The 72,089-nt window shown below is 33.9% G+C and overlaps 1 protein-coding gene, 2 long non-coding RNA genes and 1 other non-coding gene across 6 annotated transcripts; 2 read left to right on the top strand and 2 right to left on the bottom strand.

Annotated features, from left to right (window-relative positions):
* Nucleotides 1-20,208: 20,208 nt before the first annotated feature.
* Nucleotides 20,209-20,315, bottom strand: LOC121210651 (small nucleolar RNA R71). The gene has a single exon (XR_005905765.1). It is a non-coding gene; the product is annotated as a small nucleolar RNA R71 (small nucleolar RNA).
* A 14,400-nt stretch (nucleotides 20,316-34,715) lies between these two features.
* On the top strand, nucleotides 34,716-38,973 carry LOC107897792 (uncharacterized). Of its 3 annotated transcripts, XR_005905066.1 has the most exons (10): nucleotides 34,716-35,007; nucleotides 35,190-35,293; nucleotides 35,761-35,840; nucleotides 35,915-35,974; nucleotides 36,155-36,269; nucleotides 36,354-36,431; nucleotides 36,740-36,817; nucleotides 36,937-37,088; nucleotides 37,614-38,383; nucleotides 38,642-38,973. It is a non-coding gene; the product is annotated as an uncharacterized lncRNA (long non-coding RNA). The 3 variants fall into 3 exon arrangements; XR_005905065.1 differs by lacking the exon at nucleotides 36,937-37,088; XR_001684279.2 differs by lacking the exon at nucleotides 36,937-37,088 and having other exon boundaries at nucleotides 36,158-36,269.
* A 3,121-nt stretch (nucleotides 38,974-42,094) lies between these two features.
* On the bottom strand, nucleotides 42,095-44,290 carry LOC107897781 (ribitol 2-dehydrogenase). Its single transcript, XM_016823356.2, has 5 exons — nucleotides 43,567-44,290; nucleotides 43,222-43,481; nucleotides 42,960-43,053; nucleotides 42,745-42,856; nucleotides 42,095-42,546 (listed from the first exon to the last, which is right to left on the bottom strand). Exons 1-5 carry the CDS (start codon nucleotides 43,700-43,702, stop codon nucleotides 42,354-42,356), a joined length of 795 nt encoding a protein of 264 aa, XP_016678845.1. The 5' UTR covers nucleotides 43,703-44,290; the 3' UTR covers nucleotides 42,095-42,353.
* A 16,678-nt stretch (nucleotides 44,291-60,968) lies between these two features.
* On the top strand, nucleotides 60,969-61,823 carry LOC107897774 (uncharacterized). The gene is made up of 2 exons (XR_001684276.2): nucleotides 60,969-61,168; nucleotides 61,482-61,823. It is a non-coding gene; the product is annotated as an uncharacterized lncRNA (long non-coding RNA).
* Nucleotides 61,824-72,089: the final 10,266 nt, after the last annotated feature.

Consider the following 72,089-nt stretch of genomic DNA (forward strand, 5'->3'; position numbering starts at 1 on the left):
AACATTATATTATTCAATATTATAATCATATCATAAACCATTCATACACATGCATACTGTACCTATATCGAGCCCTTGAGGCCCTAAAAATAACCTAGAAACTATTTGGGACCAATTTGAAATAGTTTGGAAAGTTTAGGAAAAAGATGCAAAAGTTGCAAAATAGGGGTCACACGGCCGTGTGGCCAAGTCGTGTGCCTCACACGGCTGAGACACATTCCGTGTCTTAGGCCGTGTAACAATCAAACTAGGAACACACGACCGTGTCCCAACCCGTGTCCTCACCCGTCTAACTTTCTGAGTAGGGTCACACCGTCGTGTCACACGCCTGTATGCCAGGTTGTGTTACTCTCTGAGTTGCTCCACACGCCCGTGTGCCAGGCTGTGTGTTAGGCCATGTAACTCACTAACTTGCACCCTAAAGAAATCATCAGATGACACACGGTCGTGTGTCTCACACAGTTGAGTCACACGCTCGTGTCTTAGGCCGTGTGGACCCAAATGAACCTTAAACAACAAGTTTACCATTTCAAGCTTACTTGGACTCTAAGAAATCCATTTACCAACCAAAATACCTATGTAAAATGACATTAAACAAGCTCAAAACATGCTAAATCAACCATCCTAAGTGTCTAACCAATTTATCCTCATTGATACCACAAGTATATATACAATTTCACAACAAAATGAACTATCATTCAAAGTATGTTAAATCACCCCATCTAACATTCAACCAATATGCCTAACATAGTTAAATCACACCATCTAACATTCAATCAATATGCCTAACATGGGCACCTCAATCACAACATTCCATTAACACATACTATATATATTTGCACTAAAACATCTTCCTTAGTTCCCATATCATATTAGGTTAACTACTTACACTTAAGATCATACTTAAACATTATTCATATTAAAACCATAATAATGACATACAAGCTTATTACATGCTATATAATCCAAAATGTACGTCCCAAAAACTACCGAAAATGGACGGATTGTGTGACTGGAATGCTGATCCAATTGTCCAACCTTCAAAGTATCTACAAGAACAGAAAATAACACAAGTAAGCTCATTGAAGCTTAGTAAGTTCAACATACTAAAATGATAAATCTTACCAAAATAAGTACAACAAATCATTCAATAATATTACAACCATATGTGTTCCCTATCATCCACAATCTCAACCAGGTGAATTGCAAAATTCAATTCAAAGTTCAAATACATGTCATAACCATCAAAATAACAAAACAAGTTACATTACAGAGATTTAAAATTTGATGAATGACTTACAGATATGAGTACATTGATATTTCAACCGAAACATGCCAGATGCTCATAAGAGCTAATCCACCTGATAACATGTCAGATGCTCATAAGAGCCAATCCACCCGATAACACGCCAATTGCTCCTAAGAGCTAGTCCAACTAAAAACACGCCAAAATAGGGAGTATAACACGAGATTTCACAACAAATGCTAAACCTTAGCCTACAAGGAAAATACATATATATCATTCCACAACAATCTCCACTCAAATCCTCCATAACACGACATATCTAGATTATATTATATTCCGAGTTCAATCCGACCCAAGTATTGAATTTCAATAACTTTGCATCATTTTTAATAAAATATATCTATTATATCATATTATATCATCAAATATTTCATATAGATGTTAAATTATAATCTATACGAACTTACGTAGACTGAATTATAGTAGTTGCAGAAGTTTAGGGACTAATACGTGATTTTTCCTTTTCCACGTATATCAATAGGGTCTTGATCTAAAATGTAAAATTCTTCAATTATTAGGTTACATTTCACATTCCAATTCACTTTAAATTTTATACCCTTTTTTTTCAAAATTACACAATTACCCATAACTTTTATAACTTTTGTAATTTAGTCCATTAACCTGAAATCATCAAATTTACCATTTTTCTGAAGTCAGCATTTTAGCTGATTATACTAGGTCCTTAAACAGTCCTTATTAAACATCAAATTCACTATCAAACCTAAAATTTTGACATTTTCACAATTTAATCCTTAAATCAAAATTTAACAAAAATCACTTGACAAAATCACCAAATAACACAATCAAAGCTTTAAACACATGCTTATCATAAAAAAACATTCAATGTTCATCAATAGCCACTTCTAAAATCTTTTACAGATCCAAAAATGAAGGTATGAGCTAGCTAGACCTAGTTGCAATAATCTAAATACATAAAAATTACAAGAAACGGGTATGAATTTCACTTACATGCAAAGTAATCAAGAAAACTGAAGCTCTTCTTCTCTCTAGCTGTGGCTCTTGACAATTTGAAGAAGAAATGAAAGTGAAATTGTTTTATTCATTCTTTAATTTTGTTTTAATTTTGTTTAAATTACAAAATTACCATTGATCATATAGTATTTTATCAATTTCAATGAATTTGCCATCCCACCATAATATATAGGGTATAACTGCTACTTAAGTCCTTCCTAGCTTATTAATTAAGCTATTAAATCATCTAAATGAAATAATTGCTAAGTTTTGCACCTTTTACACTTTAGTTTTTTTCTTTAATTAGTTATCTAAATATTAAAATTTCTTAACCAAATTTTAATACGACTCTAATTCCATAGATATTCTATAAATAATATTTACGAGTCTACATGATAGAAATTTGTGGTCCTGAAACCACTATTTCATCACCACTCAAAAATAGGCTGTTACAAGAAGTTTCAACAAGCTGCAGTTACCTTGATAGGCTTCTTTGATGCAGATTGGGCAAGATCATTGGAGGATAAGAAATCAACATCTGGTTACTATGTGTATCTTGGAGCTAATCTTGTTGGTTGGTCCTCCAAAAAGTGGATGTTGTGTTTCGTTCTACAACAGAGGTAGACTATCGAAGTTTAGCCAATGTTATTTCTGAGCTTGCTTGGTTTCAATATTTGCTAACAGAAATTGGAGTTATGTCTACTGGAGTGCCAATAATTTGGTGTGATAATGTAAGTGCTGTCTTATTTGTAGCAAACCCATTTCTTCATGCTCGAGACAAGCATATTGAGATTGACTTGCACTTTTTTCTTGATAGAGTGTTACATGGTGAACTACAGGTTAACTTTGTACCAGGGAGTGATCAGGCTGTAGACATTCTTACTAAGCCTTTGTCTACTAGAAGCTTTCAACGCTTTAGAGATCAATTAATTGTTACAGCTCTTGTTGATTTTGAAAAAGAAAGTAGGGAGGATGTTAGATAACAACCAGTAGTTAGCTGGTTTGTCAAGTCAGTTAGTTAGTTAGTAGTTAGTTGAAGTCAATTGGTTGTTAGCTAGGTAGTTTTTACTTTGTTATGATAGTTACTACTCAATGCTGTATAAAAGAGTGCTAATAATGTAACAGCCCAATTTTGGGCCTAGTCGGAACGGTGGTTTCAGAACCAATAACCCAAGGTTAGAGAAATTATTTTTAATATTATTTTATGTGTGATGGCATGTTTATAAAGGTGCATGAAAATTTTTGTGATTTAATTTTAGCGTTTGTGAGCTTAATTGCAAAAAAGGTCTAAATCGCATAAAGTGCAAAAGTCCTATTTTGATAGCTAAGGGTGTCAAATAGCTAGAGAACCTAAATTGGGAGTCTTTAAAGGACAATTAGACACTTTAAAGAAGCATGGTCGACCGTAGGAGATAAAGATGGTCAAAAAGTCAAAATTTGGTGGGTTTGGTGACTAGATTGATTAAAATAAAAATAAAATAAAGAGAAAAGATATCATCTTTTTCCCTTTCTTCTTCCCCACCGAAAATGGCAGCAAACAAGGGGGTTTTAAGAGCTTAAGCTTTCAGCCACTTAGTTCTCTTGCAAGTAAGTGATTTTGATGACTTTTCTTGATGATTTTTACACTTTTGGGACCCTTGTAGCATGAACTAGCTAATGGAGGGCCTATTTTACAAAATGGTTGAAAGTCTAAGGTTTTTCTATTAGAGCATTTTTGTTTTTTGCTAAATTTTTATAGAAGAAAATGAGTCTTGGTTGTGTAATAAACAACTTTTGTGAAAGAAGTTTGCATGAAAACACCTAAAAAGGGGGCTATTTTGTAAAGTTGTAAAATAAGTTGTAAATGTGTGAAATAATTGAAGTTGTGAGTTGTTATAGTTATAAAAATAATTCGGCTAGGCTTGGTAAATGAGGAAATTCGATAAAAATCGATTCACGAGCCTAAGGGCAAAATCATAATTTTTGTAAAGTCTAAGGGCAAAACGGTCATTTTGCCAAATTGTGAATTATAGGATGTTTTAATTATTGTAATGATTAAATGAGTGAATTTCATCATGTTAGATCGAGAAAATCGAGATTTGGCCTTAAATCAAGAAAGTACGTGGTTAAGGACAAAAAGAGAATAATTAGCCGAAATTGCATTCGAGGTAAGTTCGTATGATAGTAATAATGCAATGTTATGCTTGAATTATAATTTTTTACTATTATTGCATAAATTTTATGATTGAATACATTGGAAAAGTTGATGGAATGGTGTACATGATGTGGAAATATGACATGGAAGAATATTACATGAAATGTAAGGAACTGATACAATATGATAGGTGATATATGCTATGTAAATTCTTAAAAGCTTATTTGCTATTTGAGTTATACCTTATTATGCTATGAAAGAGCAATTGCTACTATGGATAGTGAGATCGACACTTCGAGTAAGTTTGACGGAGATAGAGTATCAAAAAATCCCGTCTGAGCTTAGGAATAGTCTAGGGTACAAGTGAAATGTCACTAAGAATTAAGAAATCCAAACTTGTTGAGTTAGTCCAAGTTCGTGATATATTTGAGGCATCTGATCTCGTTGAATTGTTCCGAGTTCATTATTGATGTGATACATGTAATTAGGTTCCGAGAAATGGTCTTTTGTGTCCTACCGGAGGCTGAGATTCTTGAGTTGGTCGGATACCTGACAGCTTGTGTGATCAGCCCGTGTAGCTACACCTTGACTGATAGCTTTTATGAGCAAGCCCATGAGTAGCTCCATTGCGAGCGTTACATGTTATGGAGTAGCTTTGGCTACTTATGTGTATGTGGCACTTATGTGCAAGTGTTCCACATATCCAATAGTATTACTAGTGTTCAATGGGTAATACAATGTATGATGTAACGAAAGTCCCGAAGAGGACATGTTACGAAAGGTATAGTGGTATACTATACTATGAGTGGTACAACTATGTACACTAAGCTTATGATTATTGAGACTTTGACATGTTGAGATATAGGTGAGCTAAGATGTATGAATTATGATTATGAATTTTGTTGCAATATCTTGTTAACTTATATTGTGCATTTGAACATGGAATTCATGAAATGGTGAGTTCAAGATTAGTTGAAAGTGAACTTATGATAGTTATCATTATATTGCACTAAAACAATGTTAGGCAGCAGTAGTTGTGTGAATTTAAAAATTCACTAAAAATTTTGAAAATTTATTTAAAGACTGAATAAGATATGAAATTAAAGCTTAATGAGTCTAGTTTCACATAGAAGAAACGGTGTAAGCAAAAGAGTTTCATATTATGAAATATTTAAATTGATGTGAGACATAGTTAGAATGATTTTGAAATCCCCTGTTTTGATTTGATAAAATCATTGAAAATTGTAAAAAACTATTTATAGGTTATAATTTATATTATTAGAATTCTGAATGAGTCTATTTTCAAGAGAAATAGACTGGAACATCATCTGAGTCCCGTATTATGAGATAATTAATTTTTAGTGAAGAGGGGTCAAAACTGTCAAATGGGGAAAATGAGTAAATTTAAGGAATAAACTGTACTAATTGGCTAAACCAAAAATTCTAAAAATTTTATGGTAAGAATATATGTGAGTATAGTTTCTTGGAAAATTAACAGATCTTAATTTGGAGTTCTGTAACTCCAGATATAAATAATTTAGTGACTGTGACTCAAGAAAATAACTTAACTTGAACATAGGTAAAAAGACAATTATGATAGTATTACCTCGAGAGCATGTTGCAAGAATTGGTGGAAACATGTTGATAATTACATATTATTTTCATATGGACTTACTAAGCGTGAAGCTTACTCCCTCCTTTCCATTTCTTTTAGCTTTGCCAGGTTAGCTCAGGGTTGGAGATCGTCTGAGGTAGCATTACACTATCAAGTCACTACCATTGGAATAATGAAGCATATAGTAGAAATTTCAAGTGAGTGACATGTATAGGGATCTATTTTATTGACATGTATTATTATACTTTGGCCAAATGTATTGGCTTATATTGAGTTATACGTATATGGCCATGAGATGTGACTCATATTGATTATGGCTTGTAAACCTAGCTATTCGTGTCATGTCTAATGGTTATTATGTGGTTATATATGTTTGCCATGCATGGTTGGTCATATGACATGTGTGTTGGATGTATGCTCTATGATTAATTGAGCTGGTCATAGCCATGTAGTAATTGCATGTTATAAAAACAACGTGATAATGGTTGGACATGAGTGCTTGATGGATAAGTTGGTAACTATAGTATAATGATAAAAGTGATCATCAAAATGACAAGTTTTATGAATGTGAATTAAGGAATCTAGACTTGGTATTGCATGAGTAGATGCATTGCTTGTAAGAGGACATGTTAATGTTATGAATATGTCTTAATAAAGAGTGTTTAATCACTAAAATGATGTCATGAATTGTGGTTTTAAAATGTATAAGGTTGTAAGGGTTTATGGGTAACATGAAGGCTTGGGAAATAGCCTAAGTGTTGACTACACGGGCTGAGACACGGTCATGTGTCTCAACTGTGTAAGGGACACAACCTAGAGACACGGGCATGTGGCCTGGCTATGTGGTACGATTTGCATGCTGACGTCACAAACAGAGAGTTACACGGCTTGAAGACACGGGCGTGCCAAAGGCACACGGGCGTGTCCCTATGTCCACACGGGCGTGTGACCCTGTTTCATGGAAAAAAAAATTTTGAGTTTTCCCAAAACTTTCTAAGGTTCTCAATTTAGTCCCTAACTACCTTCAATGCATGTTTAGGGCTTCGTAGGCCCGTGTGTGGGACATTATGCATGTGTATGAAAGATTTTGAATTAAAAGAAATTTTGTAGCTCGGTTTTTGCATGTTGTGAACTATTAAGTCCAGTAATGCCTCGTACCCTATTCTGACGTCGGACATGGGTAAAGAGTTTTACAAATGACTTGTGCTAATCAAGATAAGAAAATGATTTGTTTCTTTATATGAGTTTCTGTCATTTGTTGTTACTCAAAACCCAAACTTCACTGACCCATTACCTTACAACGTAAAACTTAGACAGAAACATGTGATAAATATTTGTTAAATTGTGTCCCTCTAACCTATTCAATCTATAATCCTTGGATAAATCGAGGATTAGCTGTTTTAGTGTACTGGTTAAAATGTTGATGTGATGATCTATTTTTAATTTAAAGTTATATAAATTAAACTCTATATTAATAATTTTTTAGTATTTTTTATAATATTTAATATTACAAATTGGATAAAATAAAAGTTAATTCAATTAAACAAATAACTTACATAAAATGCAATTAAAAATAAATGACGTAAAATTAGTTGAATTAAAAATTTAAATTAGATAAAATCTAATTACAAAATAATAACATAAAATTGATCTAATTAAAAAAATAAGAAAGTAAAATCTATATAATCATTGGTGGCACCGGGTGTACATGTTCCACACTCCATGCCTCAACGGTATGTGTGGGATTCTACCACTGTGAGGTTGGACTACATTTTTATCATCACCTCAGTCTTCATTCGCTAGTAGAAATAAAAACTCACCACCGTGGGGCTAGTCGGTGAATAATGTTGTAATGCACACATTTATGGTAGCCATACATTGTACTTAAATAAGAAATTCTTAAGGAGCTGAGAATTAATATATGTATAGGAAAATATTTTTATGCAGGTTTACAAAAGTTATTTTTATAAAATAATATATTTTAAAAAGATATAATTATATATTTTAATCTTAGGATATATATTATTTTTAAAGATATAATTATGTATTTATTTTTGATTGGACACATAAAATCCAAATATTTTACATAGTTTTTGACTTAATAGAAAATTAGGCTTATTAATGTTATATTATAGATTCTATATTATTCTTGCATGGACATGTATTTAATCACCTTGCATAAGTCTTATAAAATCTATCCAACACTTTACAACTTTTTTTCTATAAATGTTATATTAATTTTGATGTAATTTGCGTAGAATAATAGAAATTGAAAGATTATATAGTAGGGTTATAAAGTTGGTTTGCTATTAATGGACACTTTTGCACAAGTCAATTGCAAATTAAGTTCATAAAAGCTATTATAAACGAAGAACAAAGTTGGTTTGCATCTTAAATTCTAAGAGTGACATGAAATGTTGTTTGGGAGACATTTTAAGATAGGTTAAAAATTGCATATTGTAATTCGCCATTGTAACATCCCGAATTAGGGCCTAGTTGGAATAGTGGTTTTGAGACCACAAATCCTAGATAGAAATAATGATTTTATGATTATTATGAGGTCTATTATATGTATGCATGCTTGTGTGAAAGTTTCATGAAGAAATTCTATGCATAAAATGTCTAATTGAATTTTAGGGACCAAATTGAATAAGATGCAAAACTTGTGTTCTAGAAGCTTTTAGCATGAAATTGCTTTAGATTATAAATTAGAAGGTTCTAATTAGCAATTTAACCAATTTCTAAAAGTTTGGAAAAAAATGGACATGTATAGGAAAATTTTGAAAGAAAGGCCTTAAGGGCATTTTGGTCATTTGGTAAATAAAAAAATAAAAAGCGAAAATATGTCAAAATTTGTGTCCATCTTCCTCCCCCATTGCCGAAAATTTCAAGGAGCCATAACTAGGGTTTTGTTCATCTTTTCAAGCTCAATAATAAGTGTTCTCTAGCCCGTTTTTAATGTTCTTTACATTTTTGAAGTCCTCGCAGCTTGATTTACCTATTTCCACCCTTATTTTGAAGTAGGGTTTATGAATGAAAATTTATCCATGTGTGACATGCATGTATTTTTATGATTTATGGATGAATATGAGAGTTTGATGTGTGATAAACATCTTTTACAAGATGATTTTTCATGAAAACCACTAAAAAGGACTAAATTGAAAAAGGTATAGAATAAGTGATAAAAATCTGATTTTGATGAAAATATGGGCTGTTATGAGTATAATGAAAATTCAGCTAGGCTTTGGTAACAAAGAAAATGCATGTATTTCATTTTACGAGCCTAGGGATTAAATTGTAAATAAGTGAAAAGTTAGGGGTAAAAGAGTAATTTTGCTAAAGTATGAATTATGAATTGATTTGAACAATGTGATTATTAAACAAGTTAAATTTGGCATCATAGATTAAGAAAAACGTGATTCAGGTCTTGATCGAGGGAAGAATAAAGTTTTTGACGAATAGGCTCGTTTATCATCATTTTGTACCGAGTTAAGTACATGTGTAAATAATGTGACAATATAGTATGTTTTGATGTGTTGATATTATGTGGAAAATATTGTATTATTATTATGTATGTTATGCCTAATGATGGTGTTGTAGTATGAATGATATTATGGTCGTTATCCACGACATCACGAGCAAGTACGATGGAGATGTTATGTACACGTGAGAAAGAATCTCGTTTGAACCTTAGGAATAGTTTAGGATACAAGTGACATGTCAATAGGAATTTAGAAATCCGAACTCATTGATTTGGTCTAGGTTTGTGATATATATGTGGCATTCAAACTCATTGAGTTGGCCTAGGTTCATGCTGGATGCGATACATGTAATTGGGTTCTGGGCGTTGGTCTTGTGCATGTTCTACTGGTGGCTAGGTAGTCTTGAGTGCATCGGATACGTGACAGCTTGTGTGAGCAACCCATGTAGTTACACCTTGACCGATAACTTATATAAGTAGGCTCGTGAGTAGTTCCATTTCGAGCGTTAGATGTTATGAGGTAGCTTTGGCTACGTATGTATATGTGGCACTTATGTGCAAGTTTTCCGTGTATCCAATAGTATTTCAAGTGTCCAACGGGTAATGTAATAGAAGAAGTGATGAAAGTCCCAACGAGGGCATGTTAAAGAAGGTATGATCATATGATATACTATGGGTAAGTACAGGTATGTACGATAAACTCATGAGCAATGCCTTGATAAAGGATAAATTGTGATGAGAAAGTATATATATATGAACACTTGATAAATAAGTCAAAACACTTGAATGATGAATAATCTTTATGGTTATGTTAGTATGTTTTTACATGATCATTGCTTACTATCATTGCATATTATTTGCATGTGGACATACTAAGCTTTAATGCTTACCCCATTTCCTTTCCATCTTTTGTAGTTCCGCCAAGCTAGCTCGGGGATTGGAAGCTATTGGAGTATTCGATACACTATCAAAATAATATTGGGCATAGTGAATTTGATAACTTGATAACTTTAGTATGGCATGTATAGGGGACTTGGTTATTTTGTGATATGTGTCATGCTAATTTGGCAAAGTGTAAAAGCCTCTAATATTGATGATTCATTTTGTAATGGCCATGTGACATGGCTTATATTTGATTATTGGGTTGTAATCTAATTACCCATACATGCATGTGTTAATGCCTTGATGATGTGATATGTTATTGTTTGGTGAATGTATGATGAAGTATGGATTAGATGCTAGCAGATAAGAAATGACTTAATGGCTTAAGATAATCATGGTCATGAATATGTATTATGGAATTTGGATAACAAAATTGGTTATGCATGAAATTGGTGTGGAATGCCTCTAAATGGTGTGACTAATTGCATGTGTTTTAGGAAGATATTTTGAAGGCATGAAAATGCCATGGCATTGGATATTGAGTGTTTAAATATGTTATGTTGCATGCTATGAAACATGTTTGAGTATGTGGATGAGTGAAGGTGGCAATTGGCTTAGAAAATAACCTCTAAATTGTCTACACTGGTAGACACACGGGCATGTGTCTCGACCGTTTGTGACACATGGTCTGCCCCCATGGGCGTGTTGTATAGCCGTGTGTCCCCTGCACCCTAAATTTACAAGTCAATATGCCCAGTAGTAAACACACGGGCTAAGACACGGGCCTGTGTCTTGGTCGTGTGAGAAACATGGCCTACCTATACGGACGTGTGCTCTGACCGTGTGAAGTCTGCACCATTTTATGAAAAATTCATTTATTTTTAATTTACCACACGGTTGGACACTCGGGCGTGTGATACGGCCGTGTGACCTTATTTTAATGATGACGTCATAGTCAGAGAGTTACACGGGTTGAGGACACGGGCGTGTCCCAAGCCACACGGGCTGTGTGACCACATGGCTTACCCCTACTGGCGTATGAGTCTCCAAAACAGGAAATTGTTAAGTTGCCTAAAGTTTTTCGAAAGTTCTCGGTTTAGTCCCGAATCACCCCCGATGTATGTTTTGGGCCTAGTAGGCCCATGTAAGGGACGAATTGCATATGTATGAATGAAATTGATTTGAAAAAAAATTATATAACCCGGTTTTGCATGAATGTCTGTGTATGTGTTCGGTAACGCCTCGTATCCTGTCCCGGCTTCGGGTATGGGTAAGGGGTGTTATAGCCATCATCATCACCTTTTTGTTATTTTATTTTATTTTCTTATAATTTATTTAAATTGTTACATATTATTTTTGTAGAAAAATATTATGTAGAAAATGTTGGTTATGCAAATACAAAAAGATTTCTTGCACCATATTGTAAGGTATGATGTCATTTGAGAGAACGAAACTAGATAGAAGCACTAAAGATGGTTTGTGAACTATTTAAATTGAGACATTTAAAGTTTTGAAATGTTTGTAACAGACCCAATTTGCCCGGCCTGTTATAAACAAAAAAAAAAACAATAATAAAACCAAAATTAAAAAATACAAAAAAAGAGAAAGCCACAATCCAGGTCTTTATAGCCCAAGTCTATTGAACAAGCCCCATATTACAACTAAACTAGTTAAAACCCAAACCCAAAAAGCCCAAACAAATCAAGTTACATGGCACAACAGGCCCAAAAATGTTAAACACTCAGAAACCCTAGGGTTTCCTAAGCATGCCGCAGCCCCAGCCTCCAGCGCCACCACCACTTGCCACACCCTCACCATGTACCCTCTCCGTACCTCCGTACACCACCACTCCATCTACAAGTAAAACAAAAGAAGACAGCACAAAAAAAAGGATGAAAAGCTTGTATTTTTCCTTTATTTTTATTTTTTCTCTTTCTACTCGGCTGTAAAGCCCAAGAGAAATTGTTTTGTAGTTTTTCTTTTACACATACGAAGAAATCAAAAATACAAAAAAAAAACAACAGTGTTCGAAATTTAGTATTTTCAAGGTGGTTTTTTTATCTATGTCATTTTTTTAATTTCTTTTTGCGTTTATTTTAAAGAGAAAAAGAAAACAAATAAGAAGAAAAAGCAAGAAAACCTCACCTTTACGTTTACACCATCGAATAGAGGGGAGGAGGTGAGGGAGCCACCCCCGATGAAGGGTGGTCGGAGGCCGAAAGGCCTTTCGCCCGTTCGAGGTGTTTCTGTTGGGGTATCGGGGTTTTGGGCCTTGAATCGAGCATGGGGAGGGCAAAATGGCCTTAAAGGCCCCTTTGTAATTCGACTGCCGTATGAAGCGGTCGTTGGCGAATGGACGGAAAGCAGTCCAGTGGCCGGAAATCGCCCAGGCCAGAGAAACCCCCCCTCTCTCTCCTTTTTTTTTTCTTAAGGACAAATGAAATGAATTTTTTAAAATTTTTTTGGCTTTTATAAAGGATTGAAATGGCGTCGTTTTAGGCCTTAATTCCAATGGCCAAAACGACGCCGTTTGAAGCTTTGACCCGCACCTGAACCTGACCCGCTCCTAAGGTCCGCTTGTTTTGACCGAATGGTCTAATTGCGCAACAGGCCCTTCCGCTTTTACAGCGCGCTTCAATTTAGTCCTTTTTTTCTTTTCTTTTAATTTTGTCGCATGATTTTATTCGTATTGCATTTTGGTCCTTCGCAGAACCGTGCGTTTAGAGGGCCTGGTATATTTTCCCTTTCGCCCCTATGTTGTTCTTGCGCGTTCGAATTAATCCTCCCCTTTTATATTATTTCTGATATTGTCCTAAACTTCTGTTTTAAGGTTCAAATTAGTCCTTTTTTTATTATTTTCGCTATGTTATTATTAAATTAACAAATTTAATCTATTATTTCTATTACTATATTTCTATATATTATATTTCTATTTGTATTTATGTATTAATATCATTATTTTCATTATTTTTATACTATTATTATTTTCTATTATTATTACTATTTTTATTGCTATTATCTATTATTATTATCCCTATTATTATTAACATATCATTATTCTTATTATTATTTTTATTATCATTATTAACGTAATATTACATTTGTTATTATTTTATTATCTATCATTATTATTTTCTATTAGTTCGTTACCCTCTTTATATACTATTAAAAATTAGATTATTTATCTTCTTTACTTGTACATATATTACTCTTATTATTATTATTATTATTATTATTATTATTATTATTATTATTATTATTATTATTATTATTATTTTACTTATTATTTACCTATTTATCTATTGTTCCTTGCTTTCTAAATATTTCAAATTGATTTATTTCTCTTTAATTATGCATTATATATATATTTTACTTGCTTTTATTACAATCATTATTTGTTTACATATTTTGTTACAAATTATATCCTCAATTTTATTTTACTTGAACTTGATTCTTTATTTTCGATATTTTACAAGTTATTTCCCCTTTGTGTCAATTTGTGTAGTTGTTTCTATGTCTCCATTATTTGAGTAGCATCATTCTTTATTTGTGTGCATGGCTGCTATCATCATTGTCATTATCTATTTTATTTATCTCTTGATGGCTCTTGTTAATGTTAAGATAGTGTACATTATGTGATTCTCATGCGTTGTTTTTGTTAATGTATTCATTATTGCTATTCGCTAATACTACATTTCATTTGTGTATTATTTTAAATATTATGCATTTTTACCCAAACTCGTCAAATTAAGATTTTAACAATAAGCAATATTTCTTATTTTGGGAATTCTAGAAATCGTACTCTAATTTACGGGGTTCCGATTTTCTGTTGAGCCTAAAAAAGCCAAATATCCTTTCAAATCAAAATACATGACTTTTAAATAAAAAAGGAGAGCAATATTCCACGTTTAGAAATTCGAGAGATTGTGCCCTAACGTATTGGGTTTCGATTTTCCTCGTTTAACCCAAATGACCGAATATCCTTTTAAAATTAAAATGCATGAGTTTTGAAAATCAAAAGGCAAGCTTATTCTCGAGGGTTTAAAATGTCGTGTCCCAACTTATTGGATATGACATTTTATTACTTTAGGAGAAGAAGGTCTTTAGCATCAGCTTCGATTTATTCAAACATTTTTTGTAAAATTAACACTAAATAAAAAGAGGGATCATATTTTAAATTCTTTACGAGTTTTCAACTTTCGGCATTAAGACATTACTTAATCAATTAGGTACCAATTTTGGGCGCTACAAGGGTGCTAACCGTTTCTCGTACGTAACCGACTCCCGAACCTGTTTTCTTGAGTTTCGTAGACCTAAATTAACGTTTTAATTAATCAAAATATTTTGTTAAAACGATCAATCATGAGGTGACCCGATCCCACCTTATAAAAGGGTTGGTGGCGACTCACGTTTCTATTTTCAAAATAAAATGTCTACAGCTTTTTTAACAAAAGAAAAATGGTTTCGACAGCTTGGTGACTCCACTGGGGAGTAAACAAGAGATTCAAGCCGCAATTTGATTAATTTCTGTCTTTTCATCGAAAATTAAAAATTTGGTTTAAAATACGATCTTTTCACCGCATTTAATCCTTCATTTTTTTGGTCTTGGTTAAAACATTTGCTTTATTTGTTCGAGTCTTTAGATGTATTCGCATATTGCATTGCATGATCGTTTGATCTACCCTTTTAAGTGGGAGTGAGAAACTATTCCTTCGTGAGGTCTTCACCTTCGTGTAGGATAGTGGATCACTTTCAGGATAGATCTGTACCTATGTCTTCGTGAGGTTTTCATCTCCGTATAGCCATAGGGAAATGTATTCCCCTAAACTGAACTCGGTCCCTATGAGCGTATAATGGGTGAGGATCGAGGAATCTGCTGGTTCGGGTACCGTTTTCTTTAGAAACAAACCACATATAGTGAGCCTTAGGAGCCAACCCTAGGTAGAACCACCAACCTCTAGAGGTCACCCGAATAAGGCTCTATTTGTTGTTTATTTCTTCTGTACTGACGTATGTTGTTTTGTTTATGATTGCATTACATTGCATCATCATAGAAAAAGGTGTTGATTCACGTTTAGTTGCTAAATAGAGAGCTTGTCATGGAAAATGGAATTCTTAAAAAAGTGGAATATAATACAGCCATCCAAATATGGTCCGAGTAAACACAACGAGAGAAGGCTAATAGTCCGTAGAGGAATATACAACTATGCTTCATTGCCCGAGGATTCAAGCTGACAAAGATTATTCAGGAACCGTCAACTTTCTTAAAGAAGCTAACAAGCCTCACGGGGATGAGTGAGCAATGGATCACAACCTGGACCAAGCAAAAAGGAGCTAGTAGAGGCATTTATTGGGAAGTTCGCGAGATTTGATCTTAATATCCGGATATGAAGAAAGGGATAGATGTCTTTGCCTAAAGTTTGAGGTCAAGGCCGTATATGTTTCCGCTTTATGTAAAGAGATTTTTTATCCAGAAAAGTTGTTCTAAAATAATTGAATCAGAATCAACGTCTCTTTCTGCATTTATTTTATGCATTTGCATTGCATTTCATCATATGTATTGAATGTCACAAAAGGGCCCTAATTTGTTAAAAAACTATTTCAGTTAATCTGGAAACCGATAAAAACTTACCAAGTACGCATCATTACGGAACCCGAAAAAAAACTAAAGTGATGGATAAAAGATTGGAAAGGTTGGGACAAATGCAGAAGGAGATGCAAGAACTGATGCAAGCACAAATGTAAGAGAAATTGGATAAAATCCAACAGGATATGAGGGACCAAATGCTGGAATCACAAAGGAATATGATGAACCATTTAACACAACTGCTAACCAGCTGGCCAGATAAAGGAAAGGGTATTGGGGATGACAATGAAGATCCTCTCTACCCCATTGGTTTCACCCCAACAAACGCTCAGACACAACCCAAGGTGTACACACGAAAGCTATTTGTTACAATCAGGCCCCAACAGTTTTAGGCCGGTGATTCAGCGCTGATGAATTACCGAGCCGGTTCAGGCTCTAATCCAGGGGATAACCCAATTAATCCCGTTGTCCCCGATCTCGATGGTGTGGAAAAAATAGAAAAAATAAAGGTGGAGCCCTCGAAACAATTGGAATATCGATGTAAGTGGTTAGAGGAAAAGTTCAAAGCAATGGAAAGTGTTGACTATCACTGTGGAATCGATGCTAAGGATTTGAGATTGGTTCCGGACTTAGTGCTTCCCCCCAAGTTCAAAACCCCTGAGTTTGAAAAGTATAACGGAACTAGCTGCCCTGAGGCTCATATTACCCTGTTTTGTAGACGAATTACTGGGTATGTTAACAATGATCAACTATTAATTCACTGCTTCCAGGATAGTCCGGTTGGAGCAGCATCCAAATGGTACAACCAATTGAGTTGTACCAAGATTAACTCATGGAAAGACCTAGCTCAAGCTTTCATGAAACAGTATAGTCATGTGACAGACATGACCTCGGATAGGATCACCTTGCAGAACATGGAAAAGAAACCGAATGAGAGCTTCCGACAATACGCCCAAAGGTGAAGGGAGGTTGCTATACAAGTCCAGCCACCTCTCCTAGAAAAAGAGACCGCCATGTTGTTTATCAATACCTTAAAGGCTCCATTCATCACTTATATGTTGGGAAGCGCCACTAAAAGCTTCTGAGATATAGTGATGACCGGAAAAATGATCGAGAATGCAGTAAGGAGCGGCAAAATAGATGCATGCACAACAAAGGTCATTCCAAATCGTTTACAGTGAGCCAACCAAAGACGGTAACCGCCAACCATCGGAGCACCCCAAGATAAGAAGCCAATACAAAGACAAATACTGAAAGAATACAGTTCAGACCTTTACCTATGGCGTATAAAGAGCTGTATCAGAACCTATTCGATGCTTATGTGGTATCCCCTTTTTACCTAGAACCGATGCAACCTCCTTTTCTCAAATGCTATAACGCAAATGCTTAATGCGAGTACCATGCTGGAATCGTTGGGCATTCAATTGAAAATTGCGTCGCGTTCAAAAGGCTAATTGAAAGATTTATTAAAATGTGGATTATGAAGTTTGACGACTCATTCGTGCCCAATGTAGCGGGAGTTCCACAATGAAGAGGGGCATGAAATCCAAGAATACATCGAGTTCGAGGCCTTGGTGCAGGACATGATGGACAATAAAGAAATCAAATTTTTATGAAGATATCGAAGGCCTGGTGGGAATATTGGGGAATCAAAACATTAACGACGTATCCGAAGAGGGAACTGGGGAATAAACTTTTCCAAGCTTCCGCCCTTACGTACTTGCGGTGTTTTGAACAATGGGACTGTAAAAGAGATCCCTGTATTTCTTAGAGCCAATTTAGAGTAATGTTCAAAACACGCTTGTTACTTTAAGCCTAGAAGCAATAAGAATCCTTTTGTAAAATAGGCTTATGTCCAAAATCTTTATTCCAATAAAATACATTTTTGTTATCATTTTGAGTAAATATTCTTTTATTCTTTATAAACAATTATTCTTATATTCTTTTGTTCTTTGGACTTTCTTTCAAATATTGTTTTATTCTTCATTCATGATCATACTATACAAATAATTATTCATTCTTTGGAAAATTCCTTCCTACATACAACAGGTCTCCAGATATCAACGACATGAGCGACGCTGTTACTGACTCAGAATCTCCTTTTGAGCAAGATATGTGTCTAGAGGGATTGATAAACCATAAATTATACATATTTTTACCCCATGTTTAATGTATTTTATGGATGATTTCTCATTAGAATTGGTGAATTCGATGCTCCTAATGCTTTAATTCCATGTTTTAAACTTAGGAGAGCATAGGAGAGCGAAAGGAGCCAAAAAGGGACAAAACGGACCAAATTGAGAATATGACACGACCTAAGCCTTGTCACACGGGTAGCTTACACGCCCGTGTCTTTCGAGGGTGTCGACCAAAGCTTTCACGATTCATACGGCCTGGCCATTGACTCACACGGTCGTGTGCAATTTAACGGATCGAACACGGCTTGGCAATCACGTCACACGACCGTGGCACACGGGCATGTCCCTGCCGAGCTCAAGTTAAGTCCAATTTGGAAAAGGTCATTTTTGAGGGCTTCTAGGCATTCCAAAGCCTATAAATACACCCTCGAAGAGGAGAAAAAGGGCGGACGGAGAATAGGGGGTAAGGAATTACTTCAAGGAAGCCGATTGATCCATCTCAGAAGCCGGATTCATCATCAAGACTAAAGATCTCTCCTCAATTTTCCTTCAGGAGTTTTGGGTTTTCTTTATGTTTTGTATTCTTTATTCTTATGAGATGTTTCTTATTTATTTATGAACTAAAACCCCTAAATACCTAAGAGGAATGAAACCTAAGACGAATCTTGTTATTATTTTCTGAATCGTATGATAAATATTTAACTTGTTCTTAATTATGTGTTCTTAATTCTTGTTTTGATATCCCAAGATACTGATTCAAGACATGCTCTTATTCAGAGGAGGAATAGACCCTGTCTAAGAGTACTTTTGTCATAATTAAGCGGAGTTGATTGCGAGCCTAGAAATAGGTGACAAGATTTAGCCGGATTAGGGTGAAACCTATTAAGGGGATCCATAGATCGAGTTAATGCAACCGTAGAGTGTTAATTAGAGAAAAGTCTTGGTTATTCAATCTAGGGATTAGACGTTATTAGTATTGAATAGGGATAATAACATAACTTAGGGATCTCTACGGAATAAGTTGAATGAATAAATCGTCCGGTTCGGAGCCAGGATAACAAGTAAAGTTTGGGTGGATTTTTCCTTAGGTATTGTCTCAAGTCAATCGATTTTCCCCAAAAGCAATTCCCCAATTCTTTTCTCTGTGCGTTCTTAGTTTAGATAATTAGTCAATTAAAACAAAACCCCATTATTCTTAGGCTAGATAATAAAAAGAAAGTCATTACTAGTACTTTTAGTTCCTTTGGGTTCGACAATTCGGTCTTGCTAAAACTATACTACTGTTCGATAGGTACACTTGCCTACATCGCGATATTAGTTAGTCTAGGTTTGATCTTCATTATAAATATTTATTACTTGTTACGAATCATGTGATCAAGTTTTTGGCGCCGTTGCCGGGGAACTAAAATATTAGGAACACTCAATTTTTATTACTTTAGCCATTTATTTTTCTTGCAATTTAATTTAATTTTATTATTTATTAAGTTACCTTTTCTTTCTCTTGGCAGGTTTTTATAGTTTATGACTAGAAGAAACCCGTCGGGACCATTACTTTTGACGAAGAAATCGATCATACAGTTCGCAGAAATCAAAGAGAAATAAGGCACAGCTTAAGAAACACAGAGAACGAGCAAGAAGACGATACTCAACCCCAAATCGAAAATATGGCTGAAAAGCAAGGCAATCAGCTACCTCCTGCAACTGCGGTTAATCAAAATCCTGCTCCACGTACTATGTATGATTATGCTAAACCTTCTCTAACAGGAACTGAATCTAGTATAGTTAGGCCGGCTGTAGCTGCAAATACTTTTGAACTGAAACCTAACACAATTCAAATGATACAGTAGTTTGTTCAGTTTGATGGTTTGCAGGATGAAGATCCTAACGCTCACTTAGCAAACTTTTTGGAATTTTGCGATACATTTAAAATCAATGGCATTTCTGATGATGCCATTCGTCTTCGGTTATGTCCTTTTTCACTGAGAAAAAAAGCTAAACAGTGGTTGAACTCGTTACCACGAGGGTTTATCACTACTTGGGAACAAATAACTGAAAAATTTTTACTAAAATACTTTTCGCCGGCTAAAACGGCTAAATTACGCAATGATATCGCTTCTTTTGTGCAGATGGATTTAGAAACACTTTACGATGCATGGAAGAGATACAAGGACTTACTAAGAAGGTGCCCTCACCATGAGTTACCGCTTTGGCTTCAAGTACAAACATTCCACAATGGTCTGAATCCCTCGACTCGGCAAATGGTTGATGCGGCTGCTGGCGGAACCATCAACAATAAAACACTGGAAGATGCCTATGAGTTTATAGAGGAAATGTCACTGAATAACTATCAGTGGCAAGTTATGAGGATAAGGCCAACGAAAACAGCCGACGTTTATAACGTCGACTCAGTTACTATGCTGTCAAATCAGGTAGAACTTCTCAATAAAAAGATTGATGGTTTACTTGGTTCTACGCAGGTCCATCCAATAATGAGGTGTGACGCGAGTGGAGGAGGTGTGCATACAGATTATCAATGCTTCAATCCTACAACCGAAGAGGAACAAGTAAACTATATGGGTAACAATAACTTTAGATCTCAAAATAACTCATACAGTAATACTTATAATGCAGGTTGGAGAAACCACCCGAATTTCTCCTGAGGTGGTCAAAGGAATCAAAAGCAACAAAATCCTCAGGGTTTTCAACAGCCACCTTATCAACAAGAGAAAAAACCAAAGCTTGAGGAGATGCTCTCAAAATTCATATCAGTGTCAGAAACCCGCTTCCAAAATACCGAGACAACACTCAAGAATCAACAAGCCTTAATCCAATGGCTCGAAACTTAAATAAGCCAGCTCTCCAAACTAATCTCGAAAAGATCACTAGGAAATTTACTTAGTAATACCAAATCAAGAGAGCATGTCAAAGTAGTTACACTAAGGAGTGGGAAAGTGTTAGCAGAATCTGAAAAGAAGTTAGCATAAGAAGCCGTGAAAAGCGAAAGGAGGGAAGAAAAACCCGAAAATAGTGACAAACCAGTGCCGGAGGAATATACACCACCAGTTCTATATCTAGTAAAATTAAAAAAAGATCACACTGATGCACAATTCGGTAAGTTTCTTGAACTTTTTAAGCAATTACATATCAACTTACCTTTTGTTGAAGCCATTTCGCAGATGCCTACGTACGCAAAATTTTTGAAGGAGCTTCTAACAAACAAAAGAAAGTTCGAGGACTTATCTACAGTAGAACTCAATGAGGAATGCTCCGCCATACTCCAAAACAAGCTACCAACCAAACTAAAAGATCCTGGAAGTTTTACTATCCCTTGCTTAATTGGTAATCTGAATGTTGAAAAAGCACTAGCTGATTTAGGCGCCAGTATTAATTTGATGCCATATAAAATGTTCAAACAACTTGGTCTTGGGAACCTAAACCTACTAGGATGAGTATTCAATTAGCCGATAGATCTGTTAAATATCCTAGGGGTATTATAGAATACGTACTCGTAAAAGTAGATAAATTTATATTCCCTATTGATTTTGTTGTGCTTGACATGGATGAAGATGTGGAAGTACCCTTAATTTTAGGATGCCCATTCCTAGCCACTGCTAGAGCGGTGATTGACGTGGGTGACGGTAAATTGGTACTTAGAGTAGGTGACGAGGAGATGATCTTTAAAATTTACAATGCTATGTAATTCTCTAGGGAACAGGATGATTCATGTTATTTCATTGACTCTATTGATCATGTTACTCAAGACTCTTTTCAGGAGATTGTACAGGCGGAGACGACGGAACCATATCCAACTCAAGACGAGGAGACAGGTGAGGAACCTAATGACCATTTGTCAAGACAAGTAGAATATGAAGGTATTAAGATAAACGAAGACCTTAAGCAAAAGCCCTCTATTGAGGAGCCTCCAAAACTAGAACTTAAACAATTACGAAACCATTTAGAATACGCATTTCTTGGAAATAATTCTACATTACCAGTTATTATTGCTTCTAATTTGCAACCCAAGGAGAAAGAGGAATTAATCCAAGTATTAAATGAACATAAGAAGGCCATAGCATGGAAAATTTTTGACATTAAAGGAATCAGCCCTTCTTTCTGCACCTACAAAATTTTGATGGAAGATGAATACAAATCGTATTTGCAAGCTCAAAGACATCTGAACCCTAACATGAAGGAAGTTGTAAAAGCTGAGGTAATTAAATTTCTAGATGCTGGAATTATTTATCCTATTTCTGACAGTTCTTGGGTAAGTCCAGTGCAGGTTGTCCCTAAGAAAGGAGACATGACGGTCGTGACCAACGAGAAGAATGAATTAAACCCAACAAGAACAGTTACAGGGTGGAGAGTTAGCATAGGCTACAAGAAACTGAACGACACCACAAGAAAAGATCACTTCCCCTTACCATATGGAGACATGTTACTGCTTTCTAGACGGACTCTCCGGTTACTTCTAAATCCCAACAGCTCCTGAAGATCAAGAAAAGACGACATTCACATGCCCATATGGTACGTTCACTTATCGTAGAATGCCTTTTGGGTTATGTAATGCTCCTGCCATTTTTTAGTGCTGTATGATAGCAATATTTGACGAACTCGTAGAAGATATCATGGAAGTCTTCATGGATGATTTTTCGGTATTCGGTAAATCTTTCCATCTCTGCCTTAAAAATTTAAAACGAGTTCTAATAAGATATGAGGAAACAAACCTTGTGCTTAACTGGAAGAAATGTCACTTCATGGTTCAAGAAGGTACTGTATTAGGGCATAAAATTTCTAGTAAAGGGATTGAGGTGGATAAATCTAAAATAGAAACAATCGAAAAATTACCACCCCTAGTTCAGTTAAGGCTATTAGAAGCTTTTTAGGACATGTTGGTTTTTATAGAAGATTTATTAAGGATTTTTACTAAAATAGCTAAGCCTTTGACTAAATTACTAGAAAAAGATATACCTTTTAACTTCGATCAGGAATGTTTAGAAGCATTTAATACTTTAAAAGATAAATTAATTAATGCTCCAATCATAATTGCACTTGATTGGAACTTGCCATTTAAACTAATGTGTGATGCGAGTGATTTTGTAGTAGGTGCAGTATTGGGACAACGAAGAGACAAGCATTTTCAACCTATCTATTACGCCAGCAAAACCTTAACGGCTGCACAAGAAAACTATACTACTACGGAAAAGAAGTTGTTAGCTGTAGTTTTTGCATTTGATAAATTTCAATCATATCTCATATTGTCTAAAGTTGTTGTTTACACTGACCATTCCGCCCTTCGGAACCTTTTAACTAAAACCAATGCAAAACCTTGACTCATTCGATGGATTCTCCTATTGCAAGAATTCGACTTGGAAATTCAGGACAAGAAAGGAGCTGAAAATCTCGCGGCTGATCATTTGTCCAAGCTCAAGAAATCCAATACCAGAGAACTAGATGACATGGAAATAAATGATTCGTTCCCTGAAGAACAATTTTTCGCTATATCCAACTCCGAGGTACCTTGGTTTGCAGACATCGCGAATTTTTTAGCTGCTAACATTATCCCAAAAGGGTTAACACACCAACAAAAGAAGCGATTCTTTAATGATATGAAAAACTACTTTTGAGACGATCTATTTCTGTTTCGCAGATGTGCAGATCAAGTCATCAGAAGATACGTTACAGGATCAGAAATATAAAAAATAGTGGAACATTGCCACTCAGGGCCAACCGGAGGACGCTATAATGGCACTAAAATCGCACAAAAATACTTGAATCAGGTTTTTATTGGCTTTCGTTATTCAAAGACACTATCAGGTATGTTACTTTATGCGACAAATGCCAACGGACAGGTAACATATCTAAACGTGATGAAATGCCTCAAAACTATATGCTTTCTTGTGAAATATTTGATGTTTGGGGTATCGATTTCATGGGCCCATTCCCCAGTTCATTCAGAAATAAATACATCTTAGTAGCAGTTGAGTACATGTCCAAATGGGTAGAAGCCCAAGCTCTAACTACTAATGACGCTAGAGTGGTAGTACGTTTCCTTAAAAAACTCTTCTTTAGATTCAGAACACCTAGAGCAATTATCAATGACAGGGGCACTCATTTTTGTAATACCCAATTTGAAAAAACCCTTAAGAAATATGGAGTTCATCATAGAACAACCACCCCATACCATCCTCAAACTAATGGACAAGTTGAAGTAGCAAAACGAGAACTCAAAAGGATCCTTGAAAAAATAGTAGAATCAAACAGAAAAGACTGGGCAACAAAAGTAGACGATGCCTTATGGGCTTACAAAACTGCTTTTAAAACTCTTATAGGGACATCACCTTACAAACTTGTTTATGGAAAAATTGTCATCTACCATTCGAACTAGAGCATAAAGCTTTTTGGGCTATTAAATTTCTAAACCTTGATCCCGAACTTGCAGGAAAAAACAGGTTGATGCAGCTGAACGAGCTAGATGAATGGCGAGCCAATGCATATAAAAATTCATGCCTATACAAGGAAGCAACAAAGCGGCACCATGACATTCGTCTAAAGCAACGGCAACAATTTGAAGTTAGAGATCTCGTCTTATTATACAACTCAAGACTTAAATTGTTTCCCGAGAAACTAAAATCACGATGGTCAGGACCTTTCATAATTAAATCTGTTCATCCATATGGCACAATAGAGGTAAGTCACCCATCATACGGTACTTTCAAGGTAAATGGACACCGTCTCAAACTTTATAATGGTGAGAATTTTAAAGTCAATGGAGAGGAGCTACGACTCCACAAACCACCCTGAATATACTAACAAGGTAACAGTCGAGCTTAGACTATAAATAAGCGCTTTTCGGGAGGCAACCCGAGTACTAACAATTTTAAATTATTTTAAATTCAAGTTTTAAACATTTAGGTCACTAACAGGGTATTTGAAGCACAGGTTCCCAGCTCCACACGGCCGATAACACGTCCGTGCTTAAGGCTGTGTGATCAACACGGAGGGAAACACGGTCGTGTGTTATGGCCGTGCAAAAATAGGATAAATGATTTCCCAAAACACGGGATGTGAACCGTGCGACATGGCCGTGGGTGAATTTGATAGGTGAACACGTGCGTGGGAATGGAAAAACACGGGCATGCTAGGGGCAAGGCTCTATTCTATTTCTTCGACACGGGCGTGAGACACGCCCGTGCCATGAAGCTATGGACAACAATACACGGGCGTGGTACCCTAACACACGGGCGTGGCTCTAGGCCGTGTGGCTTCCCCCTATATAAGCAAACCACTGTTCATTTTCTTCTTCCTTTCAAAACCCTAGCTAAAATCTCCCCTTCTCCACTCCTTAATCCCTATTTCGGCCACCATTCCACAGATTCTCACTTCCTTAACCCCCAAACCACCCTAAATTCTACTCCACCTGTATTAATCCTTACTTTCCCCTCTCTGTCCCTTCCATTTTCCTCCACACGGCTGTACCCCCCAGCATGAGGACCCACCGACTCAGCCACTACCACCCTCTCATCCAGTTCATGCGGCGGCTTCATATGCTGACATCTCTGAGCGCCTTACTTGATTCAAGCAGCAAGGTTTTCAATGATTTGATAACATTGATGCTACTCTACAATAGATTTATCATCGCCAATCCCACCTCACGAACCATCCAGTGATGAAGATGTTTAGAAATATTTATTTTATTATTTTATGGTTTTAATTTTTTTTCAAACTACTTTTTATTTTTTATTTATTTTATTTTATTTTTTTTATTTTTTTAGTAAATTTAAAATTTTATTATAAATTTCAGTTATTTCTTTTCGAGTACTTATTCTTCCTAATATCCCCTAAAAAGTTCCTGATTTGATCACAGTTATATAGAGCTCTTAAGCTCATCATCACATAGGAATTAAACTCCACCGGGAAAGGGTCTCCACGACTACCATGTCTTGCTCGACCACGACCATAGCTACCACTAGATGTAATATTCTTTTGGCACAGGACGTATGGCCTAGTGAACTTCTACGACCGCCGGAGTATCCTCCTCCACTCTCGAACAAGCACTCTCCAAAACTCTAGTTTGAGGAATTCATCATACAAGAAGTTTCACTTCTCTCCCTATCTTATTTTTATACTCTAATATCTATCTTTGTACATTGAGGGCAATGTACATCTTAAGTGTGTGGGGGGTATTTATTTTATTATCAGAAAAATCCCTGAATAATCATCTTGTTCTCTTAAAAAACTCTCATATCATATTTAGGATAAATTTTAATTAATTTATGATTTTGATTGATATATCTTGATTTAAAACATAGGGATTTATGCATTGATTATTTAAACTTTAAGACAATAGAGAGTCAAGCATGATGAGTTGATTTTTAAGAATTAAAAATCTTAGGTTGTTTCCCCAAGTCTAGGTATTACTTTGAATTGGAATTCGCGAGTCTAAACATCAAAAAGCCATAATTTTTGTGAGATTTTTGAGCCTTTTGAGCATCTATTCATCCTTTCATGCTCACTTTTATTATTGCTTTGAGTGTGTCAGTATTGAACTGTTATTCTAGAACTTGCTTGATTATGCATGTCGAGACCACACCATTTGATTTGATATATCAAAATGATTAAGACACTTAGGATTAATCCACTCATGCCCTGAAAAGCCTACCCCCACGATTAATCCCTAGTAAACCTCCTTGAGCTTAACAAACCAATTCTTGTATTACGCTTAATATTAACCTTTCACCCATTATTGATTGAAATCCCCTAAATTAATCCCTATTTTTGTCAAGATTTGAGTTGAATGGATTGCCTAGCTTGTTTTGTTCTTGATATTTAGTCTATATTTTTTAACTTGTTCTTAAAAAAAACTATGTATGCATATCTGTAATTTCATAATTCTGAGAGAAGCTCTGTTGTACGCAAGTGAAGATTAACTCTTTTTCTAGTTAGGCAACTTTTCAATTCAATCTCTATTCTAACCCTTTCTTTCAGCTTGTGACCACACCCCCTAACCAAGCCTTATTACAAACCTCTAAAGACCTTTTGATTGATGTATCATCTTAAATTATAGTGGTGGAGATTTGATTTTCATGCAAGCCTATGGTAATGACTTTCTATTATTGACTATTGAGTGCTTCCTTTATTGTCCTTAAAACACCTCGAGTGATTTGAGTGAATCATTTGAGGATGTAAAACTCTGTGATATTCTGAATTAAAAGTAATTACTTAGATGAGGGAAGACACCTATGTTTTCGGAATAAAATGTTCAACTTGGAATGATTGAAACTTTTATGTTCTTTTAGTTAAATTCTCAATGTATGATTACCTATGGATTAATTTGTGATATTATTAATAGAAATTATAAGTTGAGAAAGATTTATTTTGATTATGAGTTGAGAATTTTGCTTGAGGACAAGCAAATGCTTAAGTGTGGGGGTATTTGATAAACCGTAAATTATACATATTTTTACCCCATGTTTAATGCATTTTATGGATGATTTCTCATTAGAATTGGTGAATTTAATGCTCCTAATGCTTTAATTCCATGCTTTACACTTAGGAGAGCGTAGGAGAGCGAAAGGAGACAAAAACGAGCCAAAAGGGACAAAATAGACCAAATTGAGAAGATGACACAGCCTAAGCCTTGCCACACGGGTAGCTCACACGCCCGTGTCTTTTGAGGGTGTCGACCAAGGCTTTCACGATTCACATGGGTTGGCCATTGACTCACACAGCCGTGTGCATTTTAACGGATCGAACACGGCCTAGCAATCACGTCACACGAGCGTGTCCCTGCCGAGCTCAAGTTAAGTCCAATTCAGAAAAGGCCATTTTTGAGGGCTTCTAGGCATTCCAAAGCCTATAAATACACCCTAGAAGAGGAGAAAAGAGGGGGACGGAGAATAGGGGGTAAGGAATTACTCCAGGAAGCCGATTGATCCATCTCAGAAGCCGGATTCATCATCAAGAATGAAGATCTCTCCTTAATTTCTCTTCAGGAGTTTTGGGTTTTCTTTATGTTTTGTATTCTTTATTCTTCTGAGATGTTTTCTTATTTAATTATGAACTAAAACCCCTAAATACCTAAGGGGAATAAAACCTAAGATGAATCTTGTTATTATTTTCTGAATCGTATGATAAATATTTAACTTGTTCTTAATTATGTGTTCTTAATCTTTGTTTTGATATCCGAGGATACTGATTCAAGACATGCTCTTATTCAGAGGAGGAATAGACCCTGTCTAAGAGTACTTTTGTCATAATTAAGTGGAGTTGATTGCGCGCCTAGAAATAGGGTTGACAAAATTTTGCCAGATTAGGGTGAAACCTAATAAGGGGATCCATAGATTGAGTTAATGCAACCCTAGAGTGTTAATTAGAGAAAAGTCTCGGTTATTCAATCTAGGGATTAGATGTTATTAGTCTTGAATAGGATAATAACATAACTTAGGGATCTTTACGGAACAAGTTGAATGAATAAATCGTCCGGTTCGGAACCAGGATAACAAGTAAAGTTTAGGTGGATTTTTCCTTAGGTATTGTCTCAAGTCAATCGATTTTCCCAAAAAGTAATTCCCCAATTCTTTTCTCTGTACATTCTTAGTTTAGATAATTAGTCAATTAAAACAAAACCCATTATTCTTAGGCTAGATAATAAAAAGACAGTCATTACTAGTACTTTTAGTTCCTTTGGGATTTTGAGTGGAAAACTCGCAAAGGGCAATTCAAATTTTGATAAAAAATGGGGCATGCGATAGTTTTGCTATGACTGAATTAACAAAGAGGAGGTATGCTACATCTTGGGGCATCAAAAAAATATTCTAGATCTCCTAAACACATGTCGAGCTCAAAATGGTCATCAAAAAGTTTGTACAGAGAAGCTCAGGCTACGATATATGGGGCACCTAATCTTCATCTTACCCATATTGAATTTACTATTTTTGATTACTTTATTCGTTTCAAGATACGCTCCTAATAAATTTCCTTCTTATTGCATTTACTATCTTTGATTAACTTATTTGTTTCGAGCTATGCTCTCAATTATTTTCTTTCTTGTCTATTGTTATGATCTTTTTCAAGCACTTTACATTGAAATAATGATTAATGAACTAATAAAACTTTCACAAAAGAAGTTATGCATATTACTTTGAAAAGTTTCTAAATAGTATAAGAACATGAAACAAGACTGTTGTTTAGAACTCACCAACTCTAAGGGTTGGAAACATTTGAGAAAGGGGAGCCTAAATCATGACTATCTCTTCGGATTTTCTGTCAAAGATATCATAGATAAGATCTTGTGTCGGCAATACAACCTCGAAAAATAACGAGCAACCCAAGCATTAAAATGGGATCATTCTCGAAAAAAATGACATTCTACGTTCCTACATACATATCTAGTCATGTTACCCAGATTAATTGATTGAAGAAGCAACAAATCCTATACCCTTGAGTTGCAGTGGGATAGATTAAAGATGGTACAAATCCTATACCCCTGAGTTGCAGTGGGATGCATAGAAGAAACCACAAATTTTATCTCCCTAAAGATGTAGTGGAGTAAATCAGCTGAACAAATGGTGATTGTTTCTTCAAATTTTTTGTCAAAGATACCAGCTGAGCAAATAAGGCAAGATAACACATCAGTAACAGAACCTTGATGAACAACGAGTAATGACAACCCAAATATCAAAAAGAGGATCCTTCTCATGACATTCTGTATTCATGTAAATATCATATATACACATCTAGTTAGGAGCATTTGATTCATTCTGATCATGACATCCTAATCATTTGGCATAAACATAGGCCCATGAAATCAATTCTACAGATCATGTTCCCTGGAGGACAATGTAACAAGATCGGTGAATCCACAAATTCCATACCCTTGAAGTTGTAGTGGAGCAGATTGAAGCCACTAAACCTTATCTCCCTAAAGTTGCAGTGGAGCACGTTGAAGTTAAAGTCTTATCTCCCTAAAGTTGTAGTGGAGCAGACTGAAGATAGCAAATCTTATTTCCCTGAAGTTGCAGTGGAATATATTGAAGCTATAAATAAACAGATCTTATCTCTCTGAAGTTGCAGTAGAGCAGATCATAGCAAACCTTATCTCCCTGAAGTTGCAGTGGAGCAAACTGAAGATAGCGAATCTTATTTCCCTGAAGTTGAAGTGGAACAGATTGAAGCTATAAACAAACAGATCTTATCTCTTTGAAGTTGCAGTAGAGCAGATCATAGCAAACCTTATTCCCTGAAGTTGCAATGAAGCAGGTTAAAGTTAAAGTTTTATCTCCCTGAAGTTGCAGTGGAGCAGATTGAAGATAGCGAATCTTATTTCCCTGAGTTACAGTGGAATAGATTGAAGTTATAAATAATCTGAAGATAGCAGGTCTTATCTCCCTGAAGTTGTAGTGGAGCAGATTGAAGATAGCAGATCTTATCTCCCTGAAGTTGCAGTGGAGCAGATCGAAGCCACAATCCTTATCTCTCTGAAGTTGCAGCAGAATAGGATAAAAATACACAAACCTTATCTCCCTAAAGTTGCAGTGGAGCAGGTTGAAATTAGCAATTCTTATCTCCTTTAAGTTCCAGCGGATAGAGCAGATTAAAAGCTAAAAGGCTAGTCTCTCTAAAGTTACAGTGGAGTAGATTGAAGCGACAATTCCTATACCTCTAAAGTTACAGTGGGTCGGAACGAGGCTACCTCGAAGAAGAGAAGTACCAAAAGAAGCTGAGACCTGGCAAGACAGGGAAAAATTGGCCATTTTTAAAGTCTTTGCTCTATTCTCGTTACACGACAATGAGCAAAGAGGGGCAGCTATAACAGGCCCAATTTGCCCGGCTTGTTATAAAGAAAAAAAGAAAACAATAATAAAACCAATATTAAAAAAAACAAAAAAAGAGAAAGCCACATTCCAGGTCTTTATAGCTCAAGTGCATTGAACATGCCCCATATTACAATTAAACCAGTTAAAACCCAAACCCAAAATGCCCAAACAAATTAAGTTACACGACCCAAACAAATTAAGTTACACGGCCCAACAGGCCCAAAAATGTTAAACACTCAGAAACCCTAAGGTTTCCTAAGCGCGCTGCAGCCTCAGCCTCCAGCGCCACCACTGCTCGCCACGCCTTCGCCACGTACCCTCTACATACCTCCGTACACCACCGTTCCATCTGCAAGTAAAACAAAAGAAGACAACACAAAAAAAAGATGAAAAACTTGTATTTTTCCTTTATTTTTATTTTTTTTCTCTTTCTCTCTCGGCTATAAAGCCCAACAGAAATCATTTTGTAGTTTTTCTTCTACGCATATGAAGAAATCAAAAATACAAAAAAAAACAGTGTTCGAAATTGAGTATTTTCAAGGTGGTTTTTTTATCTCTGTCATTTTTTTATTATTTCTTTTTGTGTTTACTTTAAAGAAAAAGAAAAAAATAAGAAGAAAAAGTAAGAAAACCTCACCTCTACGCTTACACCGTCAAACAGAGGGGAGGAGGTGAGGGAGCCACCTCCGATGAAGGGTGGTCGGAGGCTGAAAGGCCCTTCGCCCGTTTGAGGCATTTCTGTTGGGGTATTAGGGTTTTGGGCCTTGAATCGGGCTTGGGGAAGGCAAAACAGCCTTAAAGGCCCCTTTGTAATCTGACCGTCGTATGCGGCGGTCACTGGCGGATGGACGAACAGTGGTCCAGTGGTCGGAAATTGCCCAGGCCAGAGAAACCCCCCTCTCTCTCTCCTTTTTTTTTCTTAAGGCACTAATGAAATGAATTTTGTAAATTTTTTTTGGCTTTTATAAAGGATTAAAACGGCGCCATTTTGGTCCTTAATTCCAATGGCCAAAACGATACCGTTTGAAGCTCTGACTCGCACCTAAACCCGAACCGCTCCCAACGTCCGCGTGGTTTGACCGAATGGTCTAATTGAGCAACAGGCCCTTCCGCTTTTATAGTGCGCTTCAATTTAGTCCTATTTTTTCTTTTCTTTTAATTTTGTCGCATGATTTTATTCGTATTCTACTTTGGTCCTCCGCAGAACGGTGCGTTTAGAGGGCCTGGGATATTTTCCCTTTCGCCCCTCTGTTGTTCTCGCACGTTCGAATTGATCCTCCCCTTTTATATTATTTCTGATATTGTTCTAAAATTCTGTTTTAAGGTTCAAATTAGTCATTTTTTTATTATTTTCGCTATGTTATTATTAAATTAACAAATTTAATCTATTATTTCTATTACAATATTTCTATGTATTATATTTCTATTTGTATTTATGTATTAATATCATTATTTTCATTATTTTTTATACTATTATTATTGCTATTATCTATTATTATTATCTCTATTATTATTAACATATCATTATTCTTATTATTATTTTTATTATCATTATTAACCACTACAGCAAAACAGGTTTTTAGCGGCGTTTTTAGCGGCGCTTTTCAAAAAATGCCGCTATAGGTTCAAATTAGCAGCGCTTTTCAAAAAACGCCGCTATAGGTACACACTAGCGGCGCTTTTTAAAAAAACGCCGCAAAACTTATGCTCAACACCGTCATTTTAACTGAGCTTCAGCGGCTTTAGCGGCGTTTTTTAAAAAGCGCCGCTAAAAATTGAGTATTAGCGGCACTTTTTAAAAAACGCCACTAATGCTTGATCTTTAGCGACGCTTTTGAAAAAAACGCCGTAAAAAATTTAGCAGAATGTCGCCGTTTTGTATTGATCCTTTAGTGGCTTTAGCGGCGCTTTTTGAAAATGCCGCTAAAGATCGAGTATTAGCAATGCTTTTTTAAGAAACGCCGCTATAGGTACACCTTTAGCGACACTTTTTAAAAAACACCACTAATGCTCGATCTTTAGCGGCGTTTTTTGAAAAATACCGTCGTTTTGTATTAAGCTTTTAGTGGCTTTAGCAGCGCTTTTTAAAAACGCCGTTATAGGTCGAGTATTAGCGGCGCTTTTTGAAAAACGCAACTATAGGTCGAGTATGAGTGGCGTTTTTCATTTCATTTGTCTATTTATAGTTTAACTGGTTTTTTTATATTAAAATACAATTTATTTTTAATTGAATATTTAAATTTTTCAGAAAAAAATAATGACACGTAGAAAAAATTTGAAAGTAAAAACATAGGAAAATATTTGTTAAAAATGAAAAAATTAAAATACTATTATTTAAAATAATTTTAAAGATTTTTGGTATATGACTGATTGTTTTTTAATTTATATGTTAAATATTTTAAGGTTTATAGATTATGGGTTTAAGGATTATGGTTTATGGTTTAAGAGTTAGGGTTTAAAGCTTAGGGGTTAGGGGTTAAGTGTTAGGTTTTTAAGGTTTAGAGATTATGTTTATGATTTAGGGTTTAAGGGGTTTAAAATTTAAGGTTTAATGTCTATGGTTTGGGATTTTAGGGTTTATGATATAATGTTTATTATTTTGTGATTAGAATTTTGATTTTAGGGTTTATGATTTAGAGTTTGGGGTTTATGATTTATTGTTTTATAGTTAGGGTCTTAGTACTGTTCATGATTTTAAGGGTTAGGATATTAAGGTTTAAGAGTCAGGGTTTTTGATAAAATGATAAAAAATTAATTTATTTTAGGATTTAGGTAAGCAATAAGATTCTTTTTTAATTACTTTTATCCCTTGTAATACATATATATATTTTGGGTTTATGGTTTAGGTTTATGGTTTATGATTTATGGTTTGGGGTTTATTTTTTAGTGTTTAGGGGTAAATATGGTGAACCCTTAACTTGTGTATCTTGGATTTTTTTATAACATAAACCTAAATAAGATAAATATAAGTTATTATTTTTAAAAATATATATATCAAAATGGGTTAAATCCCAAAAGCATACATGAACAATGGTTTAGTGTGCAATTGTATACATGAACTTTAATTTGATCTAGTTCTTGTAAATTATTAACACAATTATTGATATAACATAATTTTATATTTATGTATTGCATACATAAATATTTATATTTATTCAATATAAAAATATATTGATGTGCTATTTATTTTTTAAAATGTGTATGATTAAATCAAAATTAAAGTTTCAACTATACATTTAAACCATAATTAGAATTTCACATCTACAATTATATATTAAACCGAAATTCATATATAATTCTGATATTTATCTTTATCAAAATTTAGGTGTATACATATAATTAAATATCATTTATATAAAATCTAAACAACTAATGCGGACCATACTTAAAAGAATAATGCTTGTATTGCTGTGTCATTTTGTATTTTTTTAATGCATCGATTCGATTTTATTTCTGTTAAAGTTTCTTTTTGTATTTTATATGTTAATTTAAAAATTATAAAAATCTTCAAAAAATTTAAAATCTAAAATTAAAAATTAAAAAATAAAAAAACTTAAAAATTTAATATTTAATATTTTAGTCCATATTTCAGTTAAAAAGTTCAATATTCAAAATTAAAAAAAAATCCAAAAAATGATAAACTCAACACAAAATTTTTGAAAGAAGAAAATAGAAAAAAAATATGTTAAAAATGAAAAAAATTTAAAATTAAGCAATAATGGCGTTTTTGGGCAAAACGCCACAAAAAAATTGAGCTTGGCGTTTTTAATGGAAACACCGTGAAAGAGGAAATTAAAATCCCTAATTTTTGGTTACCCACTCTTTACTCCCTCTTCTTCCCTCTTCTTCTCATCTCCGTCGCGCGCCCTAAATCCCCCAAATAAAAGTTTATACTTATTTCCTTTTCCCTTTTACTCTCAAAAGTTTTAGAATGCCAGATAACATGGTAGGTAATAAACCAGAGAGATGAGATGGGCATTAAAGGATGGTTTTGGCAAAAAATTGGAAAATTTTCATGGAAAACTCGCTTTCATAATACGTTGTTCGGATTTGGATTTGGGCAAATGTTGAATATGGGTAAGTATATATTTAATTTGTTACTAAGTTGTTCTTTATATTTGAAGAGTCCTTAAAGACTCATATTTTCATACTCATATTTGGTTATTCGTCCTCAAATATGATAGTTGGACGTGGGCAAGGGTATGCCAATATTGATTAAGTTAAGAATAAAATATGATGTTGTTTGTTCCTTGGGACAGGGATCTAGAAAAGATTGGTGTTGGAAGAGGATGGGTTCGTGGTGGTGTCAGCCGCAGATTTGGTCGAGGACGTGGACATGAACATGAACGAGATGGACCAATTGGTAAGAAATTATCTGCAGAAGATCTTGATACTGATTTGGACAGATACCATTTAGAAGCTACAAGAATTAAATGATGATATTTTGCTTGTTCCATTACTATTAGTTTTTGAGGGGAAAAAAATGGAAGAGGTTATTTCATTTGTTTGATTACTCTAGTTTCTTGTGGGGAAAGAAGAAGAGGTATATGGTTGGAAAATGGTCACTGACATTAAGAAGGTTGAAAGTGCAGATTCTCTCAAGTTTATAGGCACTTGAATTGGTTGGGAATTTGTAGATGAGATCTATTTGACTACTTTCTAGATTGCCTTTTGAAGTTTTCATCTAATATTTGACTCTCAAGATTCTCTTGGATGATAGACAGATTCATGTAATACTTTTTCTTTGAAATAGTATTGTTCATGGTCATTGAACTTTGTTGTTACTACATGGCCTGCACTATTTATTTCTGATGCTGTAACTCGTTTCAGTGGTTTTCAAGTTGTCAAAGAGAAAAACTGATGATAATCTGCAGATGCTTCATATAATTCTCTTTGGAAAGAAAGTAAAGGTGATTAAGGGTTATATTGTCTTGTTGTTCCATAATGTGTTTTTTATGTACTTACTGTATTTTTTCATTTACAGCCTCACAATTTGAAGAGAAACATTGGTTAATTTTCAGGCTATGTTTGGGTTGAGAATGAGGTATTTTCTTTGATCTTCTAGAAGTTCCCCTCCTTTTCCCCTGTTGTCTACCTGCATGGTTCTCTTGTTGCATTTCCATGAAGTAGGCTTTATTGAAGATACATTGCCCATGCTTTATTGTGTATAAGCTGTTTTTCATCAAGTGGAAATTTCTTAATGACCATTGTATTATCTTTTCAGCAGGAAAAACAAAAAGAGAGAGTAAGAGAAAAAAATTGACAAATGTGTTAAAGAAAAATTGATTGATTTATGTGATTTGCTGAATATTCCATTTATGAGGACCAATATAAGAAAGGTACATAAGAAATGTATAAAATGTACCATTTTTATGCAATAATATTTCTTGCTTCTTTGGGTATAAGTCATTTCTATTTTGAAGGAGGAAGTCACTGCCAAATTATTGGAATTGGAATCCCTTCATGCTACTACAGACGTTCTTCTTGCTGACAAGGAACAGGTGCAAATGATATTTGTATTGTTAATATAGATAGTACCTCATTGTTATTTTTCGGTCCAGTCATGTGGAAATTTTTTAATGTTATTTGTTATTTGGTGTGGTTTTTCTCATTTTGTATTGGTCTTTCTATAGTCCTTTTTAGTTGGCTTAGAAATATATTTGGTTTGATTACAGATTTAAGTGATATTACCAATGAATATTTCTGGATTCAGAATAAATTATGTTTCACTTGCCTAGTAATGAATTATCAATGAATATTCGTGGCAGACATTGAGTATGCAATTAATTATATTATTACTTTAATGCAGGCTGCAGAACAAGATTATGAGAAGGAAATACTTAACAAAAGGATTGCTAAATTATCTGGTGGTGTGGCAGTGATACAGGTAACCACTAGTTAGTTGAAGGGACATTTTATGTAGTTTGTCCATATGGAATTTGTTTTAAGAAATTTTATATTATTTCTATCCAAATTTTGATCTGATGTTCTTTTGAAAATTTAAAGGTTGGAGCTCAAACTGATTTTATGATACTGCATGTTGAATTTTATGATTTTTGGGACATGAAAGATGCGGTTCGACTTTGAAAAAAAATTAATGAGTAAAAGCCGGATTAAATCTCATGATTTTACCTTGTTTATGCCGTTTAAACAGCCTGGTAAGAACAAGTTTTCCAGCATTTATACAAGAGTCTAGTATGTCTCATGTTGTTCAAATTCGAATGGATTGAATAGAGTTTGTTTTGATTAATGGCTGCATTATACTGTCTGATTCTTGGACAGATTAAATGTGTTTTGGCATGGATAATTTCTAGGTCTAATGAGGTCCAAATGTAGATATAATGAGTGTGAAATCAACTATTTAAATTTAGTGATGTGCCATGTTAAAGATTGTAAATTTTAGACAAAATTATAGTAACGTTAGCATGTTGAAGCCACAAATTATCCGATTTATGCTGATTGAAATAGTTTGTGTATGGGTAGTTATTTATGCATACAAACTTTATTTCAAGACATATAATTAAAGCAAATACATATAATTATATACATAATCAAATTTTAAAATATTTCTTTTAACTTATTGTAAATATTTTTAAGGAAAACAATGTTCTAATATAATCTGCTAGTTTTAGTGTAAAGCAATTTGAATTTAATTTCTTTCATTTCATTTTTATGTGGTGTAGGGGGTATGTTGGAATTCACAGTTCGGGATTCAGAGACTTTCTGCTGAAACTGGAGCTGCTTCAATCTATTGTGGATTCTAGTTTTGAACATCCTTCCGAAGGCAAAGTTTTAAACTCATGTCTGATTTTAACATTCGTGTATTCCATGAATTACGTCATTTTGTTTTTCTTGCTTTTAGTGACTTATAATGGTGGGCAGTATATAAGTTTGGTGCTTTATTCTTTTGATTTACTGTTTTGGATGAAGCATTTGTTGTTTCAGGATATGCTTTGTAGTAATCTTTGAAATACTTTGCCTTGAAATTATATTTTCTCAACTTAATTTATCTAGGCATGAAAGTCTTCAAAATTATCATAGCTTTTCTTTTCTATTTATTCAAACTGTTCATTTAAACTCTTTTATTATATAATAGTAGTAAATAAAATAAAATTTAAAGAGCAGAAAGTAGTATTTGAGTTAATGAATCCTAAAAATCGAAATAATGGACTGAATATAGAAATTAGATTATCATTTTATTAAATATTTATACTATATAACGTTAAACAACAGTAGTGCAGCATGTTTCTGTTCTACTTGTTGCAAATTAATACTATTGTTCCTTGTTAAATAACAGAAGCATTCTATTGTATTGTGAAACCTCTAGTTTTTCTTGATATGAGTTAACTATGGAATATTATTTTCTTTTTCTCATATATATATGTATTTGGTGAGGCATTTATTGCAGACAATTGAGATTCTTTTCAGCAAAAGGATATTCTTAGATATGAAGGTTAGTTATCTTATTCCTTCTTGCTCTTGAGCCTGTGCAGTTATGCTATTCGATTTTTTTTTTGTTCTACCCGATTATTAGCAACAATGTTTTATTTCTCTTTTGTCGAAACAAATTCTAATTCTTGCTTTATGGTAGCATTATTAAAAATTTATCTTTCCATATCATAATTCAAAGAGATCAGATAATGTCCTTTGACATATGTGGCTTTGAGGGTCGTATAAGTGATTTACTTACTGGCCTGACTTTGGCTTACAGGTGCATAATTTGGCTTTTTGTTCCGATGTTTTGGATTCTCTGGCGGTTGAATTGAAAGCATCAAAGGACTTCTTTAAGTTATATGTAGGCATTGCAATACTTTGGCTTCATCTAAGCTTGAACCAGCCCTCTGTTATATATTGTTTTTTCTTCTTTTCTAATCTTTTTTCTTTGATTAATGAGAGGTGATGATGATTTGGCATTCTTTTCTCACTAGGATGAATTTTGTTTTAGAAATAGTAATACTTTGTGAGTGTCTATGTTTTTTTTTATGTATTAAATTACATATTGAATCAATGTTTATGTATTAAATTTAAATTCATTAATTTTTATATTTAGTTTTAAAGTTAAAATTTTAATAGAAAATTTAATTTAATTAATATTTTTTATTTATCCTTAAAGTATATAGTTTAAAGTTCAAATTTCAAAAATTAAACATAATATAATATTTATCATAAAAATAAATATTATTTAATTAAAATAATAATTTTAAATGTTCTTTAGCGGCATTTTTTGAGAAAAGCGCAGCTAAAGGTTTATATTATAGTGGCGTTTGTGGCAAAAGCGCCGCTAAAGGTCATGTTCTTTAACGGCGTTGGTCAGAAAAGCGCCGCGCCACTTAAGGCCATGTTCTTTAGCAGCGTTTGTGAGAAAAGCGCCGCTAAAGGCCATGTTCTTTAGCGGCGTTTTTGGGGAAAGCACCGCTAAAGGCCATGTTCTTTAATGGTGTTTTTGAGAAAAGCGCCGTTAAAGGTCATGTTCTATAACGGCGTTTTTTTCATAAACACCACAAAATGTTAGCGGCGCTAAAAACCTGTGTTGCTGTAGTTAACGTAATATTACATTTGTTATTATTTTATTATGTATCATTATTATTTTTTATTATTTCATTACCCTCTTTATATACTATTAAAAATTAGATTATTTATCTTCTTTACTTATACATATATTATTATTATTATTATTATTATTATTATTATTATTATTATTATTATCATCTACTGTTCCTTGCTTTCTAAATATTTCAAATTGATTTTCTCTTTTATTATGCATTATATATATTTTACTTGCTTTTATTACTGCCATTATTTGTTTACATATTTTGTTACAAATTATATCCTCAATTTTATTTTACTTTAAATTTATTCTTTATTTTCGATATTTTACAAGTTATTTCTCCCTTGTGTCGATTTGTATAGTTGTTTCTATGTCTCCATATTATTTGAGTAGCATCATTCTTTTTTTGTGTGCATGGCTGCTATCATCATTGTCGTTATCTATTTTATTTATCTCTTGATGGCTCTTGTTAATGTTAAAGTAGTGTACATTATGTGATTCTTATACGTTGTTTTTGTCAATGTATTCATTATTGCCTTTTGCTAATACTACATTTCATTTGTGTGTTATTTTAAATATTATACATTTTTACCCAAACTCGTCAAATTAAGATTTTAACAATAAGCAATATTTCGTATTTCGGGAATTTGAGAAATTGTACTCTAACTTATGAGGTTACGATTTTTTGTTAAGCCTAAAAAAGCTAAATATCCTTTCAAATCAAAATACATGACTTTTAAATAAAAAAGGAGAGCAATATTCCACGTTTAGAAATTCGAGAGTTTGTGCCTTAACGTACTGGGTTTTGAGTTTCCTCGTTTGACCCAAATGACTGAATATCCTTTTAAAATTAAAATACATGAGTTTTGAAAATCAAAAGGCAAGCTTATTCTTGAGGGTTTAAAATGTCATGTCCTAACTTACTGGATATGACATTTTATTACTTCAGGACAAGAAGGTATTTAGTATCTGCTTCGATTTATCCGAACATTTTTTTGTAAAATTAACACTAAATAAAAAGAGGGATCATATTTTAAATTCTTTACGAGTTTTTAACTTTCAGCATTAAGACATTAATTAATCAATTAGGTACCAATTTTGGGCGCTACGAGGGTGCTAACCCTTCCTCGTACGTAGCTGACTCCAGAACTTGTTTTCTTGAGTTTCGTAGACCTAAATCAATGTTTTAATAAATCAAAATATTTTGTTAAAACGATCAATCATGAGGTGACCCGATCCCACCTTATAAAAGGGTTGGTAGCGACTCTCGTTTCCATTTTCAAAATAAAATGTCGATCGTTTTTTTAACAAAAGAAAAATGGTTTCGACAATGTGCTTAAGAGGATATTTGTTGTTAAAAAAAATTTTCTCATATTAACACCACCACCTTAGTATAGTCTAAAAAAATGTTAGGTCGTATTAGCATATTGGATATTTCATAAATTCAGTCATAGATTGAATTAAGATGCTCTATACTTTGAAAAATACATGGAAAAATTAGATGAGGATACAAATTCAAATGTTGAAAAAATTGGTCAAAGACCAACATATGAGGAGAAGGGATATATGCTAAATGTTGTAAAGGGAATAGCTCAACAAATATGAAATGCTAAAAGAATTAGATGAAATTACATATCATGTTTATTTTTCTTATTATTTTTATTAGTAATCATATGGTTGATTACTTTCTTGGATTAACATCACATACGATGATTTGATTTCAATTTTTGTCACTTATTTAAAAAATTTTCTAGAGTATTATTGATAAAATTTTATAATTAATATTAAAATAAATAAATTATATAATCTTGTACTACCATATAATTCTTTGTAATTATTACCTTAATAATTACACTTTCACACAATTATTTTGTGATGTCCAAATGCCTTCTAATAATTGTTATAGATTAATTTTATTTAATAATAATATTTATTAATAGACAAGAATAAAATTGTTTTTATTAAATTTAATAAATTCACGATTTTAAAATATATTAAATAGAAAATCGAACGTGTGTTGACTTCTCTAAAATAGATTCCATTAGAGTTTCTTTTTAACATTTGGACATTTACTTTTTCACATTTTTATGATGACTTGGGTAAAAGTTTGAGATTCAAAGCTGAAAAAAGGTTTTTTTATTATTATTATTATTATAAAAAAAATTAAAGGGTGTGTGTCCTAAATTAGAACACGAAGTCGTAATTTTATCCATGCAACTCTCCTATCAAACTCTGGTACGTGGAGGGACCGGTCTTCCACTTAATTAATACTATTACCCTAAAGCCGACAAAGAATTTCCAAGGGTTTCGTAATAAAAATTGCTTACGTCTAAAAGTAGAAATCTTGGGTTCCTATTCTCAGACTTGAAATCTTTCTTTTTATTTGTTTGTTTGTATATGTAATTAGTTATTATAGTTTACAAAGTTTGGGATGCCGTATTTGACCTTTTCACTTCTAATAATTAATTGATGGATTTTGTTGATGGAGTTTGAGAAAACAAATTTACTTTAACTATTCTAGAATAATTAACTTAAAATGAAATTCTGGCATTGTCCCTCAAGCATTTTTCTTTAAGAAGTAACAGTAAAGCGCTGATATTAATTTAGAGGATGAAATTGTAAACATATTTATATTTATACATAATCAAAACAAAAGGAGGAGAAGAAGATGAAAGAACCCTAGAGTGAATTTACATAGCAAATCTTAATGAGACTTGAAAACCCAACAAACATCTGTTAAGCAAATATAAAGTGTAGAAAGGGAAAGTATAGAATGATATGATAAGGGCAGTAGAGACTTGAAAATGATTTAAAGGCAAAGGGAGCAAGTTGAGCAAATGGTGAAAGAACGAAAGAGAGAGGGGATATTGAATGGCTAATAGAATGTGGTGATGGAGGGACGGAGATCAATCTCCTGGGTCCAAGCGGTCCGGTCTTGAACGTGCAAGTGCCAGTAGGTTTGAGCCAAGGCGTCTGGGTCCATCATCATCCCCGCCCCGACCTCCCCTCCTACTCTGCCGCTTTGCTGTTGTTCCCCAACCAACCCTCTCTGCGATGCTGCTGCCCCCCTGCATTTTTCCATCGTTATATACTTTTTGTTGTTCATTCCACTACATACACTATTTCATTTTTATATTTAATTATATACGAGTATATGACAACTTGATTGCAGTGCTTTTACTGTAATTGGAGCTTTCTTCTGGTCCATGAAAATGGGATACGATTCATTGGATCAAGATTCTTTTGTTTTTGTTAATTTCTTTTACCTGGGTGAACCAATGACTCCGTCAATGATAACATGGGCAACATGAACACCGAGAGGCTGGAATTCTCTTGCCAGGCATTGGGATAATGCTCTCAGGGCAAACTTTCCACAGCCTGTTTCATTTAAAACCAAAGTATACTGCTAAATTATTCTCATTTGTAATTTTAAACTTGGGGTTGGTATATAAGCTTCAATGGGTGAAACTTGAAAATTTACATAGTTCAGAGAAACCAGCAATGCCATTGAGTGAAGCTGAGCAGCCAGTGAAGAGAATGGTTCCTTTTCCTCTTTCCACCATCCCGGGGAGTACCTTTTATTCATTCATTAGCATATTACAACAAAAAGTGTAAATTCCTCCAAAAAAAGGGGAAAAAAAAAGGTAATTGAAGAAAACCAGTGAAACAAAGCTAGTTACAAAAATGGTTGGGATATTTTCCATTTAGAGGAGGACTGGGTGGGGGAAGTCAGAAGAGGGTACCTTTTGAACGCAAAGGAAAGCACCAATGGAGGACACAGCGAGAGATTTCTCAAAGGAATCGATTTTAATGTCAGTAAAGTTTGTGGGGTGCCATGAAACTGATTGGTATGCATTATATACCAGAACCTCAACAAATCCTAGTGAGAGAACCCCTTCAAATGCTTCCCTAACGCTTCTAGAATCCGAGCAGTCTATTCTGATTGCAAACACTTGCGCTTTCTCTTCCCTCGCTATCTCATCTGCAAATCTTGACAATCTCCCTGTAAACCATATAAGAAAAACGTGATAATGAATAAAAGGGTAAAACAAAAAGACCTTTTGAGGGAAAAAAAAAACAGGAAGTACCCAAGTCCCTGGCCAGGATGGCAACGGTGTATCCTTCATGAGCAAACTTGCGGGCAATGGATCGCCCAAGCTTCGGTCCGACGCCTACAATGGCGGCGATGCCTTTGGCAGAGGTAGAGCTTACCATGCTACGCATCTTATGGGGACCAAAGAAGCCAAAAGAAGACAGATAAGCAGTAGAATGTAGAGAGGTTAGTTGAAAGCAAAATGGAATAGCAGCAAATGGGAGTGTGGTATAGAAGCCGCTGCTCCTTTCAGCTGTCTAAAATCATTTGCGTCCTTAGTAAGTGAGAGGCACTTTGCCTTAAAACTTCTGTCACATGAGGCTTGCCTCCCATTAATATAGCCCCACTATCATTAATTTCTTCTCTCACTCAATCATCATATATTGAAATTGATGAATCTCTGCATGAATTCTAGTGGGTTAAATCCAGAATCATGATGACTATGTCTGAAAAACTTTGCTTGGTTGGTAACATGTCATTTTCCAAGCTTTTCAAGGAAGTAGCCCTTGTTATATTAACATCAATGCTCATTGGTCCATATGTCTAAGGAGTGTAGGGGTTAGCCAGTTAAAGCCCTTTACCTGATAGTAAACAGGGCGTGTAGGGGTAGCGAATGCCAGCTCCCATATCCACTGTGCTAATTTTTGGTCTTCCAAGCTCCAACAGGTTAATAGGAAGGCCAATCCCGTTTTGCAAAAGTAGTTTACTTGCGATTTCTAGTTCCTTTTTTGACATTTATTGAGTGGCTGATAAAAGCACGAAAATAATGAATGTGGTAATTATATATTTAAATGGTAACGGTAAGTAGGACCCGTTGTGCTTTTCTTGGTCCTGATACCATATCCATAAGATTTTTTATACTGCCTCTTGCAATTTGTTTGGGATCATGGGACCTATGGGGACATCACATGTGCACCATTCTCCTGATTTCTGGCCACTAAGTTCTTGCCATTCGTCTTTTGATGAAGGAATATAGCATCACTAAGTTTTGCTTTGCTTCATCTTTTCATCAGAATTTAGAATATTTCTTCACCCAAAAGAAAAAAAAAACCAGGAAAAAAATTGTGCTTGGACGGTCCTATTGGGCTTTCCCATGACTTTGGCACATGGAAAGTTCTACCCAAAATTTTGATTGAAGATTGAGTAAATTTATTCTAATAGATAAATTAATTAAATTTGAATTACTTATTAAATTATTTAATCAGTTTAATGCTCGTAACTCGAAAAAACAAGAAAATTCAACACCTAGTTGCTCTTTCTCTTACCAAGTGCAATAAGAGCAAGCATTGATTCTATTCTTATTCACATTAATTTATCTAATCGATTTAAAAAAAAAAAGTAAGTTCACACCAAGTTTTGAAAAGTCCAAAGATTTTGGACAATTTCTTTATTCTCTTCAAATTTTCGAATCATTCTTCAAGTTATGTTTCTCAGAATTTCGTTTTGGGTTTAAAGAAAAAATTAAAATCTATGCAATTTTCACAGTGGTGTGTGTGAATTCACCATTGTCACTTAGCTTTGAAAGTGTACCTTGGATACCACGTTAAAAACAAAAAGTTAAAAAAAAATTTAGTTGAAAGAAATTGCTTTTGAGTTAATGAAGGTTTCCAATCATGCAAGAGACCGGGGCATGATGATAAGACAAGTAGACAAGGCAAGTCAGATAACATGTTTAATCAATGTTTGAACAGGTTTTTTTTGGGTGAGATTTATTGAATTAAAAAAGCAGTTGAAAAAAGAAAACCTGATAAACGAGGCTGAATGTCTCGAAGGTGTACTTTGGTTTTCCACCGTATGCCTTTACAGGTTCCCAAAAAGGCAAAGAGCCACTTGTGACTTGCCTTTCCCATGCATCTGTCTTAACTGCTAAATTAGGAAAACGATGATGAAGAGGAAGTAATTGTTGTCTTTCTGACAGCCTGTTAGCAGATGGCAAAGGTTCCTTTTTCTATGCTTTGCATTTAGGAATCTTAAGAGAGTAGCCTTGGGCATCCACTGTTTTTATAAACCCACTCTTTTATACTTGTTGATTGGTAATCTTTTAGTTGATAATTGAAATAATAAATGATTTATGAGGTTTTTGTTGCAGTAAATGTAGAGATTATTCTAGAATTATGGAATATTATGAAAGTCGTAAGTTTAATTGTTTTTATGGAAGATAAAAAGATTGAGTTGTTTAATATAGAGGTGTTTATCAGTTAGGTCGAGTTAAGTCTTGGAAAAGTTTCTACAAATCATCAATATTATATATAGTTGTTTAAGCTTAACCCAGATTGAAATTTGAGTTTCAAATTTTATCCAAACCTGCTAGTATTTGTAAATCATCAACCTAATCTCATTTAGATATGCTCATATTATTTTTTATATTTTTAAAAATATAATTATTTTATTTAATATTTATAATTATATATTTTTTACTATCCATTTATATATATCTTTTATTAAATTTCTAAACATAAACAATTTAATATATTTTTTAATATTTTCATTATAGTAGAGCATATATATTTTTTATATAAAAAATAATATATTATAAACTTAAAAATTGGTCAGACTAAGGTTTTGAATAATAGAACCCAAGTTCGGTCCATATTTTAAACGAGCTTATTTTTTGAACTTAACACTTATATCATAACTTTCCTTAATTTGAAGCGAATATTCGAGTTTAAGCAAATAGTCTAATCTTTAAACAAGTCTAATTTGAAGAGAGAATTATTGTAATTTAAAGGATGAACATTTAAACAAGTCTGTACAAACTTTGATAAGTTGATTAGTTAATAATGGAGTATTTTAAAAAGAAAGGATGGTGATCTTCCATGAAGATACACGGAGTATGTGAATATGGTTGAAGAGGAGTTTTCTTGTTTGGTGCGTTTGAAGATTAGTTACCTCTTCATTGCCTTTGAAAGGAAGCTTTACTCCGTGTAAGGGATTTTACATGTAACCATCAACGCTGTTATAATCAAAGAGATCCTAGATTGATTAAGGGTGAGTTTGGATGGACGATTAGATGTGGTACGGTGCGTTTAATTTATTTTTTGTCTCATGTTACAATTTTGTTATAATATTTAACTTCATTACCACCATTATTTTTACACTAACGGTAGGTAAATGTATTGCTTATCTAAACTTACCCTATATATATATAGATAGATAAATAGATAGATAGATAGATATATAGATATATAGATATATTAAAGATAGTGTACTAATTCATGTGAGCATGAGTAGATGTAAGTGTGATTATTGAATCGTGTAAGTAATCTCCGTGTGTCCTTGTGTTTCACGTTATACACATCTCTCTAATATGTTATTTATAGAGTTGCAACACCCCAAACCCACAATTTTTGTACTTATTTTGTTCCATTTTGAATTTTGGTGGTCAAATTTTTTAATTTTTAAAATTTATTTTGGGTAAAAATATGGAAAATATATTAAAAACTTTAAAAGGAAATAGTTTATATATATATATTTGGTAAAATATATTTAATTAAAAATATTTATATAAAAGTTTTAAAAATAGACCAAATAAAAGTCAACTACGATATTTAAATGGAGACAAAAAGAATCTTCTTTTTTATATGATAATTGTGTTTTGAATGTTATATTATTATGTAAATTTTAATAGTTAATACTTTATTTTATGTTGTAAATATATTAAATGGATGTCTATAATTCATTTAAACATTTATTAAAGTAATGAAATAAATTTTGGTTTTTTCATTTATAACCATGAGATGATTAAATGGAGTAATTAAGAAAATTTAATTCATATTTATTGATTGAATGTAATACATTTATTAATTAAATGTAAAGAAGCTTATGAATAGACCCTTGTAAGTGAAAATTAAATAATTAAAATTCTCCGGTATTTTTCATCCACCTTTTACTTATTATTATTGTTTTATTAATTTTTCTATAACACTTTATCATCACGAGCTTCTACAAGTTAATAGTGAAGTTCACGTAATTTCAACTTTATATAATTTGCCTATATAACTCCCGTTAAACTATATACGATATACATAATTTCATCATTCTTTTATTTTATTTTCTAGATGAAATATTTGTTTTGGGTAACATTTACACATTTATTTTACAACTCAAATGTTATAATGATAATTATATATACATTTTTTTACTAAAAGAAATTTCAAGTAAGGCAATTTGTTTTAAGTTATTATTATGAGTATTCTTCGCTATGCCAATATTTGACATACATATTATTATTTCACAAATTTGGTATGTATAATTGGATTATTTTACGTTTGAGAATGCTTATTATTTTATTAATTTTTTTTTATTTTGATTCAAGTGATTATAATGTCAAATCTTGCTAAACTTAAATTTGTGACTTTAGACATCTCATGCAAGAATTATTTGTTATGAGTGTTAGATTCTGAAATTCACTTAGATGCTAAAGGTCTAGGAAATACCAAAAATAATGATTTTCATCCACCATCATCTACATGAAGGATTAAAAGTGGAATACCTCACTGTGAAAGACTCTCTTGTGTTTTGGAATAATTTGAAAGAACGATTTGACCATTAGAAAACTGTTATACTCCCTAAAGCTCATTATGATTGGATGCATTTATGGTTGCAAGATTTTAAAACTGTAAGCAAATACAATTCGGAACTTTTCAAAATTAGTTCTTAATTAAAATTATGTGGAAAAAACATAACTGATGAGGACTGGTTAGAGAAAATATTTTCAACTTTCATGCTACTAATATACTCATGCAGTAGCAATACTGTGAAAAAGGTTTTAAAATGTATTCTAAATTGATTTCATGTCTTTTGGTGGCTAAACAAAATAATGAGCTGTTAATGAAAAATCATGAAATTCGTCCAATTGGTTCTGCACCATTTCTTGAAGTGAATGTAGTAGTACACAATAATTATGAAAATGAAAAATATAGAGGTTGCAGTCACGATCGTGGTCGTGGACGTAGTGAGGGACGTGGTCGAGGACGTACTAGTAATCGTTATCATGGTGGTCATATTAGTGGTACTTATAACCACTAGAAAAAGAATAACAATGAAGGATAAGAAAGAGGTGGTCAAAATAATCCTTTAAAGATTGTTGAGAATTTATGCTACCGATGTGATATGAAGGGGTATTGGTCACGTACTTGCTGTACATTTGAGCATTTAGTGAAACTTTATCAAGCATCCATTAAAAAGAAGAGAAAGAATATGGAGATAAATTTTATATCTCAAAATGATGAAATGGAGGCAAAAAATGAAAATATTCACTATGATACTAAAACTGACCATGGCTATCACGGTGATAAATTTCATGACCTTAATAATATAACTGACCTAGATGTGGCAGATTTTTTTTTTTAGAATCATTAGAAAAGTTGATGCTATTTTGACATTTTTATGTTGTTTTCATTATGCTTTATTTTCTTGCATAAAGAATAATTTATATATTTAATAAATATTTGCAATTCTTCTCATATTATATTTTGTTTATTTTTATGAAGAATATGAATATTCAACAAAATTTCGTTAGACCAAAAATCAATGGAGACATGTGTCTTGCAGATAGTGCTACAACAAATATAATACTCAAAGATAAGAAATATTTTTCTTATTTGATAATAAGTGATGCCCATGTTAATACAATATCTGGTAGTTCAAAACTTATTGAAGGCTCCGGAAGAGCTATTATATTATTACCTAAAGGTCCAAAAATTTTCATTGATAATGCTTTACATTCCACTAAGTCTCAAAGAAATTTATTGAGTTTTAAAGATATTCGTCTTAATGGATATCATATTGAGACTATGAATGAGAAAAATATTGAATATCTATTGTCGAAACCATTTTTAGAGTTAGAAAAAATGGGGATCAACTTTTAAACAACATGTGGAGTTGCCACCAATCTCTCGGTTTAGGTGTGATTAGGCCACCTATTAAAGACAATTTGGTTCACGTAAAATCAAAAACAAATGGGTTCGGGAGTCGATTACGCATGAGGAAGGGTGAACACCCTCATTACGCTCAAAAATTGGTACCAAATTGATTCGATGCTATCCTTACATCAGTGATTTTTAAAAAAAAATTTCAAAGCATGATTCTTTAAAATGTGTGAATAGCTCAAGTTAACTGTCAAAATTCTCTCGTTTCAAAGATATGCAGCATCATACCCAGCACGATTGGATACAATCCAATTTATACCTTCAAAAATACGATTGACTTTTGACTTTCAGAAACTTGTACACTAAATTTATAAAAGGATATTCAAATATTTGGTTCACCGAGAAGAATCATACCCAGCACGGTAGGGCACGATTTCTTGAATTCCCAAATATTGGATATTACCGTATTTCGGAATTTTTGAATAATAAGGAAAAATTGGAAATTAGCTCAAAACACATTTACTTGTTTTAAAATAGATGGAATACTTAATGCATTGTAACAAAACATTTGTATAGAAAAGGATTAATGAACATGAAATAATATGCACACATATAGTACAATAAACCACAATTAATAAATACAACAATCACGTACAATTATTCTAAGTAAAATGTAGCCAAATCCTTAATCATGAATAGAGAACAATTAATATAATGAATAAAACAATGACTAAATGATATACATCAACAATAAATATGGCTCAATATAAAACAATCCCCAAAACATGTACAAAATAAGATGGAAATTAGAAGTCAATATGGTATAAGACAATTTCAAAATAGTAATAAATTAGTGAATGCATAATATATAATAGATGAGTTGATGAGTTGATGAATTTGAAATAATTTGTATAAAAACTAAAGATATTTACAATCATTAAAATGAATATTGTAGAATGAAGGCATCTGAATTAAATGACATGAAAAAATGTAAAAAAAAAACATTTGTTTAAAATGACAATCTACACAATAAAGGAAATTTAAAAAATATATAAAATATGCATGGATAGTAAAAATGCATAATAAGATATAATCTTAGGAAATAAATTATACACAAAATAGATTTACAAAAATGTGTATATATATAAATAGATTTGGAAGCAATTGTTTGTGAAAATAGCATGGAATTAATAATAAGATTAAATTAATTTAATCAAAAATTGTATATGTAATAGATTTTTTTAGAAAAAAAAGAAAAATAATTATGTAAATAAATTTAAAAGAAAGTATATGTATAAAATTAATGGTGTATATAGATCAAACATAGCTCCCATATGTATATATACAATAATAATTTACATAATAAATAAAACATGTAGGATCTTCCTTTAAATAATAAGAACATATAATAAAGTAGGTGAATAGATTTAAATGAAATTATATGTATAAAATATCATAGAATTAATAATGTATATAGAATAAAATTAATTTTACCATGAACTACTTATATACAACAATACATAAGAAAATTTATATGAAATATTATACAAAATATTAAAAGAACATGATATACAAACTTTACAATAATGATTTAAAAAAACAAAATAAATTTATCGAAGTAGCTCAAATTATAAAAATAAATAAACAAGAATTAAAAATGAAGGTTAAGTGGATCTTTTAAAAAAATAATTATGAATTTTACAAAATAGAAAAAACTCAGTTAAAATAAAATTAAATTAAAAGGGATAATTAATAAATTAAACCATTGAAATCGTAAAAGACTAAAGCGCGATGCGCATGAATGTGCAGGGATTAGAACTGAAAATATTCCAGATCTCACAGCACAGCGTTTAGGTGCTGGCCAAATTGAAGTGTCACGCAAATTCTAGGGCAAATTTAAAACAAGTAAAATGCAAATAAGGATTAATTAAAAAGAATGCGCAAACGAGGAGGACTATATGCGCAAATCTCCCATCTGATGCACAAAAATGTGGATTCGGGTTGGGGAGCGGGTTGACACGCGGATCCCCTTCCCTAAACGGCACCGTTTCTTTTTGTTGTCAAAATCAAAGAAAAAATGAATGGTATTCTGCCATTTTTGTTGAAATCAATCCTTAACCCCTTTTATTTCTCTCCTAATTTCCCTCTTGGCCTACCAACGCTGCGCCACCATAACAGCGACCCACATGCCCGCAATTCGACTGCTTTTCAGCCTTAGATTCCCTCTATGCTTAAATTTCGACAAAGAAAATGGAATCCACGGCATTTGGTAAGGTCTTTCTTTTATTTTCAAATACTTTAAAATTATAATGAAAAAGAATAAAGGGAAATAGAATCGAAAGAAAAGCATAGAACCCAAAAAAGATAAATCTAAAATCACCTTTTAAGAACTGACTTTGGATTGCTCTGTATTTTTTACAATATGCATGTATTCCCCCTTTACACTGATTTTTCTCGGCTTTTTATAACCGATTTACAAAATAAATAAAAAATCTTAGAAAAAAGCTTTAATTTTCGCTGTCATTTGCTGGCTTATTTCTGTCAATTGCTGCACTGTTATGGTTGTTATTCTGTTATTTTGCTGTAGGTAGGCATGGCATGGCGAAGCTGCTCATGAGCTTGTCGACGTAGGGCGTGAAGTGTTAGGGCTACTGATGGTGTTTGCGGCGCTGACTGTTGGCTAGGGTTGGCAGAAAGTTTGGTTGGTGTTTTAGGCCTGGAGTCTTTTGGGTTTAGGTTTATTAGGTTGGGTTTATTGTTGGGTTAATAAATGTAAATGGACTGGACTTTTAAATTATTTTGGTTATATTATTTTTTTTTGTTTTACTTTTTGGTTTTGGTGTAAGCTCGGGAAAATTTGGGCCTATACAGTTGCCCCTCTTTGCTCATTGTTGTGTAACGAGAATAGAGCAAAGACTTCAAATAGGGCCAATTTTCCCCGGTTTTGCTGAATCTTGACTATAACTTTAGGCAAATAAGGCTGGTGACTTAAATCTGCTCCATTGCCAATACATGGAGATAAGATTCTCCATCCTCAATCTACTCCGCAACTACTTTAGGGAAATAGATCTTCAATCTTCAGTCTGCTTCCTTACTACCTCAAAAAGATAAGACTAAAATCGCCAACCTGCTCTCTTGCTACCTCAGAGAGATAAGGCTAGTGGCTAAAATCTGCTCCATTGCCGGTACATGGAGATAAGATTTGCCATCTTCGATCTGCTCCACTACTGCTTAGGGAGATAAGATCTTTAATCTTCAGTTTGCTTCCTTGCTACCTCAGGAAGGTAAGACTACAATCACCAACCTCAGAGCGATAAGGCCAGTGACTAAAATCTGCTCCATTGTCCGTACATTGAGATAAGATTCGCCATCTTCGATCTACTCCACTACTACTTAGAGAGATAAGATCTTAAATCTTCAATCTACTTTCTTGTTACCTCAGAAAGATAAGACTCAATCTTCAACCTGCTCTCTTGCTACCTCAGAGAGATAAGGCCTTGAGGTTTAAACCTGCTCCATTGCCGGTACATGGAGATAAGATTCACCTCTCCCAATCTTCAATCTTCAGTCTGCTTCCTTGCTACCTTAGGAAGATAAGACTTCAATCTTCAACCTGCTCTCTTGCTACCACAGAGAGATAAGGTCAGTGGCTAAAATCTACTCCATTGCCGATACATGGAGATAAGATTCGCCATCTTCGATCTGCTCTGCTACTGCTTAGGGAGATAAGATCTTCAATCTTCAGTCTGCTCCACTGTAGCCTCAGGGAGATAAGACTTGTATATTGAGCCTGCTCCATTGCAACTTCAGGGAGATAAGGCTGGTGACTTAAATCTGCTCCATTGCCGGTACATAGAGATAAGACTCGTCATCTTTGGTCTATTCCATTACTGCTTAAGGAAATAAGACCTGCAATCTTCAACCTGCTCTATTGCAGCTTCAGGGAGATAAGGTTTATAATCTACGATCTATTCCGCTACAACTTCAGGGATATAAGATCTGACTTCATCGATGTTACTACACCGTCTTTTGGGACATGTCTTGTAGACTCTGCTTCATGTATCTATGCTTATGCCAAATAATTAGGATGCCATGATCGAAATGAATCAAATGCTCCTAACTAGATGAGATGCTTATATCAACGATTAGGATGCTATGATCGAAATGAACCAAATGCTCCTAACTAGATGTGATGCTTGTGTCAAATAATTAGGATGCTATAATCAAAATGGATCAAATGCTCCTAACTAGATGTGTTATGAATGATATATGAATGCAACAATGAAAATGATTTTTTTTAAATGCTTAAGGTGTTATGGCTCGTTGTTCACCAGGGAACTATTACTGATTTATTATGCTACCATCTTGTTCGGCTGGTATACTTGACAAAAAAACACCCAAAGAAACAATCACATTCTGCTCAGCAAGCTTGCCCCACCGTAATTTTAAAGTCCCTTACACTGTAACTTCTGGGACATAAAGTTTGAAGTTCCCACTGCAACTTCAAGGGAATAATCATTTGATTTCTTCTATCCATCCCGCTGCAACTCAGAGGTATAGAATTTGCATCATCTTTAAACAATTGAATCTGTTACACCATTCCCTGGGTGTAATGAACAGACGTATATGCCTGATATCTGTATGAATACAGAATACCATTTTTCTTTTCTCAAGAATAACCCCATTGCTCGTTCTTTACCGGGATTATAACCAATTAATATCTTTGACAGAAAATCCAATGAGATAATCTCAATTTAGGTTTAAACATTTCTAACCCTTAAGCTTGGTGAGTTTTAAACAATAGTCCTATTTCATGCTCCTGTATTATTTAGAAACTCCCCAAAGTAATATGCGAAACTTCCTTTATGAAAGTATTATTAGTCCAAAAATCGTTATTTCAATGCAAAATGCTTGAAAAAGATCATAACCATGGACAAGAAAGGAATTAATTGAGAACATAGCTCGAAACAAATAAGCAAATGCAACCAAGAAAGAAATCTATTAGGACGTGACCTGAAAAGAACAAGGTAATCAAAGATAACAAACAAAAAATGGGTAAAAATGGAAAGCTAGGTGCCTCAGGTATCGCAGCTTGAGCTTCTCTGTACCAACTTCTTAAGGATCATTCTGAGCTCAATCTGTGTTTATGGGATCCGAAGTACTTTGTCAATGCCCCAAGACGTAACATTCCTCTTTTATTGTTAATTCAGGCATAGCAAGACTATTGTATGCCCCATTTTGATCCAAATTTGAGCCGCCCTTTTTGGGTTTTCAACTCAAATCCCCTTTGGTCTCAAAGCGCCCTTTGCGGGTTTTAGCCCTGGCCTCTCCTTTTTCTTTCTTTTTTCAATTTCTTTGATTGATTCTTTCTTTCTTTTTTTGATTTTTTCTTTTTATTTCTCTTTTTTTTTATTTTGATTTTTTTTAAGGTCTCAAGGCACCTTTTGTGGGTTTTCACCTTGGCCTTTCCCATTTTAGGTAGAATACTCTTTGACTGCATTTTGAATATCCAAAACTGGGCAAATCCTTTCATTCAATATCAATGCTCCTCCAAAATAGACCTTCTTCACTACATAAGGTCCCTCCTGGTTCAGTATATTTCTTCCTTTGAAGTCCTTTTGTATAAGAAGGATCTTCTTCAACATCAAGTTCCCCTCATGGAATTTTCATATCATTCATTTCTGGTGCATTGGACCATGACAGAATCTCCTCTTTTCGAATTCAATTGATCATATCAAGTTTAGATCCATTTTTCCTTATCCAAGTTCAACTCTAACAAGACTCGGAGAAAAAGAACCTCGTCTTCAAAACCGTTTCTATCCCATAAACCAATGAGCAATGTATTGCCCAACAAAGGTCCTGGCCAACGTTCGATAAGAATAGAGGGTAAATAATAACTTCTTTATGCCAATCCTTACAAGACTCAGTCATTTTTCACTATGACCTTTGTTTGCTTTTCCTTTTATTTTTTTTTATTTTTGTACTTTTGTTTTTCTTTTTGAATGCCTTTGCTGCACTGTGATATAGTTTCTGATCTTTGAATAGACTGTAAACTTTTGACATTGTGCAGTTGTATTTGAAAGTGATCTTTTCTGACATTACTTGTCAGCAACCCTTTTTTTTTTAGAATTTGATGACTATCGATCTTGTAATATTGACATATGAAGCGACCTTCACCCTCTTCGTGAAGTAATCAATGACTGCCAAGATGAATCGATGTCTATTAGATGAGAATGGCCTGATAATATCCTTGGCCCACATAGAGAAAGTCTGTGAAGAAATGAATGAAGCACATGAATCTTATCTCTCTAAATAGAACCTAACTAATACGATCCCCTTCCATGGTGAATCAACAGTACCCAAACCTCATGATTAGTGTGGCTACCATAAAACGATCAACATGTGTCCTTCTAGCACTGTTTAGACATTTTGTATCGTCCATAGATCTTAATATCTCAAGTATATCTCGACATTATCATGTGAAAACATCTTTGAATTCTTGAAGTAACTCAAAGACGATTCATTTTGTCCTTGTGGTGACTCAGATTTCAATCTTTGCGTCTTGACCCTTCGTAAAGTAGGATCTTTTTTTCATCTTGTTCTACTGTCCTTAACAAATTAGGTGATAAGTCACAGTCTTTTTCATTTTCAAAGTTCTGAGATCCGCTTAAACACATATCTCACCTCAAAAGGGAGTTAGTTACAGCGTTGCTCATGTCATTGATGGCTAGGGACCTATAGTAGGTATAAAGGAAAATTCTAAAAAATAAATAATTCTAAGGATAATTATTTGTATGGTATGATAATGAATGAAGAATGAAAGCATATTTGGAAAATAGTCCAAAGAATAAAAGAATATAAAAAGAATGAAAGAATATTTACTAAAAAAGAATACATTTTATTGAAATAAAAAATTTGGACACAAGCCTATTTCACAAAAGGATTCTTATTGCTCCTAGGCTAAAAACAACAAGCGTGTTTTGAACATTACTCTAGATTAGCTCTAAAAATACAGGGATCTCTTCCACAGTCCCATTGCTTAAAACACCCCAAGTACATAAGGGTTTGGAAACTTTTATTCCCTAGACCTCTCTTTGGATATGTCATTCAGATTCTCTTTGATGATTAGTGGTTATAACCCTTGGCTGGCCTATGTTGACCCATTTGGAAGGCATGCTCACGATGTTCACTTCATTTTCCTTGTTTCCCGGAGCTAACCTTTTGGTGTTTTCTCCCATATCTATTTTTCCATTTCTTATCGCACCTTCAATCATCTCATCAGACGTTAATATATCTGAAAATCTCAGAGTATCACTTCCCAACATATGATTAATGAACAGGGCCTCCAGAGTATTGATGAAAAGCATCGTAGTCTCCTTTTCCAGAAGAGGCGGTTAGACTTGTGTTGCTACCTCTCTCCATCTTTGGGCATATTGCCTGAAGCTCTCATTTTGCTTCTTTTCCATATTCTGTAAGGTAATTCTATCGGGTTCCATGTCCGTTACATGACTATACTGCTTCATAAAAGCTTGTGCTAAATCTTTCCATGAATTAATTTTAGCATGACTCAAATGATTGTACCATTTAGCTGCTGACCCGATCAGACTGTCTTAGAAGAAATGGATTAATAGTTGATTGTTATTAACATGTCCTGTCATTCTTTGACAGAACATTGTAATGTGAGCTTCAGGACAACTAGTCCCATTGTACTTTTCAAACTCTAGAATCTAAAATTTTGGCGGGAGTACTAGATCAGGAACCAAACTCAAATCCTTGGCGTCAATCCCACAGTAGAAGTCAACATTCTCTATTACTTTCAATTTTTCCTCTAACCACCTATACCGATCCTCAAGTTATCTTGGCAATTCCCTCCCTGCTTTTTCTATTTCATCTAGATCAAGAACTTCAAGATTGGTTAGGTTGCCCCCCAGATTGGAGCCTGAGCCTATCGGGTAATCCACTAGTGCAGAGGTACCGGCATGATATTGTTGAGTTTTGATAATAGGTACACCTTGCGGACATGTCTGAGCATTTGTCGAGGTGAAACTTGGAGGGTAGAGAGGCTCCTCATTGTCCTTCCCAGTATTGATCATGAAACTTTTCCTTTCTCCAAGCTCTTTTGTCAGCAATTGAGACAACTGGTTCAACATATTCCTTTGAGACTCTAGCACCTGGTCTCTCATATCCTGCCTAACCTTCGCTAGTTGCTCTTGCATCTGTATTTGTAACTGGTCTTGCATCTCTCTTTGTAATTGTTCAAGTTTTTCCAATCTTTCTTAGCACGGGTACCGTAATGACGCTTGGTTGTTAAGTTTTTATTGGTTCCCAGATTAACTGAAACAATTCCAACTAATTAGGGGCCCTTTTATGAAAATCTAATGCAAATGATGCAATGATGCAATGCAATGCAAATGTATGAGATGAATGCAAAAGAAAGAGAGGTGTTGATTTTGAATTTAATTCTTTTAGAACAACTTTTCTAAAAAACAAATTCCTTTACATAAAACGGATTACATATTTGGCCTTGCTTTCATATTCCAGGCGAAGACACCGATCCCTTTTCTTCGTGAAATCCAAATCTCGCAAGCCTCTAATGAATGCCTCCACTACCTCTTCTTTGCTTGATCCAGGCCACGACTCATTATCCTCACGACGTTGATTAGCTCCGTTAAGAAAATTGAGATGCGACGGCTCTCGAACAATCTTTATAAGCTTGAATCTTCAGGTAAAGACTTATTTTTATTCACGAACTGTCAACCTTCTTCCGTCAATTCAGACAACCGTATTATAATCCATTTTATCAGGAAATTCGTTTTCTTATGACAAACTGTTCTATTTAGCAATCAAATATGAATCAACACCTCCTTTCTACAATGATATAATGCAATGCAATTATAAACAAAAGAAAAACAAAACATGTTAGTACAAGTGAAATAAATATCAAATAAAGTACCTATTCAGGTGACCACTAAATTTGGGCAAGGTTCTACTTAAGGTGGATTCTCAAGGTTCACTATATATAGCTCGGTTCTAGAGACAGGGTACCAGAACCAGCAAATTCCTCAATTCTCACCCATTATAGGCTCATATGAACCGAGTTCGGTTCAGGGGAATACATTTCCCTATGACCATGCGGAGATGAAAATCTCACGAAATCATAGGTACGGATGTATCCCGGAAGCAATCCACTAGCCTATACGGAGGTGAAAACCTCACGAAAGCATAGTTTCTTACTCCTACTTAACAGGTACAACCACAACAGTCATGCAATGCAATGCCATATTATTCTACAAGACTCGAACCACAACAATCATGCAAACAAATGCAATTAAAAGAATCATGATTTTCAAAGCAAATTTTCAATTCTTTGACAAAAGGACAGCAAATAATCAATTTTATGGCCTGACTCTCTTTGTTCAATCCCCAATAGAGTCGCCAAGCTGTCGAAACCATTTTTTAGAGTTAGAAAAAATGGGGATAAACTTTTAAACAACATGTGGAGTCGCCACCAATCTCTCGGTTTAGGTGTGATTGGGCCACCTATTAAAGACAATTTTTATTCACGTAAAATAAAAAACAAATGGGTTCGGGAGTCGGTTACGCATGAGGAAGGGTGAACACCCTCATTACGCCAAAAAATTGGTACCAAATTGATTCGATGCTATCCTTATATCAGTGATTTTTTAAAAAAACTTTCAAAGCATGATTCTTTAAAATGTGTGAATAGCTCAAGTTAATTGTCAAAATTCTCTCGTTTCAAAGATATGCAGTATCATACCCAGCACTATTGGATACGATCCAATTTATACCTTCAAAAATATGATTGACTTTTGACTTTCAGAAACTCGTACACTAAATTTATAAAAGGATATCTAAATATTTGGTTCATAGAGAAGAATCATACCCAGCACGGTAGGGCACGATTTCTCGAATTCCCAAATATTGGATATTGCCGTATTTCAGAATTTTTGAATAATAAGGAAAAATTGGAAATTAGCTCAAAACACATTTGCTTGTTTTAAAATAGATGAAATACTTAATGCATTGTAGCGAAACATTTGTATAGAAAATGATTAATGAACATAAAATAATATGCACACATATAGTACAAATAACAACAATTAATAAATCCAACAATCACGTACAATTATTCTAAGTAAAATGTAGCCAAATCCTTAATCATGAATAGAGAACAATTAATATAATGAATAAAACAATGACTAAATGATATACATCAACAATAAATATGGCTCAATATAAAACAATCCCCAAAACATGTACAAAATAAGATGGAAATTAGAAGTCAATATGGTATAAGACAATTTCAAAATAATAATAAATTAGTGAATGCATAATATATAATAGATGAATTGATGAGTTGATGAATTTGAAATAATTTGTATAAAAACTAGAGATATTTACAATCATTAAAATGAATATTGTAGAATGAAAACATCTGAATTAAATGACATGAAAAAATGTAAAAAAAAACATTTGTTTAAAATGACAATCTACACAATAAAGGAAATTTAAAAAATATATAAAATATGCATGGATAGTAAAAATGCATAATAAGATATAATCTTAGGAAATAAATTATACACAAAACAGATTTACAAAAACGTATATATATAAATAGATTTGGAAGCAATTGTTTGTGAAAATAACATGGAATTAATAATAAGATTAAATTAATTTTATCAAAAATTGTATATGTAATAGATTTTTTTAGAAAAAAAAATTATGTAAATAAATTTAAAAGAAAGTATATGTATAAAATTAATGGTGTATATAGATCAAACATAGCTCCCATATATATGTATATATACAATAATAATTTACATAAGAAATAAAACATGTAGGATTTTGGTGAATAGATTTAAATGAAATTATATGTATAAAATATCATAAAATTAATAATGTATATAGAATAAAATTAATTTTACCATGAACTACTTATATACAACAATACATAAGAAAATTTATATGAAATATTATACAAAATATTAAAAGAACATGATATACAAACTTTACAATAATGATTTAAAAAAACAAAATAAATTTATCGAAGTAGCTCAAATTATAAAAATAAATAAAAAAGAATTAAAAATGAAGGTTAAGTGGATCTTTTATAAAAAATAATTATGAATTATACAAAATAGAAAAAACTCAGTTAAAATAAAATTAAATTAAAAGGGATAATTAATAAATTAAACCATTGAAATCGTAAAAGACTAAAGCGCGATGCGCTTGGATGTGCAGGGATTAGAACTGAAAATATTCCAGATCTCATAGCACAGCATTTAGGTGCGGGCCAAATTGAAGTGTCACGCATATTCTAGGACAAATTTAAAACAAGTAAAATGCAAATAAGGATTAATTAAAAAGAATGCGCAAACGAGGAGGACTATACGCGAAAATCTCCCATTTGATGCACAAAAACGCAGATCCGGGTTGGGGAGCTGGTTGATGCGCGGATCCCCTTCCCTAAACGGCATCGTTTCGTTTTGTTGTCAAAATCAAAGAAAAAATGAACGTCAGTCTGCCATTTTTGCTGAAATCAATCCCTAACCCCTTTTATTTCTCTCCTAATTTCCCTCTCGGCCGACCAATGCTGCGCCACCATAACAGTGACCCACATGCCCGCAATTCGACTGCTTTCCAGCCTTAGATTCCCTCTAAGCTTTGATTTCGACCAAGCAAAAGGAATCCACGGCATTTTGTAAGGTCTTTCTTTTATTTCCAAATGCTTTAAAATTATAATGAAAAAGAATAAAGGGAAATAGAATCGAAAGAAAAGCATAGAACCCAGAAAAGATGAATCTAAAATCACCTTTTAAGAACTGACTTTGGATTGCTCTGTATTTTTTACAATATGCGTGTATTCCCCCTTTACACTGATTTTTCTCGGCTTTTTATAACCGATTTACAAAATAAATAAAAAATTTTGTAAAAAAACTCTAATTTTCGCTGTCATTTGCTGGCTTATTTCTGTCTATTGCTGCACTGTTATGGTTTTTATTTTGTTATTTTGTTGCAGGTAGGCATGGCATGGCGAAGCCGCTCGTGAGCTTGTCGACGTGGGGCGTGAAGCGTTAGGGCTGCTTATGGCGTTTGCGGCGCTGGCTGTTGGCTAGGGTTGGCCGAAAGTTTGGTTGGTGTTTTGGGCCTGAAGTCTTTTGGGTTTAGGTTTATTAGGTTGGGTTTATTGTTGGGTTAATAAATGTAAATGGACTGGACTTTTAAATTATTTTGGTTATATTTTTTTTTAGTTTTTTTGTTTTATTTTTTGGTTTTGGTTTTGGTGTAAGCCCGGGCAAATTTGGGCCTATACATCTATATATTACAAATGTTGAATGTGGATAGAAATATGTTTTGGAAAGACTACTTGCTTTTTCATCAGGTTTATATTATACACATACTTTTACTATTTGACATGACCAATTAGGCCATACCAGATCTATTATGATACGAAGAATAATCGAAAATTCAATTGGACACCCATTAAAGAACCAAAAAATTCTTGAATTCAAGGATTTATCTTGTGTAGCTTGTTCTCAAGAAAAATTGATTATTAGACCATCACTAGCTAAAGTTGGGATTGAATCTCTCGTATTTCTAGAACGTCTTCAGGGTGATATATGTGGGCCCATTCATCCACCATGTGGACCATTCAAATATTTTATGGTATTGATAGATACATCTAGTAGGTGGTCACATGTGTGTTTATTATTGACTCACAACCTGGCATTTGCGAGACTACTTGCCTAAATAATTTGGTTAAAAACAAAATTTCCAGATTATGCAATCAAAACTATTCATGTTGATAATGCTAGTGAGTTTACTTCCTAAGGTTTTAATGATTATTGTATGTCAATTGGGATAAAATTTGAACATCTTGTAGCTCATGTTCACACACAAAAACGGTTTAGCTGAATCATTTATCAAATGCCTTCAACTAATAGCTAGGCCATTTTTTATGAAAACAAAACTCCCTGTTATAGCTTGGGGATATGCTATTTTGCATGCATTAGCACTTGTGAGTTTTAGGCCAACAAGTTATAATGAATACTCCTAATTACAATTGGCTTTTGGTCAGGAGCCAAACATTTCTCATCTTAGAATTTTTGGATGTGCAGTATATGTTCTAATTTCTCCACCACAATGCACAAAGATGGGTCCTCAAAGGAGGTTGGGAATATATGTTGGTTATGAATCTCCTTCTATAATGCATCAGTGACCAGGTTTGCCTTTCCTGGGTGATAGTCAATTACTAACTCGTAATCTTTAATCAAATCTAGCCACTTCGTTGCTGTAGATTTAAGTCCATTTGAGTCATCAAATATTTTAAGCTTTTATGGTCAGTGAATACCCAGTATTTCTCACCATACAAGTAGTGTTTCCAAATCTTCAATGCGAACACTATTACTACTAACTCTAAGTCGTGAGTTAGATAATTTTTCTCATGCGGCTTCAGTTGTCTTAAGGCATATGCTATCACTTTGCCTTCGTGCATGAGCACGCATCCTAATCTATTTAAGGATGCATTGCTATACACTATGGATTCTTTTCCCGGTTCTGGTTGCACTAAAATTGGGGCTTTAGTCAATAACGCCTTAAGTTTCTCAAAACTCTGTTGGCATTTTTCCGTCCACTCGAACTTGACATCCTTCTGTAGCAACCCATCATCGGAGTAGCAATCATGGAGAATCTTTTAACGAATCTTCTATAGTAACCCACTAAGCCTAGAAAGCTTCTAATCTTCGATACATTCCTTGGTAGTTTCCACTCAACAATAGCCGAGATCTTACTCGAGTCAACTCTAATCCCATCACCCGACATGATGTGTCTCAAGAATCCAACCTCTCGGAGCCAAAACTAACTTTTACTAAACTTGGCATATAGCTGCTTATCTCGTAATGTCTTCAAAATGGTTCTTAAATGCTCTTTGTGCTCACTCTCATCACGAGAATAAATTAATATATCGTCAATAAAAACAACCATGAACTTATCCAAGTACGGCCGAAAAATACGATTTATCAAGTCCATAAACACGACAAGAGCATTTGTTAAGCCAAAGGGCATGACAAGGAACTCACAGTGCCCGTATCTCGTATAAAACTTGATTTTCGGCCTATCTTGCTCCTTAACTCTTAGCCAGTAATAGTCGGATCTCAAGTCTATCTTAGAAAACACCATGACTCCCTTTAATTGATCAAACAAATCGTCGATCCTCGACAAGGGATACTTGTTCTTCACCGTCACCTTGTTGAGCTGTCTGTAGTCTATACATAATCTTATCGACCCATCTTTCTTTTTCACAAAAAGTACCAGAGCACCCTACAAGGAATAGCTCGATCTCGCAAAATCCTTGTCCATTAATTCTTGTAACTATACTTTTAACTCCTTTAACTCCATCGGAACCATCCTATATGGAGTAATCGAGATAGGTGCTATACCAGGGGCTAACTCGATACCAAACTCAACTTCCTTAGTTGGAGGTAATTCAGGCAATTCTTCCGGAAACACATCCGGGTACTCACATACTACTGGCACTGACCGAATTTTTACTCTCGACTCTTGGGTATTCAACACAAATGCAATATAGGACTCATACCCTTTTCTCATGTATTTCTTAGCAGTCATAGAAGAAATCAGTACTGATAAACTGTTCGATTCACCTGATTCAACCTGAATAATATCTTCATTTTCACATCTCAATTCAATAAATTTACTACCACAGTTTACTAACACATTATGAATAGTCAGCCAATCTATGCCAAGAATTAGGTCAAATTCATCAAATGGTAGTAGCATGAGGTTAGTCAGAAAACTGTGGCTTCTAATCATTAAAGGACAGTTTCTACACACTTTGTCAACTATTACATGTTTGCCTAACGGGTTGGACACTTTTACCAAAAATTCAGTAGACTCCACTAGCATATTCGTACTAGGTACCAATTTCATACAAATGTAAGAGTGGGTAGACCCCGGGTCGATCAAAGCAACTACAGATATATCATAGATGGAAAAGGTACTCGTAATCACATCGGGAGACGCAGCATCTTTACAGGCGCAAATGGCGTATGTCCTTGCGGGTGCTCTTCCATCGAACCTCATAGTAGAATCTCTACACGTACCTCCGCTGCCAGCCCCACTCTCAGGGTTCTTCTGTGGTCTACCCCTCGAGAGAGCATTACTCACTCTCACATATTCCTTTTTGTCATTCTCTTCCATCTTAGGGCAGTTTCGAATAAAATAATCTAGTGAACCACACTTGAAGCAGCCTCTATCATTACTTCGACACTCACCGAAGTGTTGTCTACCACACTGCGAACACTCCGGTCTATTCGGTCGAGCACTACCAATGCTCGCAATAGAAGTGGTCTGAGCTGTGGATACCGCATACTGCTTATTCTTGTTTCTGCTCAAGAATCCTATCGACGCACTTGTTCGAGTAGGAAACTCCCTCTATTTCTTAGATGAGGTTTGAAATGATCTTCGTATTTGTCTTTTCTTGGAGTCACATGACTTAATATCATCTCTCCTCTTCTTTTTTGTTAATTCTACGGCCTTGCACGCTCTCTCAACAAGTACTATAAGTTCTTTTAACTCCCTAACGTTTTGCTGAGTTCCACGAACTTACGCTCATACTCTATTACTGTTATTTGGCCTTGCTTCAATTCTAGAAAATCTTTCCTCTTCTGGTCTAGAAACCTCTGACTCATATACTTCTTTCGGAATTCCTCCTGAAAAAACTCTCATGTAATCCTTTCCCTTGGTACAATCGACACAAGGGTGTTCCACCATTGGTAGGCCGAGTCTCGCAAGAGTGACACAACACACTTCATGCACTCTTCAAGGTTGCAAGACAATTCATCGAATACCCTAATGGTATTTTCCAACCAGAACTCTGCTCTCCCTGGGTCATCATCAATTTTAACCTGAAATTCCTCGGCCCTATACTCAGGAATTCTATCTACTGGGGGTTTTTCTCTCCTAACCACTTCTACTCCTTAGGGAGCTATATGAGTAGGCTGAGGAATAGGAAGAGGTGGGGGAGGTAGAGTGTTCGGATTTGTATGAACGAACTCCAAGTACCAAGCATCCATCAATATAGGTAGGCTTCTCTAGCCCCTCTGCCCTGACTCAAAGTCACGGGCCCACTTTTGACTAACACGGTCCCTTTAGCGGGAACCGACGCATTACTTTTCACATCATCCACCATAGCTCCGTCAGGATCCATTTACTATATGAAAACACAATTTAAATTTGTCAAGAGTCGTCACATTATCATAATATATTTATGGCATGTATAGCTAGACTCGTACTCATGCTAGGTTAGTTCGAGAATTGACTAAAGCATAGCTCTGATACCACTAAGTATAACACCCCTTACCCGAGTTCGACGCCGGAACAGGAGACGAGGTGTTATCGGGCTTAAACACATGCAAACATACATATCCTAGATATGAAATTTCACTCCAAATTAAAACTTTTCATAATACCTTAATGTCCCTACTATAGGCTTACGAGGCCCCAAACACACTTTGGAATTGGTTCGAGACTAATCTGTGCACTCAAGAAAACTTTGTAAAATTTCAAGCTGACAGGGGCACATGCCCGTGTGGAAGGGCGACACGCCCGTGTGTCTTCTTAACATGGCCATGTTGAAGGTCCGCGTGACTCACACGGCTTGAACATATCAGGACATGCCCGTGTCCCTAGCCTATGTGAATTTATTTTTCTATTCGAACCTACAGGGTTTTCACATGGCCTGACACACGCCCGTGTCTATGGCCCGTATCCTTCACACGACCATGACACGCTCATGTCTTAGCCCATGCACAAAAATCTTGACAAACTGTTTCTGACGTCATCAACCAATTAAGGGCACAGAGCCAAGGCACACGCCCGTGTGTTAGGCTGTGCCCTCCACATGGCTGAGACACACGACCTTGTCTCTGCTCGTGTGTTTACTACCATGCATACTGACTTGTAAAATTTAGGTGCAGGGGACACACGGCCGGACTACACACCCGTGGGGAAAAAATAAGGCTATTTACCAAGCTTTTTTGCCACCCCTTACTTACACCAACCTACACAATATCAACCAAAATCAATCCAAGCATAACATATATAACCAAATCAACCACAACCATGAGAAATTTGCATCAAATGCATTAAATAATAATCAATATTAGCCAACATTTATGGCTTATGCAAAATGAATATCACATCCATCATATGAGCCAACCCTTGTGGCTAAACTAACAAGACACTAAATAAAAGATTCAAGTCCCTATACATGCCAAAATCAAATGTTAAACTAGCTATACCAAAGCTTCAGGTGATAGTGTGATCGATGCCTCCGACGTCCCTTGATCTCTAATACTAGTTTGGTGGCACTATAAGAAAATAGAAAGGACAAGGAGTAAGCATAAAGCTTATTAAGTTGCATACAAATAAGTAACTACATCAACCATGCATATTATAAATCCACACAGCATTCTTGAGTGAACATGGGTAAATATCGCTACATGCTTATATATATCACAAGTATAAACTAAAGATTTAAATATCGTCCTAAAATCACTTTCATAACTAGAACTTACTCATGTCATTCTTACCATCAAGGCTACATAACTAGACTCATATCTCACGAGTTTTGAATAAGAACCTGTACTACTCACAACATGATTATATCATTCCATATAATTGTCATAAGCTTTTAAAATAACCAATGAAACCATTTGGAATACAAAAGGATATCTGACAAGCTTACACAAGAGGGTGAATTTCAGATGCCATGTTCCAAACATGGTCTTACACTGGCTCGCATGTCGAGGCCGATGCCATGTCCCAGACATGGTCTTATACTAGCTCTTGTCTCATTGCCGATGCCATGTTCCAAACATGGTCTTATACTAGCTCTTATGATGTGGCCAATGCCATGTCCCAGACATGGTCTTATACTGGCACACATATCACCCAAATGTCATGGCATGGATATCCAATCTATTCCTACGTTCAACTGGGAATTTTCCGCATTAATTTCATCATGCCTTATTCGTAGTCATATTCAACCATATTATGCTAAATAAATCATTCAACTCATAATAACGATAAACTTACCTTACTTACGTACAACTTACCTCGGTATGCAAAAAGTGGACGACTATTTGGATTTAGTCACTTGCTTGACTTTTTTGATTTCCTTGTCCCTATGGCCGGCCATGCCATTAACAAATGCCTATTTGCTCTTTAAAGACCCTTAATTTTGGTTCTCTAGCTATTTGACACCTTTAGTTAATGACATAAAACTTTTGTCCCTTATGCCATTTAGTCCTTTTTAGCAATTGAGCATGCAATCGCTAAAATTATTTCACCAAACTTTTCATGCACTTATATAAACATGCTATAACACATAAAATAATATTGAAAATAATTTCTCCGACCTCGGGTTAGTGGTTCCAAAACCACTGTTCTGACTAGGCCTAAAATTGGGTTGTTACAATCTCAAATGAGATATTTATTTACATGTGGAGGTACTGCCATATCATGGCGTTCAACAAAGTAGACATTAGCTGCTAACTCTTCAAGTCAAGCTGAAATAATTGCAATGCATAAGGCAAACCGATAGTGTGTTTGGCTAAGGTTATTAACCCAACATATCTAGAAGATATGTAATTTGCCTTTACAGGAAAAGATGGCGACTATCTTATACAAAGATAATGCATCTTGTATAGCTCAATTCAAGGGTGGTTACATCAAAGGTAACAAAGCGAAACATATTTCACCAAAATTATTCTTCACTCATGATCTTGAGAATAAATGTGACATAGAAGTTCAAAAAATTCATTCCAGTGATAATTTAGCAGACCTCTTTACCAAGGCATTGCCAACTTCAACATTTGAAAGACTACAGGACAAGATTCGAATGCGTCGACTCAAAGGTATAATGTGATGTTGCCATTTGGGGGAGTCTAAAACACATACTCTTTTCCTTTAACCAAGGTTTTGTCCCACTAGATTTTTTTGGTAAAAGTTTTAATGAGACAACTTGTAATAGGAGATTTTGTACTCTTTAAAAGACACATTTTTTTTTAAAAGACATCCAAGGAGGAATATTGTAAATATATTAAATGGATGTCTATAACCCCTTTAAACGTTTAGTAAAGTAATGAGGTAAAACTCTTCATTTCATTTATAACCATGAGATGATTAAATGGAGTAATTAAGAAAACTTAATTCACATTTATTGATTGAATCTAATACTTTTATTAATTGAATATAAAAGAGTTTATAAATAGCACCTTGTAAGTGAAAATTAAATAATAAAAATTCTCTCTTATTTTTCATCCACATTTTACTTATTATTATTATTTTATTAATTTTTCTATAACATTTTCTATTAACTTTAAATATTCATATATTCGTATTAATTTTTTTTTTATAATTTGAAAGGCACTTTATTTGTTGGTTTTTATTTTTTATTTTTTAAGTGTAGCTTTAGCAATGTCAATATTATAACTGGGAAGCGATGAGAACTGAATATCATAAACGAATAAAATTGCTGTATACATTTCTTGAATGTTGACGATTGCAGGCAAAGGTTGAAAGCTGAAAAGTGATCTAAGAGTGAACTTTTAGCCTTTGATCATCTTGCTTCTGCCAACAACCCCACCGATCACTTCTTTTTATGGACCATCGATAAGTATATATAAACAAAATATCTGGTACGTCAGGTTTAAATTAACTTTTTAATATTAAATTAATTAATTTAACTATATATATAATAGTAAAAAGAATATAACAAAGTTAATATATTTACTATTAAAGAAATGATATGATTTCTTTAAGTAATAGTTCAATTTCAATTAAAGGATTTTATTTGTAGAACATAAAAGTCTTAAAAGTATTAATTTGGTTAAATACTAAATGTTAATACTGTTAAATATATTAAAATTTAGATTTTAATATTTAAGGTTTTAAGTTTATGTTCATAATTTTGGATTTGAGTTTTCGATTCGTGAGATTTAAATTTTAAATGGTTAGATTGAGAGTACGAGTATAAGAGTTTTTATTAGAGTTTTTGAGTTTTAGGAATTAGGTTTTAAGGAATGCATGGTTCAAGAGTTCAAGTTTAAGATTTTGAATTTTAAAGTTTAAAGTTAGAAATTTAAGTTTTAAGTGTAATGAAATTATAAAAAAAAAATTATTTATAATAAGCTAAATGCGTATGTCATTGAAGGTTACAGCTTTGAAGGAGTGTTAGCATTGCGATACCTTTCTTAAAATTTGACATTTATTTTTTTTTAACAACAAAAAAACTAAATTAAATTATTTAATAATAAAAATCTATTTAAACGAAATCTTAATAATAAAGGAAGCTACCAGAAACTTTCCGCTTATATATGACTCATTTTTGAGACTAGGATTCCTATAATGTATGGAAGAATCTCATCCTGTAAAATCTACAACATATTTTATGTACACACTTAAGAAATTTCTTCCTACTCCTTTTTATTTTTCTTTCCCGAAGTAGTGAGGTAGATCATATGCTTGGATAAGGACGCCAGCTAGACTGTATATATGGTTGTTGCACAAGTGAAAAGGAAAGGTATGTATTATACTCCCTCTAATATATACTCAAATTCAACCATTAAGTATGGGACCAGAAGCAAGTGGACGTAAGTCCTATCTCAAACTTTTTGAGTCCTGTAAGGGACCTTTGGTCATCAATGGCCCATGAGTTTTAAGTCTATCCATTTAGCTGAAGCTCATTTAAAGTATTATATTCTTTCAAATGAAGACCTTCCAATCCTTTCCCGTCAGATAAGGTAGCAGTCTAAGTACGCGGGTTATGTTTCCAAGCTCTCTTTTGTTTTCATTAGGGTTTGATTGCTTATCATTGTTGATGACATGCTTAATCAGACAGGTTACGAATACTCGTATGATTGAAAAGATTAATCCACCGAAAGATGGGAATTAAGTGGTCATTTTCATGACCGAATAACCAACTTGGATGCTTTTTCCCCCCTTGAAGAAGAAAAAGGAAAGAAAAAGAAGAAAAACAATAATAATAATAAAAGAATGCGGGATAGAGCATCTGGTCAATTTTATAAAATTCCATTCCTCCAACATTCTGCTTTATTGGAGGTGTTGTATTCCTCATTATTGTCCAACAAATCCAAAGTGATAGCGAATTTGGATTGAGCTTTCTAATGAAGACAAATGCAGCTTTAAATACACCTTTCAAATGCTATTAATGTATTTGTATTCAGCCGTCACCCTACCATCAGAAACTAGTCATCTGTGGCTAAACTTGGTATATAGAAGGCAACCCTTCAGTCCTAAATGAGCCTTACATTTGTGGCTTCGGATAAAAAGCTTCATTCTCGGGATGGTTAGTAAGGTTTTATGATGATTAGCAGTATACAACGAGATCATTGGCCTCGACGTCAACTAGTGTATTTTTTTTCTCTTTCACAGCCATAGTTGAGTTTATTTTTTTAGAAAAGCCTCTAATGATAGGTGTACAATAAACTTGCATGAAAATATCTCAAAGAAAGGCCCTTTTCTTTCATTTTCATTCAATCATTCTTTGGAAGTAGATGAGATCCTTGATTCATTTAAAGAACTTCATCGTGCAAAAGTTGGGTGTCCCAACCTTTGGATAGATACTACTTTTACAAGGGAAAAATAACATAAGGAAAACAACGTAAATGGAATAATTGACCAAGACATATAGGCTAGTGATTTGTTGTATTCTTCAATCTAGCACCTGATGAGGCGGAAGCTGATTGAAGGAGGCATAGGAAATTTTCCCAGGTTATGGAGGTTGATATTGTTAAGCATTGTATATCTCTAAGTAATTTTTTTACAAAAAATATGCTTTAAATAATGTATATTTTACTAGTTGCTGAGCATAAAAACATTTAACAGAGTTTCGTATATATAGCGATAAAAACTTTCCATCAAAATTAACTTTACACATTAATGTATTTATCGGTTCCTTTCTATTGAATTGAAGCACTAAAAATAGACATAAATTACAAAACAATTTATGATGCTTCTTTCAATTCAAATGAGATATTAATATATAATTTGTTGAAGCAACTTATGTAGCATCAATGGGTATTGATAGTTATGTAAACATGTCTTATTAAAGACAAAAAACAACTTTGCCGTTGTTCTTAAACTCTCTTAATGCACTCAAAATTCCTTAATTAAAGACATAAATTAAGTGAATATATATATTTACTTTAAAGACTTGGCTAAACGCATAATCAATAAGGAAATTTTAAGATTACACACACACAAAAAAAAAACTAATCATTTTAAGGGACGAAATTTATGTTCTCTTACTAAATAGTATATAATTGCAATAATCCTTAAAATCCTTTTAAATTTATTTTGGAGAAAAGAAATAGAGCACATGAATAATGAGGATAAGTACTCTAAAAATGAATATTATCTTCCATGTATCGATATACATTCTACCTCTTCAACCATTAATTGCCCATTATAAATATTTATGAATAAATCATATATTTATTTTGAATCCAATAATGATTGCTATTCTCAGCATAAATGTGTATAAAAAAATGAGAAAACAAAGCCCAAATAAATAAAAATTTCATTT

This window comes from Gossypium hirsutum, chromosome A11, assembly GCF_007990345.1.
Source record: "Gossypium hirsutum isolate 1008001.06 chromosome A11, Gossypium_hirsutum_v2.1, whole genome shotgun sequence".
Classification (NCBI taxonomy): Eukaryota; Viridiplantae; Streptophyta; class Magnoliopsida; order Malvales; family Malvaceae; genus Gossypium; species Gossypium hirsutum.

Coding starts and splice junctions, on each gene's coding strand:
- LOC107897781 (XM_016823356.2), bottom strand. CDS start 43,702: ATGCGTAGCATGGTAAGCTCTACCTCTGCCAAAGGCATCGCCGCCATT. Junction 43,482..43,566: donor CATCCTGGCCAGGGACTTGG/GTACTTCCTGTT, acceptor TATGGTTTACAG/GGAGATTGTCAAGATTTGCA. Junction 42,857..42,959: donor TGCTGGTTTCTCTGAACTAT/GTAAATTTTCAA, acceptor TAAATGAAACAG/GCTGTGGAAAGTTTGCCCTG.